This window comes from Mangifera indica, chromosome 19 (genome assembly GCF_011075055.1).
Source record: "Mangifera indica cultivar Alphonso chromosome 19, CATAS_Mindica_2.1, whole genome shotgun sequence".
Classification (NCBI taxonomy): Eukaryota; Viridiplantae; Streptophyta; class Magnoliopsida; order Sapindales; family Anacardiaceae; genus Mangifera; species Mangifera indica.
In genome coordinates, this window is record NC_058155.1 from 2,643,129 (window position 1) to 2,712,771 (window position 69,643).

A 69,643-nucleotide genomic window follows, 5' to 3' on the forward strand; every position below is an offset into this window, starting at 1 on the left:
CTTTTACACAAAAGTTTATGCTCATAATTATGTTATTATTGTTATTATTATTAATTTTTGCAATTTAACACCATAATAGTATGTACGTAAAACTTTTTCTTCCCAATCCTCTAAACATTCCTTATTTTATAAGACAAAATGGAAGGTTACAGTTGTAATTCCAAATAAAACATGTATAAAAAATTTTTACGAACTTAACCACAAAAATAGAGATGACAACATGTGATTGAGTGATGTGATTGTTTACTTTTGTTCTTACTCTTCAATCATATATTGACATGTTAGTATGTATAAATAAATTAGTAAGAAATATTTGAACATTTAGCATTATCATGTTATAGGAGATTGAAATGACACGTTAAGAGGATCGTGTCAATGGTCAAAACTACAAAGTTCTACTCTTTTATTATTTTATAAGTAGAAGTTTCTCTGCCACATTTTGTCACCAACCTATATGTAAACGATGTGACTAAATAAAGTTGTACAGGTATTCAACTTTTTGTGTTGCGTCCATAAGCTTTACTAAGGAGGAATCTGATGATACAATAATTAACTACGTCCCAATTTAGAAAGCATGTGTATGGTTTTAAAAACACTACTTATCTTTTCACACAAATGAACAATATGTGAACAATCAAGATCTAGTCTAAAATGCTAACTAAATGCATTGAGTGAGAGTCTTCTACAACCTTTTTGACAACACTTAAGATGATAGAAAGCTACTCTCAAGCACTAAGCTTTAGACATTCAATCTTGTTATAGAACATTGTCTAACTTCTCACTAGATGAAAAAAACTTCTTGCTAAGCTTTTTGGTTGGCGTTGTTTGTTTGTTTAGTTGAACTGAAATTTGTTTAGTAGAAATTAGGTCACCTACACCAAATCGTTTCCAAATAAAGGATGCAAGATAGGAGTCACAAAACCAACCCCACTCTAAGGGAGCTATTCCTTTTGCAATATACCTTTGCCTAAACTTTTGAGTCAAGTCCTTCTTAATCAGGGGACAAGCAAACCTCATGGATAATGGGACAAGAGGTAACTTATTAAGTTTTTTCACTATTGTTGATGAGAATAACCTTAATTATATATGCTACCCACTCACTAAAAAGGGCATGGTCCTCTCCTTTGAATTCTCTATTGCCCTGAGAAATGACCAAACGATAAGGACATGTGCTAACCTCACTTTGAAAGCATTAATAATGAGGGACAAAATTCCATGGTTTTGAGACTTAGAGTCATATCATCAAAGCTTTAATAATGAGGGACAAAATTCCATGGTTTTGAGACTTAGAGTCATCATTTAAGCTTTAAAAGATTATAAAGCACAATTCTTAAGTAAACAATATTCCTTTTCGTCTTAATGTTTTTTAATTTTCCCAAGTAACTGTCTAACCTTGATTTTTCTTCTCACAACTCATGTATATTTAGATGTTCTTTTACAATAAGACATAGTCAATCCTATGTCATACTATTTACATGTTTTTTTACAATAAGACATGGATAGCGACAAGTAGGGGCAAAAGTGCAGGCGATTAAAAAACAGAGCTAACAGTAACAAATGATTGGTTTTTGGTTGCAGAGTAATGTCATACTATTTACATTGAAGCTCTACGACTTGAATTGCCTTTTAGGGATAAAAAACTATCGAGAAAGGACATTGACTTTTGCCAAGCTTCATATCAAGGCCATAAAGTCTACTAATAAACATGCTCAAGATTGCAAAGTAGGACATGAAAAGGTTTATGCCAATTCTTCTAGTTGATGTTGGCATCGATAAGGCTTACGGCCAAGGCAAAGATAAGGTTAAGGCCAAACCCAAGCCAAGCCTAAGTGTTTCTAAAAAGGAAAAGGTTGTTTATTTCATTTTTGGCAAGCTTGTCCATTGGAGAACATAAGTGTTTGAGGCCTTCAATATGCAATGGAAGTACAAATTTAAAATTTTAAACATGAACAATTTACCATAAACATGCACACAGATCCATTTGTAGTCAATTATCTTACAAACATACTATCACAAACAAGCAATCTATATAGTCAAGAAAAACCATCATACCAATGTTAAAGGTTCTTTCCCCTAGATCATTTTCTCAATCATCCAAACCCTTGAATTAGTACATTCTGATTTGTTAGGGTCTTTTCCTATTCAATCAACTAAAGGTTATCAGTTTTATATTCATTGCATTGGTTATTTTAGCAGGTTTACTTGGATTTTTCCACTTAAAAGTCAAATATAAAGCTAAATTAGCTTTTGAGTCTTTTTATAAACTTGTTGAAAAATAATTTGAGTAAAAAATTAAGGAATTACAATCTGATTGAGGAGGTGAATATAAGGCTTTTTTACTTTAATTCAAGAATTAGGTATTTCATTTTGACATCCTTGTCCTTATACTTACCAACAAAATGATAGAGACGAAAGAAAACATAGACAAATTATAGAAATGGGCTTCACTTTTCTAGCATAAGCTGACCTTCCACTTAAATTCTGGTGGTTGGCTTTTCAAATTTTTGTCTTTCTCATAAATAGGTTACCATCTTCAGTACTTGATTTATTTCTCCTTTTTATAAACTATTTAATAGAATTCCTAACTATTATAGATTAAGAACCTTTGGTTATGTAGTTTTTCCTTATCTTCAACTCTATAATAAACACAAGTTTGAATACCATACTAGTAAATGTGTCTTTTCTGGGTATAGTTTACAACACAGGGTTACAAGTGTCTTGATCCTAAGGGTAGAATCTATATTGTCTCTAGCTTGACATTTAATGAAAATAAGTTTCCTTTTATACAAGATCCTAAATTTAGACTTTCATCTTCATAATCTAGTTGTATGCTGAGCAATTTTCAATAAAAAGAATTTTCTAATTTCGATCATAGGAGTTGGTTTTCATCATTTCAGCATGCTTTATAACCTACTTCATCTTCTCAATTGTTATCCTCACATTCTATTAAACATGATTATTCTCCAACACACATACAACCTACTTCATCTTTTCAACCATTATCCTCACCTACACATCCTATAAACAGTGTAGTTCAACCTTCTAAATCTTTGCTTGAAACTTTTTTCCTATTAGTTTCACTAATCTCTTCAAGTCTTATAACAACACAAGATCAACATAACATTTCTTCATTATCTGATATTTCTGATTTATTTCCTAGAAATGCTTCAATTCATTTCACTCATACTACACCACCCTACTCAAATACTAACTTTAAAGCTTCTCAGACTATAGATCTTACCATTTCTTATCCAACTGTTAATCTTGAAGTATATTTAAACAATTGTGCTTCTTCTTTTAACCTCTTACCTTTACCTATTACCATAAATATTCACCATATGTTAACCAAAGTTGTACATTCAACTTTTTAATATCGAAAACATCCAATATTAAGTCTTCTATAGAACTGGAACCTACCTCTACCTTTGAAACTTTTTCTAATATTGAGTGGAGGGCTATAATGTAGGTAGAATTTGATGCTTTATTAGCCAACAAAACTTGGACTCTAGTTCCTTATACTGTTGACATGCATTTGGTTGGATGTAAATGGGTGTTTAGAGTGAAATATAACTTAGATGGTTTTGTTCAAATATATAAGGCTAGATTAGTGGCTAAAGGTTTCCAACAAACACCTGGAGTTGATTATTTTGAAACCTTTAGCCCTGTTGTCAAAGTTTCCACTATTAGTTACATTCTTAGTTTGGTTATTCAATGTGCTTGGGACATCAAGCAAATTGATATCAACAATGCCTTTTTAAATGGTAAGCTAGATAAGCAAGTATACATATGTCAACCTTTTCCACTGTCCACAAGGATTATAAACTAGTGTGTAGGTTGAATAAAGTCTTGTATGACCTTAAACAAGCCCTTAGAGCTTGGTTTGACAAGTTAAAGCTTACACTGCTAGATTGGGACTTCATTATTGCTGTTATGGATACTAGTCTTATTTTTTATAAAAACAGTGGAAAAGTTATCTATGTGTTGGTGAATGTAAATGATATATTACCCACTGGCAATGATATGGAATTAATTGATACATTGGTTGAGGATTTGAATGCCAAATTTGCTTTGAAAATCTTAGGCTCTCTGTACTATTTCCTTGGATTTGAGATTCATAGGACTAACAATGGATTGCAACTTAGTCATTCCAAATATGCTTAGAATCTATTAAGTAAGGCAAAGACACTTGAAGCAAAACCTTATGTAACTCCCTTTGCAATTGGATCCAAGCTGACTTTGGATGATAGCCTTAATTTTGAGGAACTTTCTCTTTTATAGGAGTATTATGGGAGCTTTGCAGTTCTTAACACTTTCAAGACCTAATATTGCTTTCTCTATCAATAAGCTCAATCAATTCTTGCAAAAACCCTATGTAACTTACTAGCAAGCCTATTTTTTAGGTATGTGAAAGGCACTTTATCTTATGGTTTACAGTTTAAACTAGGTAATCTTTTACAACTAAACTGTTTTTTTTATGCTAATCAGGCTTGTAGTTTGTATGATAGAAGGTTAACCACAGAGTACTGCATATTTCTAAGTTGGCTCTAATCTTATTTAATGGAGCTCTAAAAAATAAAAAGTTGTAGCACTATCTTTAATATATTCTAAGTCCAAGGCCTTAACTCAGACAACAACAGAGATAACTTAGGTGAGGAGTTTACTAAACTTGGTCTTGCATTCATTGGACCGTCTGTTATATAGTATGACAACCAAAGTGCTAGTTCTTTAGCATTTACTCCAATATTTCATGCTAGAACTAAGCATATAGAATTAGATGCACATTATATTAGAGATCAATTCATGAGTAAACAATTCGTTATACAATATGCCCTAACTAAAAAACAAAAGGCTAATGTTTTAACCGAGTCTCTGGCAGCAAGTCAATTTACAAACCTGAGACAAGCTCGAATCTCTGTAGTCATGAAACTTTCAAGGACAATTCATATGAAATAGAGAAGCATTAAGTCTTCTGGTTTGTTGATGTGTTGTTGTTTGTTAAAAGTGGTGTTGCTATTGAAGTAATGTTATGATACAATAGTGTGTTGAAATCTATTAGCGGCATTTATAAGTGGCATTTATAAATGTCACTAATATCTTTATTGACATTAAGACAAATGCCACAAAATCCAGTGTCATAGATTTTAGCGACATTTATTTGCAGTGCCAGTATAAATACAAAATAAATACCAATAAAAATCTAACCATATTGTGACATTTATTTATCACATTTACAATTGCTATTGAATTTCATTTTCTTTTCTCCAAATGTTAGTTAACATACAATTTAGTGACATTTGTAATTGTCACTAAAGAGTAAATACCATAGTTTGTGCCAGCATTTGCAATTGCCATTAGAAAATTACCACCATAATTTGCACCAACATTAGCAATTGTCACTAAAGAACATATATTATAATTTATACCATCATTTATAATGGCAATTAAAAGTTTTTATTATAATTTACATTGACATTTGTAATTGCTGTTAAAAACTCAAAAAATCTTATTCTTGCCAATTATTATGACATTTACTGGTAATTGTAATCACCATAAAAGTTTTAAAAATTAATAAATAATTATTGTGACATTTATAGCCACAAAAGACTTATTTTTGTCAATAACAGTTTTCTATATTATTAATAAAATATAAAATCCAATACATACATACATATATATATATATAACTAACTATGAAGCTCTTGATTCAAACTTCAACTTCTTATTATAAATAACAAAAATTACAATATCAAAGATATACAAGATTTTAAGTTCCTCAAAAATAAATTTTGTCTAATAAAAAACAAAAAAACATTACTATCAAGTTTACTAAACTCTAATAATTGACTAAATGTTGCTCCAAATTATCAATCAATTTATACTATATAATCTTGGGGGGAAAAAAAAAGAAAAAACTATAAGTGGATGATTAAAAAAAAAACTAAAACAAATCAATTTATATTACTTAACCCAAAATAAAATAATCCTTAGAAGAATACCATAAATTAAACGGGATAATATACTAGATAAAAAGATAATGTTTAATAGAGCTAAATATATCTTTCATAATGATATCACATATTTTTCATAAAAAAGAAATCACATCGAAGTCAATATCTTATTTTTCAATTCAATAATTTTATTGAATTATTCATCAATCTGACTACTTTCAATTGTAACCATTGTTTTCTTCTGCTATGCATTGGACTGAATAAAGTTGAATAATCTTGTTTACAAATCAAACAAAAAACACTATCAAATTAATGGAAAACAAGAATGACTAAGCAAGTTCACAAGCCATAATGGAGAAGTGATCAAAGCAGGTTTACTAAGCAAGTAACAAATGTAGCAAAACCACAAGTGCAAAAAGAGTAAATTGTCCATTATGGGAAGAAGCAACATTCAACAACAACAAAGGGCAGCCAAACTACAATGCAAAACAAATAAGACAGTAGTTGATTAGAGACATCAAAATACAAACAGTCTATAGTTGGTGACAGAGGATAGGAATTCGGCTTATCAAGATGCAAAAGATCCCTGTCCATGAAGGCAACCGAGTGTGAGCATTAGCATGCCCTTCATATGATTGTACGAGCCCTCTCTCAGTAAGTTGATGATCATAAAGCATAACCTGTGAAAAGAACAATTAAAGTCCGCAGATGAAGGGCACTTCACATAATTTATCCTATCCTATCAGTCTTGCTTAATTACACAGGTTAATACAGCAAGATTCCTCTAGTATTACACTTACAGAGTTATACGTACAAGCATCTTATAAACAGAACTTAGATACATGAGATATACCGACAAGTATTACACCTACAGAGAGGATGCAACCTTTAGTTCTATCAACGCTATAATTTTAAAATAAAACAATCAAATCGATGACAAAGATAATATTTAACAATTCAAAGTTCAACAGACCTTGAAGCTAATTGATAGGCCATGTTCTTTTATGCTATAGCAGGAATCAATTTCAAGATTTGGCAAGACACTCGATAGCGATATCCGATGATTCTAATCAAATATTAATATGGATACATGCATTATTTTTCTTTGAAAAAAAAATAGCAAGAAAAAGAAAATCTGTTGAATGCTCGGATTGAAGTTTGGATCGGCGGTCTTTGGATGGGAAATAAACAGTTAGAAAATTCAAGGAAGCTTTTAACGGCTAGCGGCTTCGGATCTATGCATTGCTTCAGAGTGGGAATTCGGCACGGCTTCTGAACAGTATGATGTGGGCAAACAGTGACAGTGTTGTCGATGGAAGTCGGCCAGGAGATGAGTGGCGGGTGTGTGCAATTTGAGAGTATTTAATCGACTACACATATAGAAAGATTAGATTAGGGTTTAAATTTGTTTTAGGGATAACAAAAACAATAATAAATATAAAGTTTTCAAATGTAATATATATATATATATACACACACACAATAGGGTTATTACAAAAGTTTTTCATAATAATATTATCAAAATTCAAATAAAAAATTCAAACTCCAAATTTTTTCAAACACCGTACAACAAACTACATCCCTCCCCAATTTTTTTTTGGAAATTACCGAAAGTCAAGGGGCAAAACAAAATTACCCCTATTTTTTGAATTTTAAACCAAAATACCCTAAATTACTGTAGAGACAAAAATGCCTTTATTTCAAAAACAAAGAAAACAATGCGTCGTTATTCCTAGGCACACGAAAACAAATCTCCAACACATGTTCTCGCACAGTCTGTCTGATCAATTTTCTCAAGCGATTTTTGTGACGTTTCTAGTGACAAAAATGGACAAAAAGGTTAATAAAACAATCCTTGTCATGTCTTTATACATTTCCATTCAAGATTTAGTAGATTTGATATGAAATTTGCATGTTTAACATTAGGGTTCCAATTTGAAAGATTTGACTAAATTGCTTGATTTTGATAAATTTCTTTAGGGTTTTTGTGTTAGATTAGGTGTAGAGTTGATTATTGCTGAAATGGCATTTAAAAAACAATGATTGGGAGGTGAAATCTCACCACACAAATTCGGCAATGACCACGCGAATGGCGCGCTGACCACACGAATCCATGTGGTGAGATTTGTCAGAGATGAGAAGGTTTTGTGCATTTTTAAAACTTTTTGGACCATACAAACTCATGTGGTTGGAGGTAAAAATGCGAGTTTTCATCATATGGCAGGGCAAAATATAAATTTTAAAACTTGGTGGACACATGAGATGGCAGGTCAACCACATGAATTTGTGTTATTGACACATGAATTCATGTGGTGGGGCAAAATGTGCTTTTCCAAAGTTATCTACCACGCAAATTCACGTGGTTGGTTTTAGTGGGGCAAAATGTATGTTATACAAAATTATAGGGTTTTTTAATTTTTTCATATAAGGGGCAAAATAAAATTTTTCCATTTTAATGTTTTTTTGACATGTAGAATTCAAATTTGAGATCTATTTCTTTGAATGATATATCTATGTTCAGAATTGAATCATTTATAATATAAAATTGATATAAAATGAATATAATAGCAATTTAATTTTGTTACAGGGAGCTCGACAGAAGAGAAAAAGGATGAGGGCAAGGATGAAATGTGATTTTCAATGGAAAAACACTTCAAGGCTCAAGTTACTACACGTGGATATAGATATGTGGGAGTCATGATCAAAAAAATATTAGTAAAGTGGCAAATGTAAATTTTTTGATGTATTTGTTTTAGACATTTCCTAGACCTCAAGGATAGCTAATTTAGTGAGGTTTTAATACACTCTTTCATTCTCAGAGCGGTAAATAAGGTGATCTCGAGAGAGGAGTTGTGGTTACGAGTTAATGATATGGATGTGAGGTTCAGCTTGTATGAGTTTGTCATTATGATAGGCCTTCGATTCAGTCATATGTTAGATATTGACATGTATATTCTATTGAAGGCCACAGATCGAATCCATCAGACATATTTTCACGGGTATAAGTCAATTATATATGCTGATTTGAGTCGTGTTTTCCAGCAGAGATAGTAGGGGGAGGACGACATAGATGCAATAAAGTTGATGTTATTATTTTATCTTCACATGGGGTTATTAAGGAGTGATTTGAGGACAATAATCCCCAAAAAGATATTACAATTGGCTGATCTTCTTGATGGGTTCAATGCATACCAATAGGGAGTACGAGTGTGGCAAATGACATATCACTCGATTTGTGATCATATCTCCCAAATTTTTATAGATTCGAAGAAGGATAACCATTTAAGCAATATGGTATCATGAGATTTCCACTAGCATCCCAAGTAATCATGGCATTTATTAATTTTAAAAAAATTATGATTAAAATAGAATTAATTTAATACGATTGTAAATTTATACAGTAACCAATTTAAATTGAAATTGTAGTTTTAGATATATGAGCCACTAGACACACTACATCGATGGGTAGATATCTCACCAGTTTCAGGAGCTACTCAGATGTTGAGATAACACACAAAAGACATCTTGGGATAGGATTCTATCTCAACTATCTTCACTGGAGATGTAGAAAGTGATAATTTATTATTGATTAACATATGTATAAGGTATAATAACAAAGTTCACTTAAACAAAAATTTGCAAAATGATGTTAATTTTCCACTAGTTTTGTCTCCGGTGGAGAAAGCTATGAACTAGTATAATAACATTGTCTGATATATAGGGATGTCAAATAGTCGATCTTTTTCATCCATATCAACCATGGCACTGTCAAGAGATGCATCATCAGGTTCTACTAACGTTACTTCTCTGATCATTGTTTCTCTTCTGGTGGAGACTTTTGTCAATCCTCTTATTATCGAGCCTTATCCCATTAACAACCCTGTTACAACCCTTGTTAGTGAGCATATATCATCGAAGCCCTCTATTCTGCCCCCTACCATTGAGTGCATGTGAGACGATCCTCCCGTCAGTGGATCAAATTTCTCTATTCATTACTTTGATGCTACATTAGCTCGACAAGGAAATCTTATATTAGATTTGTTCACTGGTATGAAGGATAGGATGAGTTAGATTGAGGATAAGATGACTTATATAGAGGATAGGATGAGTCGGATTGAGGATAAGATAACTCGTACAAAGGATAAGATGATTTGTATAGAAAATATAATCACTTGTACGAAAGAGACACAATCTCATCACTGCACAAATACTATTCGACAAGTAAAAAAGTTAATAATTTATCAGATATTCCAATTGTTTATATATGCAAACATATAAATTTTGTAATAATTGTATATGTTGTTATAGTCTCCTCACGACAATAGTGATAGACTATCAAAATAGGGTCCGACATTCCCATCTCCACTTATTGTCAATGTAAGTGTTAAATGTTCTGAGTATATTGGAAATGATACTTTAAAAATACTTTTAATCTTTCGTTAACTCATGAATGTTAATATTGTTATAACATCAGTTGTTTGATAAGGGACCATCCAAAGAGGATCTTATATTGACTTTTGATATGGACGATGACATATCATCGCATGAGGTTTTCCTATTGACACCTTCTATGATGGTTCAGGTAATTATAACGTCTTTTGTAAATGTTATATCCGAATTCAACATTCGTTGATTGATTGCTTGTTAACTCGTTACTGTTGACATTATGATAGTGGTTTGGTGTTTTTGAGGCTACATGATAAGAGATCCCATGATGACATCAGCTCCAAAAGTAGATGTATGTATAATATCGATTGTTCACCTTCTAATCTTGATAAATATAACTCTTTGATTAGCCAATATAAAATGTTAATACTGTTATAGGATGTCGACGATATTGAATCAACCCACATGATTTCCCCATCGACACATTTTGTGATGATTCAAATAAGTATAACATTGATTGTTAATATTATATCTCATTTATATATTTGATTATTGACTTTCTGTTAACTCGTTATTGTCAATATTGTGACAATGTCTTGATGTTGAGGAGGCCACATCAAAGGGGGATCCCATGATGACATATATTTCGACAGTAAAGGTACATACATGGTTAACTGTATACTTTGTAATTTTTGCTAAACAGTTTCATTTACCAATATAAAATGTTAATACTGTCATAGGATGTCACTGACGACAATGGATCACCCCATGAGGATGCCCATTATCACCTTGTACGGAGGTTGAGGTAAACTGTTGGATTAACTAATATAAATTGTTACTTTTATTGATATTAATTGTCATTTACCTTTGATCTGTCGTTACAATAGGATCTCTATTTGGTCAATCTCAACACACCAAGCAAGAGAAAATAGGTGATCAATATTGCCTTTCAGGATGATAAGGTCACTAACGATGTAGTTCAACTCTCTACACAGGGGGACATCATTCAGGTTGAAAATTTTTTAAGAAATTTAATAAGCATGATTGAAAAATATATTATTCATTTACTAATTTTATGTATTTAACTATAGTTGGTCTCAAAAGTTAATATAGTCGACCTGACCTCACTTGTGGATTCCCCAGCTATGATTCCTATTTTACCAAAGATATTGAAATAAATATGAAAATCTCACGAGTTAATGTAATTTTAAATGACATATTATTTATTTTGGTGTAGTATTTCTACACACTTCGTGGTAGAATTGTCAAGAAGGGATTGCTTATTATAACCCATACACAAATCCGTTGAAACCTTGTATCCAACAAACGAGACCGATTGTCCAGTTATTAAGTACCAAGTATGAGAAAATTTTTAAGAAATGGTATGCAAAACCAGATCTTTTCGAGAAATGTGAGGTGTATGACATAGGGATGAGAACCAAAATTGCCTTCTGGGTTACAATCATGGATACATCCGGATGGCTGTCTAACGAGGTGAGTTCACTTATTTAATTAATTTTTTTTAGTATAGAATATCGTTCAGGTATGTGATAACATTACATTTTCTATTTTTACGGCATGTTGATTCGTTTTTGGGATTATTATATCGACAACAACATGATGATACTATAGAGATTCGTTAGAACTGGATAACAGTTCTAGCTTGCTTAGTTGCACACATCCCTTATGAGTATGCTACGTGGATGAAAGGTCAATATAACTACCAGTTTCCTCCGCTCTTCACACGATTGGTGGATGCGGATTATCCACCTAACTTACATTGGCAACCTTGGGGTATGATCGATGAGGTCAGTATTCAAATCTTAATTACTTTTCGAGGAATACTGAATTAAGGTTTAATATATGTATTTTATCAATGTGTGCAAGTTTTTATCTCGATAAACTTTGATAATGCATATTAGGTAATAGGGGTCTTGGATTTGAAAAAGTGGAAGATTACAGTTTATGACTCGTTATAGAGTTTTACTGATGACCCAAAGCTATTTAGTTGAAAGATATTGGGGTATACATCGATGATACCATATTTGCTAAATGCGACATCATTTTGATCTCACACGAGTCAGACTCCACAAGAAAATCCATTTGCATTGCATAGAGCGATGGATATATCACATCAGACGCCCGTATTAAGTGATTGTGGTGTGTTCACGTTATGATACATCAAGTGCTTGACACTTGGTTGATCATTATCTTTTAAGGGGGAAGACTTATTACGCCTACGCATGCATTTAAGTACACAACTATTTTTTAAAAAAGATTGATTGACCATTATATTATATCTTGTTTGTATATGTATATATGTTTATTCATTCATATGTTTTATATGTTAGTATGTTCATATATTGGTTCATTTATATGCGTTTATCCTTTATACAATTACTATAAGCGATAAGTATAATGAACAAAAAATGACTGAAAATGGATATATGAAATCAACATGAACATATATAACGATTATTAGCTGAAATTTTATAGATACATTAACAAGTACAATCACAAATTTTAAAGATAATATATTACATTCAGAAACGGTATATGTGAAGTAACAACTACAACCACAACTTTTATATCAAAATATATTACAATCATAAACTTTATATTTAAAGTAACAAGTACAATAACAACTTTTATATCAAAATTAACAAGTACAATTACAAGTGCAATTATCTTTCATTTGTCTTTTTTCTTCCTGAATTTTATGGTATAAAACTAGGTATTGTAATAAGACCCTTGCAATTTTGTCTTGTATGTCCAGGTTTGTGACATTGGCTACAAATAAGTTGTTCAACAATTTTTCCCTGTGAAGGATGTCTGTTTTTATTTGTTGGACATCCTGTGTGATAACAATACACGAACGGTGGATGGATAACACTTTCCTCCTCTAGATGGATACATTCTGATTGATTTCCTAATAGATTGACAACCTCCGCGTGAACTGTATAATAAATAGCGGTGCTATAGTATAGATGCATTCATTGAATGTAGGTGATAAGTTTCATATATCTGGCAATAGCAATGACATGTATGCAGGGAATCTGTGATAATTGAAATTTTCTATAAGTATATGTCTGCTTCGTAAGGTTGACCAAAGCATCATATTGCCCACTACCAAGAACTTGGTATTATTCAAATGTAATAGGATACACCTCCAAGTTTGAAGACTTTCTCACACGTTTGGTAATCTTTTCCTCTACCCAAGGTGCTACTGGGCTAATGCAAATATCTACAAATCATATAAATACAAATAGATATGATGAGTAATTAAGTATAAGTTTACACACACACAATTATAGCATGTTATAATATTGAATATGTACTTGCATGATTTCTCCTTTCATAAAACCATCACTGCAATGTACCTCTGATGAACTCGATTAGCATAGTAATGGGTAAACCTTAAGTGTGTCTGACAAGTGCATTAAATGAATCAGCGATATTGGTAGTCATTATGTTATACCTATGTCTTGGGAAATATGCCCTTGCCTACTAGTCGAAACCCACCTCACACAGGTATGCTCCCATATCAGGGTGCATACAGGCCAATGACTTCATTATCTCTCAGAATTCATACTTCGTATATGCCTTAGTTGTTTTCCAATACATCCATACGACTTTTGCATTCTTCTTGTACTTGGATCACATGTTACAATAGAAGTGATGACAATAGTAGTCATGGTACACAGGGAATATTTCAACCATTATAGAGAATATACTGACATGTCGATCTGAAATCATGGCTAAATGAGGTACCTCACCAAAACAATCCTTCAACTTTATTAAAAACCAACAACATGTGTCATAGTCTTCCTTGGGACTAATACCAAAAGCCAATGGTTATATCTGATTATTACCATTCAATGCAATAGCAATAAATAATTTACCCAGATATCTACCCTTTAAGAGGGTAGCGTCAATATAAATGACTAGTCAAATATGTTATTGGAATGCACGGATACTGCAACTTGATGTCATGTAAAAGTATTTAAATCATTTCTACTAATTTGTTAGTGTATATGTCACAGTTCCCAGATTATAACATACTAAATTATAGCAATACTCTGGCAGCAACATACACAACTTTTCTAGTATGCCCCTCAATTATTGAAATGTCTAATTTCTCATCCGTCATGCTTGTGCATATGATATATCAATTTTATATTAGTCAGTGATGTCTGCAATGATCTCCTTTGGTTGATAAACACGATCAACTAATAGAAATTTGTTCCTCAAAATTTGTCCTAAAGCTAGGGCACCCGTTTGCCTAAGATGAAGTAATATCTGATCTCTTGAACATGTGTGTTAGCTATCAAAACAACGTAATTCGAAACTATCACTTTTTCCCACCCTATTTGCCCGTGCACGCCATTTTCATTCCTCGTTATGACATTTAATCACCTATCTACTTGTGTCTGACTTGTGCACTACAAACTGATATCCCTTCTGAAGAGCATCTCGACTTATCGCATCAATGAAATATTGTTTACTTGAAAAAAATATTTCAATTTTTAGAGAATCACTATCGCTTTGCACTATTGGGCTTTTGGATGTAGATGGTTGGTCATAAAAAAGTAGTAACCAATGAAATGCATCAATATGAACATTCCTACCATCAGTATTTGTTTGTGAAAAACTACTTGTACCTCCAATATCTTCATTAACATGTGTCTTCTCTTCGACCTTTGATTCTTCAATAGGAATATCATGCACAACCTTTCCTTCAAATTCACTCCACTTTGGAAATTTCTTTCGTTGTCATAAAGAAATTCTTCTACACGATACAATGCATCAACATCAGCATCATTTAAATACACAAAATCTTCCTCTAAAAATTCTTGTTTCGGATTGATCTCAGTATTTTGAATCTCTTTTAAACCAATCTTTTGATCTTCTGGATAACTACTCGGCTCACCACCTTGTAAACTCTCACTACTTGTTAAGGCTCATAACTATCATCATTAACTGTAGTTATTACAAAAACTAGATCACATTTTTTAAAGAGTTTAGACAAACCGTTAAGAACCTCAACATCTTCATCATTCGAAATTTCAATTGGGATGCAATCGTCAAGATGCTTTGGTTTCATGCTTAACTGAATGTGAAATATCCTTCTATCTATGTTACACTTGTCGCTCACCATTTTGATTAATTCCTTGAATGTCGTATGTTCTAGAATTTTAATCAATTTCCTATTACATCAAATATATTTTATTACATTGTCATCTCTTTCTATCTATTTTTCCTCGTATCTAATTGAAGCATATTCAGTCATTTAAATTAATCTTACAATAAAATATATAATCAACATAAATAATATGACTGAAAACACTAGTTATAGATTTATATTGCATAATTATACATATTTCATAATTCAATTATATATTGTGATTATTAATATACTTTGATTAATGTTATACTAATTTGTGAAAATATCACTTTACCCCTATATTGTAAAAATATCATTTTATCCCAAATATTATCTAACATATCTCTAACACATTTCCTTGTAAAATATCATTTTACACTCTAATATTATCTAATCTAATCCTCTAACACCATTTATTGTAAAATATCATTTCACCCTATACTACTATAATATTTACAATATAACCCAAATTATTTTTATTATTTTACTTTTTACACACAACTATAATTTATTATATAAAACATCATATATAATTGTATTATTAATAAAATAATAATGATTGAAGTTATAGCAGGTAAAATATCTCGATATCACGAACTTTTTTCTTCTTGCTTGAAATCCCCAACACAAACTTTTTTTCTCTTCTTAGAAATCTGCCTTAGATATGTTAAAAATAAAGGAAGAGATATGGTTTATATAGAAATAAATGAATAGTAGTTTTGGTATTTTTTAGGGTTTTTTTGTTTAAATACCTTTAAAAAAGGGTATTTTGTTTAAGCCCCAAAATTAGGGGTAAATTTTTTATTACCCTTAAAAAGGGGTAATTTAATTAATTTCCCAAAATTGGGAATAAAGGAAGGGTAGTTTTGGTATTTTTTTAGATATTTAGGGTATTTTCGTTTAAATCCTTAAAAATATGGGTATTTTCGTTTAAACCCCAAAATTAGAGATAAATTTTTTATTACCCCAAAAAAAGGGGTAATTATTTTAATTTCCCTTTTTTTTTTGCACAACGTTGATTTAAACCACATTGTGGGTATTTGACCTAATACCCATCACGTGATTTTGGGTCCAACTTGAGACCAATTATGATTATTTCATAAGAATTGGGAATAAGAGAAAATAGTGTAAGAGTCACAAACATGGTGCTTAGAGTAGAAATTTAAGAGAAAATAATGACAAATTTGAAAACCAATGGTAATTTGTCAAAATATAATTATGTGATTTTGATTTTAGAGTAAGGATAGTATTACTAAATCTTATAATGATACAACATAATTAGTACTAAAATTGATCCTCGTTATGCAGTGGTGTATTATTGAGGATTTAGTTGCAGAGTATTGTAGTTGCAATGTTGTAGCATTTGGGATGAGGAATTCTGCTGAAGTAGAGCTGCAGTTAAATTTTGTTGACAAGTAGTTTTGTGGAGTTTTAAATGTTGATGCAGTGGTGTGTTGAAGTCTGTTTTGCAATGGTGTATTATTGATGATATAGTTGCAGAGTATTGTAGTTGCAAGTGGTGTGTTGAAGTCGTCATGCCATGGTGTATTATTGATGATATGGCTGCAGAGTATTGTAGTTGCAATGTTGCTGTACTATTTGGGATGAGCAATTCTGCTGACATAGAGCTGTTCTACCGATATAGAGCTGCAGTTTTTTTCTGCTAACGAGTAGTTTTTCTGCTGAGGTAGAGATGTTGTGTGTTCATTTGCAGTCACTCTTAAAGAGCTGTTGAGTTCAAAGCAAAGCTATGGAGTAGATGTTGTGAATAGTTGCAGCCCATTGAATTAAGGGGAGATGTTGTGAAGATGTTGAAAAGGAGCACCAGAAGGTAATAGACTTTGGCTGAAGGGGAGACGTGGTGTAGCATTTGACCAATTGATAACAGTTGAGATGCTGACCAAGTTGACCAAACGTTTTCTGCTTATAAGTTGCATTTTCTGTTATCATTGTAACAGAACATAACAGTTTCTGTTGTGCTATATAAAGGGTGCTTGTTTGTATACGTGTACCAATTGTAATCACTCAAATAAAATCTAGCACAATATTTTCTCTAGATTTGTTTTTTCAATTTTTCTCCTTCAGATCTTGCACCCTAACTCTATTGATTCTTGTTTGATCTCACCCATTAGGGTTGTCTTTATGATATATGATAATCACTAATCACAATTAATTCAAACGTAAAAGAAAAAAAAAACATTGTTATATAAATCTACACAATAATGATAAGAATGATGTATTATCTCATTAGTTAATATTATTATGCTTTGGCAACAAGCTTTCAATATATTGATCTGGTTTTTCTAGTTGCTGATAGATGCTATGCTTGTGGAGATAAAATCTTGTAGGAAATTGTAAGATATAAGAATAAGTATGGTAACACTATTAAAAAAACTATATACTTACAGAACATTAGGAAGTATATATAAACAACTAAAAATGGAAAAAATAATATTGAAAACATTCTTAATAACGTCAGGTAAACATATGGATTGATACATGGGTAAAATACTTGATTCTAGACGTGAGAAATGAGATGAAATATGTAGCTCATAAATATTTAAAATACAAGTTTTCACGTACAAAAAGGTCAAAAAATAAATAAATAAATAATTCTTGGGTGGTCCTGCCCAAGTGATGAACCCTAGCAAATAAAATAAAAATAAAGAAGCCTTTTATACAGAAGGCTTCCTCTTGGAAGCTTTATGAAATATGAGAGAGAGAGAGAGAGATTCAGCCAAGCGATATAGAAAAAAAAGGAAGTGAGGAATTTAGCTAAAAAGGAAGAGAAGAAAAGTTAGCTGAAACAGCCTAAATCAATTTTTCTTTCTTCTTCTTCTTCTTCTTTTGGAGTGCACTCTTCTATGTTCCTTTGTCTATGCGTGTGTTCAGTGTTTCTCTTATCTCTCTTTTATAACCTTTATGCTGAGTATAGGCTGAATTATAATGTCCCTTTTAGTTGGGAAACATCGTAGTGTCCCCAAACTTTGTGTAATGAAGCATAACTATCATAAAAAAGTCAATTCAGAATTAAAAATCTAAAGAACACATCACAGACAAAACGTGAATAACTATATTTTCACTCATACACAAACTGATATTTCATTTATAAAATAAAAATTAATATAATAATAAAATATAACATAACAATTGCCCTTATGGAAAGCTTAACACTTAACTTCTGATTATACTTTCATGAAAAAAAAAAAAAACTCATATATGTTTAATTTTAAAACCCCAACATTTAACAGAAGTATGTATAAAAATGTTATGTGACTAAAACAATATCATATCCCGTAAAATAAAAGTTCTCAAGATGCGAATACTTAATCATGTATGAATCATTAATAAATGTTCTTAAATATGAGCATGAACATGAATGTAAGTTGTAGTTAAACTAAAATATCTAGTACCGTTCATGCCTACACCAACTCAGCTCGTTCCATTGCTTTATTTATTACCTGCAAAAAACACAAAAATAAAAGGTCAGTGCTAATCACTCTGTAGGTTATTGACCACTCTAGCCTACAAGTAATGTTTTAGATCTACACTTAAACTTAGTAGGCATATCACAACACATGTAAACATACATCATGCATTCATTAATTTAATAACATGGCACGAACAATTTCTAATATCAATGCATTCATGTCTTATGAATCTTAATGTCATACACTTTGAAAACTTTTTGCTTTGAAAATATTTTCTCTCTTCTGATCGAAACCCTAGCCAATTTGCCTAATATTCTAATGCAATCTCTTTTCCCTGCACAAAAACTATAGACATTTTAATGTGCTAAATAACTTTTAAATGTGTCTAACTCTTACATATATTCATCAAATGTGTCATACTTAGAATGTAACATCTTGCATCAAAAGTCTTGGCCTCCAATAGAAATGCTACTCACTTCAACAATTCATATAATATATAACATTCAACAAACATGAAAAATTACTATAATAACCTTCATTCAAATTAAACCACATAACAAAACCCAAGTATCAAACATGATCAAACCAATTAACAATAATCATCATCCAAATCATAAAATATCATACTAGTTTGTGTACAATATAAAAGCAACTAAAACATTAAAAATAAAAATAAAAATCATCCTTTAATGTACCACTTATGTTGCACCTCAACTGACTCACTGCCTCCTTGTCATCACCTCAATGCTCACCCACAAAACCAAACAAAAAAATGAGTGAGTGACACACCACTCAGTAATTAAAAGCATCTATTCTTCAACACATCAATCTCAATTCATCTCCTTTTTTAAACTCATCTCACATTCCTATTCATAAAGTCTCTTATCATTTAGGGTTTATCTCTACCCTTCTTTAGATGACATGGAATACATTGCTTGTATGTTATTCACTTATTATGGTGAAAACATTTTCATTTTATCCCTTTTTTTCTTATCTCTATGTCAGTCGGTCTAGGTTGAAATAGGGATTAAGCACCTTGTCCATGTGACTACTCTATGAAGTTATCACAGTTCATAGTATATATGAACTTGTCCTGACATCTCTCTATAGACACTCATCTCTAACCTCTATCTCTTTCTTATAACACCTTTCTATAAGTGCATAAAGTGAACGAAACATTCTCTTCACAGGTACAACACTACTTTATAAGGGAAAAACCTGTCTCACAAGTGTTCCCTCATGACAACCCTTTATTGAACATAACCAGTTAGTCACACTTATCACAAGTGATATTAATCTATCATTATCTTGAGATCTGTATTATGTCCTATACATGTAGTCACGAGATCATTAGGTCCTTGTAACACCCACAAGTATGCCCAAAGATATTTTAAATTCCCTTGTAGTTGAGTCAAGGTTCAAATTTGACACACTCTTCGAGTTCATTTTCAGTCTAGCGATATATGTCTAAAAAGAGTTGTTACAGCCTAGCATATTGTCTATGAGATTTTTATGTCCCACCACCCTACTTTTACAAAATATGACTACTTTTTCTCTTATCTCAAGCTTACCTCATTTGATTGCAAGCTATAAGTTTCAAATATCATGTACATGCTCATGATATCTACATGAATTAGCTTATTCTTTCTCATAAGCACCTCTCAATTCCTTAATATACTATTGACATCCCTAAGTATCACTTGGGACTCTTCTATGATTGAATGGCTATTAACCATACTCAATCATTCTTTCTTAATTGGGTGCACGATTGTATACTTTAAGCACTTGGGGCATCCATGTATTCCTTACATGCATAGACTACCTTTCACAAGCATTCCTAGCCATGAAACCAGGCACAACCACGTATACTTGATGCATGATTGTGCATACTCTCCAAGCGCACAACTTATTGCTTTTCCTCATAGGCGTACTATATCTCTAGGGGTAAAATAGTCTATTCTTTTATATGAAAATTTGTACATCTTGTAAACTAAAGCTATCGAGTGTGCAAATATGTATGTCCTTCTGCATGGTCGTATATCACATACACTTAATCTAAAATAATCACGATCATGTCTATTCTTGGGATGGTCATGTATTCACATTTGGAATACAAATTCTAGGCTATTTTTATCAGGTTCTTCACATACAATTACAGATAGTTTCCCATCATAATTTTTGTGTAACTAATACATTAACTCTCATACATACACAAGATTAGACTATCATAATATCTATTCATAATTCAATAACAAATATATAATTCTTATCGGCTCCACTTGAATATAATTTCATTCTCCAACATATAGTATAACTTGTCTTGTATTAAAAGAAAGATTTATCACTTCATACCCAAAATAAAACATGCATATACTTTATAACATTATCATAGTTTGATCGCAATTCCTAAATTCAATTTCTATTATCGATTCAATATCCAAAATTAATATCATGTTATTGCATTCTATTGACTCACTAATCTACCTATCATTTATCTAATATAACACTCTCCAATTATGCATATTATAAAGCACTGCAACATAATCAAAACTTAAGGATAAAACCTTAGTTACCTCATTTCCAAAGAATAAAGATTCGATGTCAAATATCCTTAACAAAGTCATTGAAGAAATCTATATTGAACTATTGTGACCTTTTCTGTCTATTAGAAGAAAAACACACTTTATTGGATTAGGATAGATTGTGATATGTGCTTTAAAAATCATGAAAGAGGATCCTTAAATAGAATTTTGTATGTAATGGATGTCACAGTCATGCATCCCTTTGGTGGACAATTGTGCATCTAATTTTTCTTTAATAATATGGTTTCATTCCTTGTATAGATGTGCATCCTTCATGCATGATTGTATATTGGGCCAAGTTTCACAGTTTTTTCCATAATAAAATCTCAATTCCATAAATTCATGTTAACAATATAAAAGACCAAAATCTCTTTCCTTATACTTTCCAAATCTCAAATGGATCGATGAATGTAAGAGCTAACTTGCCATACATGCCTATATAGGATAAAACTTTACTACTTATAGAAATTTGTATAACTCTTTTTACGATCTTTGATCTATTTCATCTTTTGCCTAATCAATCTAGCATCTTCGATCATCTTTTCTGCCATCTCAGGCCTAAATGACTAATTCAAAGAATCTTTGTCCCTCAAGTCATCTCAATGAAAAGGTAACCACTATCTCTTACCATATAAACCTTCAAAAGGTGTCATCTTGATTGTCACTTGATAACTATTATTGTAAGGAACCTTCATCAAAGGTATATTTTTTACCCAACTCACCTTATGATCTAAACAACAAGTCCAAAGCATATTCTCAATAATCTAAGTAGTCCTTTCTATTACCTATCTAACTGAGGATAATAAGCAACATAAAAAGCTAAATTAGTACCTTCAAATCTTTACAAACTTCTCCAAAATTTAGATGCAAACCTCGTATCTTGATATTATACTATGGTTTGGGGCATAACATGCAATCTCACTACCTCCCTTACATGAATATTTCATAATTGGTATGCCCCAAACAAATGGAAGGGACATATTCCTATGGTCTGGGGAGTTTAAAAATGGCACACTATCATGGTTTTAGAGATTTATCGCCAAACAAATGAAAAAGTCTTAATCTTGAATTTGTGCATTGTTTAGAGAAAGAACTTAGCTCTTCACTTTCCAACGACAACTTGTAGATTCTAGACAGTCTAAAGAAAAGAAAAACATAGAGAGAAAATGGTAATTCATTAGCAAAGTCTGTACTTTTATTAGAATCTATAAGTAAGAATTTCACCTAGGGTTTGACTAACTCCAACCGCCATTTCTACCTCATTTTCAATTCCTTTGAGTGGAAAGATACTTGAAACTTTTACAATTCATATAGACATTACATCACCAGATAAAGATAATGCCTCTAAATCTTGAAAGCAAACATAATCACAGTTAACCCAAAGGTCATGTGTAAGGTATCTACTCTCAAAGTCTTTCAACTGTCTCAAGGCTTAAGCAATTTGCATACATATCATACTTTATACCGTGATTTAATGAAGCTAAAACCAGAGCAAATGTCAATCTCCATTTCAACCATTAGAAGTTAGTCTAATAACATCTATCCATTAAAATTTGGTTTCCTTCTTAGTAAGAGTTTTTTTTTTTGGTAGGCATATTCTTCTTAATAAGAGATGTAAATGGTTTCACCAACTTTGCAAAAACCTCTACAAATCTTTTGTAATATTTGACTAACCTATGAAGCTTCTCACCTCTTTGACGATCTTCAGCCTCTACCAATCTAAAATCATCTGAATCTTGATTAGGTCCACAAAAATACCATTAGTAGTTACCACATCCCAGAAAACACATTTTATCCAACCAAAACACACATTTACTAAAAATGGCACAAAATTGCCTCTTTATCAGCCTTTGAGAGACAAATCGTAAATGCTCTTCATGTTCCCCTCGACTTTAAGAGTAAACAAGAATGTCATAAATAAACACCACAATAGACTTGTCTAGATAATCTTGAAATACTCAATCCATTAAATCCATAAATTTAACTAAAGCATTTGTCAACCCAAAGGACGTCAGTATAAATTCATAGTGTTCATACCGAGTTTTGAAAGTTTTCTTGGAAATGTCTTTATTGGAAACCATCACCTAATGATACTCATATCTTAAGTAAATGGAGAATGCCAAAACTCCCATCAACTAATCAAATAAATCATCTAGCTTAGGCAAATTGATAATTATTCTTTACTGTCACCTTTTTCAACTTTTTGTAGTCAATACACATTCTCAAGGATTCATCATTGTTTTTCATGAATAAAATTAGGGATCCCTAAGTAGAATGGCTCAACCTGATCAATACAAAATTATAAACTATTTTTGTCAGGTTCTTCTCATCAAAACACAACATTATAATTACATATAGTTTCCCAGCATAATTTCCTATAAGTACCACACCATTATTATGAACATAATTTCATTGTCTAACATACAATATGACTATTCTAGTATTAAAAGCAAGATTTATCACTTAATACTTGAGATAACACATACATATACTTTATAACATTAGCATAGTTTGATCACAATACTCGCATGCAATTTGCACAATCAATTGAATATCAAAAACCAATATCATGTTATTTCATTCTATTCACTCATAATCCGCCTATCATCTATCTGGCATAACACTCTCTAATTATCCAAATTATTAAGCATTGTAACATAACCAAAACTTAGGAATAGATTCCTACTAACTTGTTTTCCAAAACATAAAGATTTGATGTCAAATTTTCTTAGCAAAGCCACTGAAAAACTTTTTATTCATGGTGAAAAATCTACATTAATGGTCATGACCTTCTCTCTCTATTGGAAAAATGGCATACTTTATCGAATAATGATGGAAAACTCTTGAAAGCACATCCTTAGATAACATTTTACATATAATGGATATCATAGTCGTGCATCCCCTTGGTACAGATCATGTATCTGATTTTTCCTCAAAATATAGTTTGATTTCTTATTATCCACATGACAAGCTTATGTATAAGCATGCATCCTTCATGCACAACCACACATCTAGCCAATTTTCACAACTTTTTCCATAATAAAATCTTGATTCCACAAATTCATACCAACAATATAAAAGAGCAAAATGTCTTTATGACAAACATATAGGTGTTACCTAGAACTTCCATAACTGTCATATATGTATATGTGTGTGCATGTGTGTGTATCTCAAAACACCACTTAACAAGGGATCTTAGATCCTCTCCATAGAGCACCACACCTATTGTCTATCATCTTTCACAAACCCCATAATAAAAGAGCGTGAAATTCTCATTAGCACAGGACATTAAACCTTACTTGACAAACAACACATTCTAGGCCTATATTTATCATGATATACCGCCAGCATGTCCTAATTCCTCATCCAACTGAAACATTTAAGTTAACTCAAGCTAAGTTTGAAGGCCAAAATGATAATCAATGGATAACATATCTCAATACATAAACTAGATTCCATTTAAGAGGATAACATCCACTTAATACCCTTGTACAATATTGTTATAATTTACTTTAACCAACAAACTAACTCGTGTCACCATACTTGTAAATTAAACATGCATGATATACAAGACTTATGTCACATCATTTTGTTAATTCACAATTAACTTAAGTGTGTCTATTCATAATCCTTACACTAAAACAATAGTTTTATCTGATTCTTCATTTAAGGAATCCAATTTTAGCCTTTTGCATTACACTCTTACAAGCCTATCGATACCAAGTCAGTAATAAGTGGGAGACAAGTGTTTATAGAAGGCTAATAAAGGAGAGGCCAGTGTGGCTTCTTGAACAAAGATTATAAGATGATGAATGTCTTTCCATGGTAGTTGAATGTAGCCTTATGGGGGTTACTTGTGGTATAGATAAGACATGTTTTCTTATTCCTTCTTGCTCTTTTAGATATTTAGCATTTGAGGACACTACATAATTAAGTCCTAAGTTTGACCTTGTCACCTCCATGGTAAAGGACTGTGTTACATTAAGTGATTAGATCGAGTTTTAAGGAATGACAACTTAAAATGAGTTGTATAGGATGGCAATGTAGGACTTAACTAGTTTGATGAGTCCATGAAGGATTTTTTGAGAAAAGTACTCCTCAACAAGTCTTAAAGGTAGACCAAGATACTTTTCCAGTTTGTAAGGCATCTAATACTCCCTCAAGATTGATGCCTAAGTCTTCCTTCTTTTTAATGTTTGCTCTTTTCTCTTTCTTTCTTTTACATTGTAAATGAATATTCACATTAATATAATGGAATTTTTTTACAAAAGCTTTCGTTTCTTTATTTCTATTATTATTGCATTATCTTAAAGACTTTTAGAACATCGTGCTTAAGAGAATGAATGAATTATAAAAGTAAACATGTTCAATAAAAAGTTATGTATATCTTTTATACATATCACTCTATTATAACATGATTATTTTAGGGCCAAATGACTTATTCCCACTTAAAGTATGTTGCATTCCTAAGTTCCCACTTTTTAACTTTGAAAATCTTATTTATCCACCTATAGATAGTTAAAGTTAATGATACTCTAACTTTTAAAAAATAATCTCCTTTTCCTTCTTAAACTCGAAAAACTAAAAGATTTTTCCTTAGGTTAAGTTTTAAAAAATAATATTTCCCCATCTAAAGTTTAGTTTTCAATCTTCGGTGTTATCGCCAACAAAGAAGAATTCTTAATGTATCACCATGTTCTGACAATCTCTCTCCCCTCTTTTGAAACTTTGATAAATAAAGATCTCGTCTAGAAAGATGAAGTGATTCATCAAGAAGATAAAGCTCTTCTTTTTCATAGACAAGATCTTCATTTGTTGAAATTTTAGAGGAAGGGGAGACCACCAGAGCATGGTGATGTGTCAAAAACTCTTCATCACTGGCGATGACATCAGATTTGGCTTCAAAGATTGAAAACAAAATCCTAAGAGGGAAATGCCATTTTTTAAAATTCGGCCTAAAGGGAACTCTTTTAGCTTTTAGGGTTTAAAGTGGGAAAAAAAGATTAAATTTTAGTTTATTTTTAATAGTACAAATGAAATGACAATTTTACCTTTAAAACTAACAGACTTAACTATCTATAGGTGGGTGTTTGAGATTTTCAAAGTTAAAGAGTGAAAACTTAGGAAAACATTATACTTTAGGTGGGAATAAATCCATTGGCCTTATTTTAGTTTAAAGATTTTGAATAGACACACTTGAGTAAATAGTGAATTTAAACAAGATAATGTGACATGTCTTGTATATAACAATAAAAAGAAGAAAGGCTAAAGCATCAATCTCAAGTAAGAATTAGTTGTCTCACAAGCTAGAAAAGTATCTTGATATACTCTTAAGTCTTGTTGAAGAGTGGTTTCCTTGAAACATCCTTTATTGACTCATCAAACTAGTTTAAGTCTTGCATTTCTATCTAAGAAAACCATTTTAAAAATCACTGATATTGCTATTCCTATAAACTTGACCAAATTGCTTACCATAACACATTCCCTCACTATGGAGGTGACAAAGGCAAGCTTGTGAAAATATGCAAAAGATCTAGAGGAGCAAGAAGGAATGAGAAAACATGTCATATCCACACTATGAGCAACCCTCATAAGGCTACATTCAACTATTGAGGAAAAAAACTCATCATCCCAAGATTACTTTTTTGGAGGCCTTATAGGTTATCCTTTCTCAGCCTCTAATGAATGCTTGTCACCCACTTATTGTTGACTTGGTATCAATACGCTTGTAAGAGTGTACTTCAAAATATTAGAACTAGATTCCTCAAATGTAGAATTAGAGTGTGAGCTCTTAGAGCCCCAACCCTTAGTAAAATGAATGAAATGCTTTAAAAATTACAACATATTTTAAGAAGAAATGATGCATAAGGCATTTGGGTAGTATGGATAGCTACAACAATTTTTCTACACTAGAAATAATAGGAAAACAAAGGACACCTAGAGTATTAGAAAAATGTAACATGAAAAAGTGATCGTTAATGAGTTTTCATTGGCAAATATAAGGCAAGTGGGAATTAATCTTATCATTTGTTTAACTCTATGACATGCATCATCAATCCAATGATGCACACAAATCATGGTCAACAAGTCTTCTTGATATCATAAATAATCATGATTAACATATAATACAAGCATAAATCATATCAAACACAATGTATAGATAATGATAACAATTGAATGATAAACTAATCTTATTATTCTTTAAGAATAGCTTTGGTTTATATACAACTGATAATAGAACATAAAATGAAAACTAGGAACTAATTTGATTGACTTTTCTATCAAAAATAAGAAAAATAAAGGAAAATAAATTGGATAATAAAATTGCAACTAAATCCATAACAAAATAGTTTCAATATAAGGTTTTCTAAGTAAGTGAAGAAAGTTATATTTCTAAACACTCCCTCTTTAAATTAGTGAGTAAATGTCTACCATTCCAAGCTTCTTAGTTAACTTCTGAAAAACCACACAAGGCAACCCTTTTGTGAGAATATCTATAACTTAACCACCTATGGACACAAACAAAGTACATATTAGACCATTATCCAACTTCTCCTTTATAAAATGTCTATCAATTTCAACATGCCATTGATATGAACTCGACTTCTGCATTAGAGCAAGCCATAACGTTTTTGCTTTTTACTCTTCCATGTTACGAGATTGCCTCCTAAAAAAGTATAATACCCAAAGGTTAACCTTCTATTGATAATGAACCATGCATAGTTTGCATCAGAATTGGCTTCAAGTGACAAATGCTCACTTTTCTTGAATAAAATTCTTGTGCCTGGTGATCCTTTTAGATACTATAAAATTCAGTGAATTGCCTTTAGATGTGGTTCCCAAAGATTATGCATGAATTAACTTACAACACTCATAACATAAGCTATATTTGGTCTAGTATGGGAAAAATATATGAGTCTTCCAACAAGTCTTTGGTTAGAGCTTTTATTTAATTTAGTAGAATTTAAGGCATCTCTAAGTCGAAGATTAGGCTTTATAGGTGTATTAGCTATCTTGCTTCTAAACTTTCCAATTTCATTAAATATAATTTAGAAAAATAATTTTGTCAGGATGTAAAAATCCCTTACTGAAAATCTGCAACTTCAATACCCAAAAAATACTTTGATCTTCATAATTCCCTTGATTTCAAACTCTTTCACCAAATAGTTCTTCATATTCTTCATTTTATCTGCATCATTCCCCATCACTATAATATCATCCATATATACTAATAATTTGTTACTCTTCCTAAAGCTAAGTGTTTCACAAATAAGGTATGATCACCCTAACTTTATCTATATTCCATAGCAAGCATGACTTTGTTAAATCTCTCAAACTAAACTCTATAAGATTGCTTCAGCCCATGCAAGTCTTTTCTCAATCTACGCATTACATCTTTGTCTGTTTTTTATTCAAAACCTAGTGGTATTTCTATGTAAATTTCTTCCTCTAGATCACTATGAAAGAATGCATTTTTCCAATCAAATTGTTGTAGTTTCAAATCTAAGTTGACATCAAAAGACAATAACACTCGTACAGTATTTATCTTAGCTATCAGAGCAAACATTTCAGATAATCTATTCCATATGTCTAAGTATACTCTTTTGCCACTAGCCTTGCATTGTATCATTCTAGTGAGTCATTTAACTTATACTTCAAGATAAACACCCATCTACACCCTACATGGTAACTTTCTAATTCTTGTGGAAACCACAATTATTCAATAATAGTATACACACCTATATATATGAACTACATTGTCGTGTATCATGGTTTTTAGTTTAAAATAAAAGGTTTATACGTGTTTGGATGAGGCATTCTTTTTAATTTCCAAAGTAAATACAGAGAGCAAGAGGGGAGAATTGTGAGGATTTTTAGACAACTTAAGGACCAGAGGTTTGTTGAAGAGTATTCTTGCCACATGAAGACTAGCATATCATTAAAAGAAAGGTAACTATAGTGACACTTGATTTTGAGTGAATTTTTGGATGATTTATTATAGCCTAATCAAACTTGGAGTGTTATGATAATGATAAAAAGCCATGATCTTACTGAATTGAATGAGCTATGAAGTTATGATGTGCCATGGATGTGCCTTAAGTTCTGTTGTATGTGTTGCATGAGAAGATTTGAATCATTTATATGTGTCTTCTAAATCGACATTACGAAGAAATGTGCTAAGGTTGATTTTGGTTAAATGATAGGAGTGTAATGCCTTGGTTATGTATTGTGTTGTTAGAAACTGCAAAGTTTAAGTGAAAGAGAGAGTTAGAAAAAGATGTTACACACCCGTTTATTGTGAGATACATGACCGTGCATAATTGGACATGAATAGTCCCCATATTAGGTCATAGGCATGTTAATTAGGATAAGGTACACCCCTATATGGTATGGGACATATGGTCATGTATCATACCCCAAGTTGCATGCCCTTGTAGGTTAAGCAAATACACTCTTATGTATGAAGAATACTCCCCTGCATATATTTGAAAAACTTTGGAAGCAAATGTGTAAAAATTTAGCTATGCTCATATAATGTTGTTATGCTTGTATAAATTTATGTAAACGACTATTTTACCCTTATGAGGGATAAATATAGGGAATGAATAATAAGGCGAATATGAGTATTAAGGCCTTAACAAACGCTATAAAAAATACATTGGCCTTAACAAAGGCTATTAAAAATACATCAATCCTAATGAAGGGTAAATGAGGTGGAAATCATTTTAATGTGTTTGATTGTGTGTTTGACAACAAGAAAGGATTTTGGAGGTGCCCAATTGTGTGTTTGATAGCACGAACCCTGATTGAAGTGATTCCAAATCAAAAATTAAGAACAATATATTATCTTATTTTGTGAAAGTATTAGGCCTAATTTGTGTGACTTTGATACCTGTTTAATGATTATGCACTGGTATAAGGTGTTTTAGCATTTGGAACACTTGTGCATATTAGGAAAGGACTAGGTTTACTCTTTCTATGATATAGTATCCATAGCCTGACGTCCGACTAACAAGTGTACTAGGTGCACTTAATAATTGACATCTAAGATGTTTGATGCTTTTACTAGGCATCTGAGACATCCACATACATCATTTTGCATTAGTCATTCAGGTTGACACTATCACTGGAGAATGAGTGTTGGGTGTTGAATTGTTTAGATAAGTATTCAGGATGCTAAGAAAACATCTAAAATATCACAATAAGATTAGATATGGAACACTATTATAAATATGATTATATTTGATATTGTGTGCAATGTACCAAGAGATCACCTACTTACTGAGTGTTGCTCTTACCATGTTCCTTTTATGGTTCTATAGGTAAGATTATAAAGTAGCGAGGAAGCCAACGAGTTAGCACGAGACATTGCATAAGGTAAGAGGCAATTTGGTCATTTGTGATTTTGGACCTTTGTTATGTTATTTATGTTTATAAATAAGTATGCACTTTGAGTTTATATTTATGGATTCTAGACTTGATGTTTGGATTGAGATATTTACGACATTTTATTAAATAAACTTTTTGAGATTATGGAGGTTTATTGATTATTGTGCATTTATTATTGTTGCATGTGTTTGAGAAGAGTTCGAGTTGACATGTCTCTTCAAATACATATTCTGGATGGGTTATGTATTTGGGAAAGGTGTTACACCTTATCAGCTGGCTTCGATACATTAGATTACTTTTTAGATTCTTTGCATTTGATACCTTAGATACCAAGGATGATCCTTCCACAATAGGTGACTCAAGTATTACTTCTTTCATTCTTTCTTCAACACAAACAATGGTAATGGTTTCATTTAAGGATGGAAAATCCTCTTTTTTGAGAATTTTGTACTTGCACTATATCAAATTCAGAATTCATACTAGCAAGAAAATCATATATTATCTCCTTTTCAACAAAATGTTTGAGGAGAATTGCATCATTGCAACACTTTATTTGAATACACTGATAATAGTTCATCTCATGTCAGTCTGCAAGAGATTAGAGTACTTAGTGATCGAACAAGTTCCATGTTTTGTAGCCATCACTTTAGTTTTGATTTTGCCAATATGTACAACATTATGAACTTTTGAATATGTAATCTTGTTGGCCTCCAAAATCTTCTGGGTAGCAATCAGAACCATAATGGTATCACTAATCTTATACATCATCGAATTCTATAGTCAAAATATTACCATAGAGTCCTCTTTATCCCAAGTGAAAATTTTCATATCCCTTTTTTTGGGCTTAGTTTTGAGTATATAACGGATATTACCTCTTCCTTATAAGAATGTGCGAACCAATTGAGACCACTACAAATAATTCTTCTTGTTCAACCTATAGGCTACTTGGATGTTTTGTAACTCATTTCTTTGAATCAAGACATCTGTTCTAGTGAATGTAGTTGTCATTGTTGTTTTTGATATGTTACTTGTTAGGTTTGTAACTGTCATAGTTTTTGTAATCTTTAAGGTAATATTAGGAGGAGTGTAAGTTGAACCAAGGCAAAATACAATAAACCTTGGTTATGATATCCTGATAAAAGTTTAATGGTAAACTAATCTTATTTTTCTTCAAAAATAACCCTGGTTTATATACAATTGATAATAGAACAAATAATGAAAACTATGAACTAATTTGATTGACTTTCTTAATGAAAATAGGAAAAAAACAAATGAAAATAATAAAATTGTAATTAAATCCCTAACAAAATAGCAACAATATACAATTTTTTAAATAGGAGGAAAAATCATATTTCTTAACACATGACATCATTACAATGCCTTTTAACCTATCTTGAATCTTTATGTGTTTATCTATAGAGAAACATGATGAGTCTCCAAAGTCATACTCACTCTAGAAACTGAGGGACATTTATTATATAGTAAAACTCCTCTTTATTAGAATTTGTATGAACGACTCCTAGCATATGATAATCAACAACTAGTTATAACTAAAATTCCCAAGGATTGCAAGCATGTCCAAGTTGTATCAGTATAAAATCTCTTATGTTAGTCTTGTATTCTATAGATTGAAAGAAATAAAAATTGAAGCATTTTCTTTACAATTTTCATGGTGATAAAAGTATGTCTTTAAATGGGGTGATAAAGAAAAAGAAAAAGAAAAGGAAAGCATCTTTTACCGTGTGCTAGATTCGCCAACATAGAAATTTTCAGTTTTTAATTTCTTCGACTCTAGTTTCTCGTCCTTGAACTCTGGTTTCTCATCCTTGAACTCTGGTTTCTCGTCCCTTGACTGCCAGACTGGACTCCAAGCTCCACACTTTTTCACTTTGCAAAAATCTTCTCTTTTAGTAATTAGATTCTCAACATAAAATCGGATGGTTATCTCACAATATTTGTAATCTTTAATACTGTTTGAACCAGAGATATAAAAAGGGAAATCATATCCCAGGAATACATGATCCGAGTCCACATAGTCGGGTCCAGTACCACGCTCCCATCCCCTCAAAGTTCCATGGAGCACATCCATTATACCATCTTCTCTTGTAAACAAGTACTCAAACCCAACCACCAAACCCTCTCCTTCATTATGATAGTTTTTAAACTCCACAACAGCACAGAGAAGAAGATAAGTAGTCAACTTACTAGAGTGATGATCTCCCTGTAGATCCAGAGTTATATAAGATCCGACTCTTTGAGATACCAACCACTCTGGAATTTCACTTCCAGGGAAACAGATACAGCCACTTTTCTTTTGATAACGATTCTGTACAAAAATAAACAAAGACATGGTTAAAGTTTAAAATATATTATTTACAATTTTCTTTTTCTAATAATAATGATAATGAACATCATATGAAATAAGGAAGATTGTCAACCATGCATACCGTTATAAAAAAATCATTGGTTTTCCACTGTTGGAAAGCTCTTTCATAGATGGAATCTAGCTCCAGTTTGAAACAATTGCTTAAGTTCATTCTCATGCTTCCAGCAAATTCTTTAAACCAAGGAAGGAACAAACTACATAATACTTCCAATTTTGTGCAGTTGTTTGCATCTATATTTGCTAAATACTTTGGAAGCCTTGGTAGGATTTTAAGCCTCTCACAATAGGTTATGTCAAGATAAGACAATTGAACCAAGCCTTCAATGCTTGTTGGAATGCTCTCAAAAAAGTTTCTGCCCAGACGTAAACTTTGTAGTGTGAATAACTGATCTAGATTATTTGGCAACTCCTCAATACCACAGTTGGTTAGATCTAGTTCTTCTAGCCAGTGCAAATTTAGAATGGACGTTGGTACTTCTCTTGTAATGACCCTCTCTGCTTTAAGCACCCTCAAAGCTCTTAAATTTCCCAAGTTATTAGGCAACCCGTGAAGTTTTGAGCACCCTGAGAGATTGAGATATTCAAGAGACTTTAACTCGCAGATATCTATTGGAAGTCTCTCAAGCTTAGAGCAGTACTTCATATCCAACAAAACTAGTCTAGATAAATTCTCTATAGAGGACGACAACTCCTCTATTGCAGTTTCATCTAAACATAACTCTTTCATGTTCCAGAAGATCTGTGGAAACTTCTTAAGATTTGAGCATCCAGAAAAGATAACTTTTTCGAGAGACTGTAGATGAATGTCTGTTGGAAGACTATCAAGACTTTTACAGTGCCTCAGATTTAAGATACGAAGCTTATAATTGAGGCCATAAATGGATGAGACAACCTCACACAAACTTGTACAGCCTTCTAAAATCAAACTCTCCAGATTAGGGGCCAATGACAGATCTTGGATTTTTAGATGTTTAGAGTAGCTTAGGTTAACATGTTTCAAACGATCAAGCTGTAAATTGGAAAGAAATAATTAGTAATGCATTTTGATATTTAGAACTAAAAAAAGTAGAGACAACAACGTTGAATGGACCTATCAAAAATATTTCAAAGACCAAACTTCACTTTTTTTTTTTTATTATACTCAAAATACTGTGCTTTGAAATTTTCTTATTAACAGAATCAAACTTTTATATTTTTCAATTGAACAAGCTAAACTTTCTCTATTTTCTATTAAATATACCAAATTAATCATTTTGTTTTCAAATCAAAACAAAACAAATAACACTAATTATGTTTGTTCAATATCTTCAAAAAGAAATATTGAAACTTTGATCTATTTAATAGAAAAAATTTAAAGTTAATTTATTTTAATAAGAAAATTTACGAGAACGGTCTCTTTAATAGAAAAAAACATAGTTTGATTGCTTGAATATATATAAAAAGGAATGATAGTTTGATACCTCAATAGATCTTGCTATCTCCAAAATATATCATAATATAAATATCACTGTTCATTACCTGGACAGTAGGCCAAAGTTCTTCAATACTGCTATGAGGCATGTCAAGGGCAACTAGGTTCTTGGAAAAAATGTTTGACTGCAGTGATTTCAGTGGACATCCATGCCAACACAAGTATCGTAGTTTATGCGAAACATAACAAAGCTCCTGGGAAACATGCACCTTGTTGATATCATTCTCTTCATTGAGCGCATTATGCAGCTTAAAGAATCTAAGTTGATCCATCTTTGCTAAAACACTACGTTCTAAGCATATGATCTCTCCTTGTTTAGACATGTCTAAACAGATGCCTTCAATTACATTAGAAATCTGATACAAAAAAAGATGATACTTAACTAGTAATAAACTATTGAAGTGTTTATTAACGTAGGTAATATATTTTTTTTTTTTCAAGTTTCTTCTAAAATGATTAAAAATAAGCCAAACTCATTCAAGCTAATGCAAATAGGAAAAGTGGAAACATAACTCTCAAAAGGGTTTAAATCAGAAATTAGATAATTAATGTATTTGACAATTTACCTTATTTTCTTCCAATATGCTATAGACGTCTTTATGATACCATAAACGACTACGTTTACCCGGTTCTTGTATAGATTCTTGTCGAACTATTTCCCAACCCATTTCTTGAAGCAAATCATGCATTGTTAACTTGTTATCTTCTGTCATAGTTATGAGACATTTATCACTGAGAACACTTAGTCCAAATTCTGCCTCGTAGTCACAAGCATTCAAGAAGTCAACCACAAAATCTTTATCCTGCCATTTAAGAAAACATGCAATATCTAGAAATATATTTTGCTCATCATCGTTTAGTTCATCATAACTTATTTTTAGTACTTTGTGAATATCCTTATGAGGAATTATTTCAAATTTTTTCAATGCACTTTCCCAAACTTCTTTTGACTTGCCAAGTAAGCAACAACCCAACACTTTAAGAGCTAAGGGAACACCTTTAGTATATTTTACTACCCTTTTTGACAAGTCCTCATAACCTATATTGGGACGATTTTGTCGAAAAGCATACCAACTAAAAAGCTGAAGAGCTTCATTGTTATGTAGCCCCTTTATCTTACATATATTAATATCATCTACCCCACAATTTCGAAGTACTTGTTTGTCTGTTGTTGTTATAATGATTCGGCTTCCTGAGCCTAAGCAATCAAAATTTTCAATTAAAAACTCTACTTGTTCTAAACTAGTCACATCATCAAAAATAATAAGAACTTTTCTACGACCAAGTCTTCCTTTTGTGAAGCCAATACGATCCTTTAATATAGCAAAAAGCAGTTCTTGCCGCATTGGAGTTAGTCCATAAGGACTTGCTGATTCTTCCCTAACATTTCTAGCAAAGTATGAACCTTCAAACCGATTGCTTATTCTGTCAAATACACTCTTTGCAATAGTTGTCTTTCCTATGCCACGCATTCCCCAAATTCCTACAGTGCGAACATTTGGCAACGCAATTTGCAAGAGAGACTCAATTTTGTGAATGATTAATTCTAACCCAACCAATTTCTTGTCATTATTACTCGGAGACATGAAATTTAAGATCTTCAAAACATCTTCAATAACTTTCTGTGCAAGATTATAATTAAGCCTAACAAAAGCGAAAACAAAAAAGTTAAAAATGTAATGAATCATCAAGAAATTTAAAAAAAAAGATTCAAACAACATTGCTGAGACTCTAGGTGGTATGACAACTTTAAAAGGTATAGAGCTAAAAGTTTAAAGTGCAAATCCTTACACTCTACTGGATAAAGGAAAAACAAATCCATGCTTAATGTTCAGTGACTTATTACTCTCATAAAACGTTAAAGCTCAAATTGGCATTATATCATAGGGATGGTAGGGCAACATTACATCATAAACTTTTAGGTAACATGGTATCACTTTCAATCGGATAAAGTAAAGTGAAAAATCGCAATTTATTATTTTTTTTCTAAAGAGTCAAGAAAGCCTTAATATGAAACATTAAAAAAATATGATGGACGATGAGATTTTCAAATAATGAATTTCAGTATTCTTGTTCAAACAAAAGCATAAAATATTTTACAAGTACCTAGCTACTAATTTGTGAATTTGAATGTGAGACTCTCTTTTATAAGGCATTGAAGAAAAAATCTTCATCAATTCAGTGAAATATATATGGAAACGACAGAGTTTTGAAGTGTATCTGTTGCGAAAAAATGCTTTCACGGGGAAATATTTTTCATTTTGTCTTGTGTGTTTGAGAAGCGTCTGAATGTTAGGGCTCTGCTTCTAAAGTAGATTATAGTTTCCTTCTTAGATCCAAAGGCGCAATAATCAGACTATCAGAATTATTTTCAAGAATCTTGCTAACTATCATTTGCTGTCATTTTCTATATAAAAACATAAAGTTATATCCTTGATGAGGTATGAAAAATCAGTTGAGATCCAAGATTATTAAAATCTTGATATAAAATGTTTAATTTTTTAGTCTCAAACTCCTTGAGATATAATGTGAAAGTAAAAATCGGCTAAAACTGCAAGAGTAGTAAATTAAAGGGTAGAGAATTACGTTCTCCGATTTGATGTCCTGCCAGATATGTTGGCTGCCCCTCTCAAAGCATCTTTCCATGCCTCAACCTTTTCCTTAAATTTTTCTCCTGTTAATTGTAGCTTCTTTAGTTTCTCCTCATCAAAACTTCCTACGAGCCTGGCAAATCCATCTCCAAAAGCTCCAGTTTGATTCCTTACTTCTGATGGATCTATGCAATAGAAAACTGGTATTATCACCTGTTTTTGCGTTTTCTTGCACTCCATGATCTTAACAAGTTCTTCAAGACACCATCTTGAAGACGCATAACCTTCCGAGAAAATTATAACTGAAATCATTGATTCTTCAATTGCAGTCACAAGAGATGACGAAATCTCCTCTCCTCTGTTAAGTTCATCATCAATGAAAACATCTATATTTTCCCGCGTCAAAGCTCCGTGTAAGGTGCTGAGAAACGTGGTCCGGGTGTCCTCGCCACAGAAACTGAGGAAAACCTCATGCTTCCTCGATACAACAGCCCTGGAAGAAGAAGCCATCCTACTTGATAGACTTTCAAGAGTAAAGCAGCACCGTCTCAGAAAGCAATATGAAAAGGTTTGTCATAGAAGTGTGATTGCTTAACCTACTAATCAGCTATTGTCTTGAGCCATCCACGAAGTTTCATTAAAGTCTAACTTTTAATTAATTATTTCTTATCTCTGTCAGGTTGAAATTCATCGCACTTTCACCTCCCAATAGATGCTTTTTCCGCGTGGGAGTCTAGTCCCAAATTTTCATTATATTTTTTAAATATTATAAAAATCTTGAAAGACTTGAATAAATAAAAAGAAGAATAGAAACCTCAAGGAGTTAAAGATATACAAGAATAGGAATAGGGAAACACTATTTTCAGCGGCCGACAATAGTGGTTAGAAAAACCTTAAGAAAAAATATTAATATTTTAAAATTTAGATGGAGATAAATTTGTTAGATTTTTTAATTTAAAAAGATAAATATAATAAATTTTTATTTTTTTGAATATTTTGATAAATGATAAATTTACTTTTAATAATAACAATAAAATTTAATAGATAAATGAATATTTAAATTTTTAATAGTTAATAGATGAGATGTTAGGATTGTACTAAACCTTGATAGGAAAAACTGATTTGGCGTTTCTTTTTTAGTCTTTTAATGTTTGTCATGCTCAATAGTCAGGATTTAAATTATAGAAGGCTGACAACTTTCGGCGAAAGTTTCCCCTAGTTGGATGATAATTTGAACTATTTTAGTTACTCTTTTGGCAAAAGGATAATTTTCTGCTGAAACTTTAGTTCAATTTTAAAAGCATATTTATAACAAATAAAAAACTCAAACACTCACTCATAGACTAATTTTTATTAAAATTTTCAGTTAAAAATAAGACTAAAATCGTTATTTTAGTTATAAGTCTATTTCTCTCCCTTTCAATCTCTATTCCCTTTATTGGAAAACTAGAAAATATTTTTTCAAATTTTCGATAGGCTATGTAATTGCTTTATATTGAATGAATGAGCCATGCACATTTTGTTTATTATGTAGATAGTGAAGCGATTTTACCGCATTCAATATACCTATTTTTATTCAGTTTGATATTTTCTTTTTATGTTTTCTAATTAGTAATAAAAACGCCATTTTGTTCTGAAGTATATCTCTTATCTGTTTATTTTTACCAACATATCATGCCGTCACTTATTCTTAATTGCTTACTTTTTTGTCTTGTGGAAATTTGTAATTATTTTCCATTAGGAAAGCTTTTTACTTAGAACTGTTTGCGATAATTTTGTAGTTTACTGTCATGAGTATTGACTTAACAGTCGTGTAATATTGAACTTGATTTTTCTCAAAAGCAGTATTTATTGAAGGAATTTATTGAAAGATTGAAACTATCTCGTCATTTTGAAATGATATGGAACAGTACTGGGTTTGGGTTATAAGAATTATCAGGTGATTATGATAATCTGGCTGTATATCAGTGATTTGCAGCTTAATTTTGTACTAGCAATATCTTCTCTCTTTTGTTTTCTGAATGTGAATCTGTGACTTAAAAACTACCGGTAGTCTTGTAATTAGGAGAATAAATTTGAGCAAAGTTTGGGTTATAGTTAATATCAGGAGCAGTTTAGTCTTTACTTGGTTAAGTATTTATCTAATGGGTATAAACCAGTAGTTGGTTTATTGAGAAAATAAGAGAGAAAAAAGGCATGTGTTGGCTGTTTTAAAGGAAGAGGAAAAACGCAGGAAGCCTTTTGTGTCAAAAATTATCTCTGACTCTTTATATTCTCTGTGTTAGGTTTTCAATTCTAAGAGGAACCCACTTATTTCTCCATCGGCTTGGCCTTCTCCTCATCAAGTCAACATCGAGCTTGCTATAGTTCTCAATTTCGAGTGCGTTTATAGTCTGTTTGGTTGAGTCGAAGTCAGTCAGACTCTGTAAATGTACTCTTTTTTATTTATAGTGGATTTTGCTAAAAAATTCTTATACCTTGGATGTAAGGCTCTAATCTTTAGACCCGAACCAAGTATATTTTTGTATTGATTTGTGCATTAATATTATTATATTATTCTTGTGCGATTCTTGGGTAACAAATAATCTAGATCTTGATTAATATTCAAACTCAATAACTATAAAACATTAACAAGTGGTATCAGATGATGCTTGTTTTTTAATCTCTTTAATGTATGACGTGTGCAATAGGCCGAAGTAAACATATAAAATCCAAATACTCACTTTCTCATCCAAGATTTGGTGCAAACTCACTTTCTCATCTAATAAGTTGTAAAAATCCAAATACTCACATTTCTATTAAATTTCATTGTTACTGTTAAGGATAAAATTATTATTTAATGAAAATATTTTAAAAAATAAATAAATCACATTTTATCCCACCAAGTTTAAAAACTAACATTTTACCACATCAGAATTAAAAACTAACAATTTTATCCCATATTTCCCCACCCAAGGTTTGAAAAAACAAAATTGTCTCTAAGGTTTTTGCAACAGCCATCGGCAACTGAAAATGACGGCGATAGCTACATTCTTCCTCCCTTCTGACTTCTCTCTCAACCACCGTCTATTTTCAGCCATCATCGGTCATTATCAATTAGTGCATGAAGAGACCCAGATCTCTTCGTCACATGATGGCTCGACAAAGAGACCCAAATCTAGGTCTCTTCGTGCACTAGCCAGTGATGGTCAATGATGGTCAAAAATGGGTGGTGGCTGAGAGAGAAGCTGGGAGGGAGGGAGGGAGAATGTCGTCATCACCACCGTCTCTAATCGTGAGCGACTGCTGCAAAAACCCTAGGGGGAATATTGATTTTTCAAACCTTAGGTAGGGAAAGGTGGGGTAAAATTGTTATTTTTTAAACCTAGTGAGGTAAAATATGATGAATTTATATTTTTTAAATATTTTTATTAAATAATAATTTTACCCCTGACAGTAACAATAAAATTTAATAGAAATATGGGTATTTAAATTTTTAAAATTTACCAAGTGGGAAAGTGAGTTTGCACCAAACCTTGGATGGGAAACAGTCATTTGGCCAATATAAAAAGCCGACAACTTTCCGCGAACTTTCCTCTAATTGGATGATAATTTTAAGTTTACTTTTCTCTTGATACCATGTTCATTTTCAAAATAATTTAGCTATAGTTGTATATTTTTAAACAAACATTAACATTAATATTGATGTATCTATCAATAATACTATTCTTTCAAAAATTTATCTGCAACTTTATCTCTTGCATGATTTATTATTATTGTATGTTTGTTTATCTCTTAAATGATGTAAACAAAGAGCAGGTACAATGAATGACATAATAAACGTTATATCATTACACATGTATAGAATAATTTATTTTTTATGAAGTTGACACTAATGAAAGGGAAATTAATTATTATACCTAAAATTATACTCACATGTATGTACGTACCGACTAATTTTTTTTATTATACAGTTTACCCAAAAGTCTAGTATTATATTAGATTTACCCTTGTCTTTAACTTTAAGAATACATATTTAGCTAACCATTCACTGCAAATTAAGCAGTTGTATTGCCAAAATCAAAGCACCATCATATAAATCTTACGTCACTCATCTTAATCATGATAAGTATAGATCTAAACCCTTATAATCTTATTTATTTTCTTAGACATTTGAAAACCTTAGAATTTCAAATAGCATACACCTTGTGATTTTGTTGGGAAAATGATGAATTCTTGATGAATGTTGTTACTTGTTAGTTAAATTATTTAAAGAATTGATATTTCAACTGGAATCGAAAAAATTTATTAGATTAGGTTTAATACATGTTTACGATGTTTTTATGGTCAAATTGATAGAAAAAACATAACTACTAAAGAACGTGGGGTGGGTGTGCTGGCCTAGACATCCAGGCGCATTTGTATTAAATTGTTCTTTAAAACTGAAAGTTTATTACAAAATTCTAATAAAATTTTCATTTGACATATTAAATTGTTGTTGTATTGCAAGTTTTATTTTCATTTCAAAATGGCTCAAGTTGTATTTATGATTCAATTTGGAAGGCAATAGGTTATTAGAGATGACAATATTATAAAATATGTTGGTGGAGACAAAAAAATGATAATGGTTGATACAAAAGCTTATTTTAAAGGATTTTTTGAGAAAATATGCTCTCATCGCAGAATTAATCTAAGTTGATCAAATATTCATATATTTATGAACAATGAAGCATCGTTGAGTGGAAAGCCCTATGAGATTCAAGATGATACCAATGTTCACTATACGATGTCAATACCAGGAAAAAAAATACTACCAACGCAACTTTATATATGTTACGGAGAGTCATATCGAAGTAAGAGGCAATCTCCAAGAAAAGTAGTTTGATAAAGAACAAAGAAAGGATTATCCGATATACAACTAGGCACAATCACATAGTTTCTAGTAGGATGATGTGAATAAGGATAATGATGACAGTGAAGATAATAATAATGATGACAATGAGGATAACAATGATGACAATCAAATGCAAGGTTTGTAGAAGTTGACAAGGCATACGATGTGTCGATTGAAAACCAAGAGTTGGATGCAAAAAAAGATGTTAAGAAAAGTCCAACTAATGTTCGTAATGTCAAGGTTAAGTATAGTGTAGGACATCATGGTTTGGTTGATCATGAAGTGTATACGGTAAATGTTCATGTTCCTAATCCATTTTAATGGTTAAGTTGGTTGTTGAATATAAGGTAAGCAGGTTGAATGTCTTTTTTTCATGTTGAAATGAAAATAATATGCTATGTATGAATTCCATGATTCTAGAAAATTGTTCATATATCATTCATATTAAATAAATTAATGCATAATGATGTTTTAGGATATAAAGTTGAATGAACATGCTTGTTTATATTGCAAAATTAAGAAGATAGAGAAGAAGCTTAAGAAATGTGATTTGTTAACCATGTTTGAATGAATGGTTACATTTTTCATGCAATTGGGATGTTTTGCATGACCTAAGGTGTTAGAGATTTAATTTATGTTCATTAGGGTGTAGAGATAAACACAAAAAAGCTAGAAATTAGAATTCCATATGGCAATAAATAGTCATTCATAAGGATTGCATGGTCGTTCACATGAAAGGTAGACAAAGAAGAACAGTGGTCGTGCATGGGGATGCATAGTCATGAATATCATAAAATGAAACAAGGTCATCACTAGGACAGTGACGTTTGTGCATACATGTAAAGTAGTGAATGGTCATGCAAAGACTATTCATGCTCGTTCATGGTACTGAAATTACAAGATGCCCCTAAGTTATGTGTAATGTATGACAATTGAATGGGTATAGCCTTACATGGATAAATTAAGGTGAATTAATGATTTAGGGTGTTTCACTATGTGGAAAATCACACAAGTCTTAAGATATTTAGATTCAGATCAAAAGAAGTCAAAGGTCATAACTATGTAAAAATTGACTAAATTGTCATACCCACAATTACTTTTCAAGGGCATTTTGATTATTTCATTTACTTTAATTATTTATTTTGAAATTTTGTGAAGATGTACGATCATGCATAATGAATATATCCTCGTACATGAGTTAGAATCATTCAAGAGGCCTAAACTATCGTGAAAGAGGCAATGTTATAATTTGATTGAGATGCACAATCGTGCATTGGAAATGCATAACCATGCATATACATAACAGTTATTAGATAGGCCAAATGACTATTTCACCCCCAAGTTTTAGTACATTCTTAAAGTCACTAGGCTAGACTTTAACCGAGTCTGTTCAAGCTCGAGCTTAAGCTCGTTTCGAACGAGCCCGAAATGAGCCAGCCTTAGTTGAGTCGAGCTACTCGCCAAATTTTTTAATTAAAAATTTTGATACAAAATGATGTCGTTTTGACCAATATATATTAAAACGATAAAGTTTTAATAACGAAAAACGAGTTGAGCTGAATTTGAGCCAAGTTCAAGCTTGGCTTTAACGAGCTCAAACTCAAGTTCAACTATATGTAAACCAAGGTCAAGCTCTCAGCTAGAATCTAGCCCTAAAAGTCACACCCACGGATTTGAAAAACCCAAAGTCCCACCCACGGGCTAAATTCCATTAAAAAAAAGTAAGGGTAAAATCGTCATTTTACTAATTATATTAAAAATATATAAAATTCGTTATATTTTCCCCCCATAGTTTTAAAAACTAACAACTTCACCCCTACCTCAAGTTTTCTAACTTTCAAAAGTAACATTCCCTCCCTAAAACTGAGGGATTATTTTCCAGATGTTCTCTAACCACCATCTTCGACAATCGACAACAATACTTCAACCCACTACTTGTTGACCACCAGATCTTCACTCTCCAGTGGAAGATGCGTCTTTGTCGATGAAGGCCCTTGTCTTTGTCGATCCAGATGCATCTTCATCAATTCCAGACGAATCTACGAAGGCCTTTGTCTCTATCGATTCATCTAGAAGACGAAGATAAATCTTTAGTGTGTCATTTGAAAGCTTCGGAGGTGGTCGGTGAGATGGTGAGTTGAAGCTCTTTCTTTAGTGGCCAAAGAACTTCTGGAAAATAAGCCCTAGGTTTTCGGAGTGGGGGGAGGGAATGTTACTTTTAAAAGTTAAAAAACTTTAGGTAAGAGTAAATTTGTTAGTTTTTAAAACTATAGGGGGGAACCTTAATGAATTTTATATTATTTTAATATAATTAATGAAATAACAATTTTACCTTTATTTTTTTAACAGAAGTTAGCCCATGGCGGGGACTTTAGGTTTTTCAAACTCTATAGGTATAGCTTTAAGAATGCACTAAAACTTAGGGGTGAAATAGTCATTTGGCCTATTGGATAATCGTGTCTCTAGAGGTTAAAGAATACAATAAGGATGATTGAAACAACTCGGAAGTCTGTGCATAGGGAGTGCACGGTCGTGAGTGACATTTTTATTTGAAAATTACCTAAAGCAAAGTCCATTACAGAGAGAAAAGTGTTATACATTTTACAGACTACACAAAATATAACGGAGATTGGTTAAGAGATTAAATAGTGTTTTTGGTTGGCTCTTCACTTATGGAAAAGGAAGAAGTCATTGGAAAATTCATCAGCAATGCAAAATTTATTGTTGTGTTGTTAGAAGACAAGTAGGCTTGAAATTTTTATCTAATCTAATGTTATGGTTGTATATAACAAGATGTGATGATTGAATGCCTTTATAATGCATCAATACAATACTGTAATGGATTTTATGAAGAAAACCTGGTACCTTTGTTTGTCATATTTAATCTGGAATGATTGGTAAGTGATGAATATTGATGAATTATAAATTATAAGGTGTTCATAATTAGTGAATTTGAGATGACTGCAAATGCATGTTAAGATTGAGATTTAAATGTCATTAATGATTTGGGGAAGTAAAGACTTAATTTTTGTAATAAGGCATAGAGATGATTGTCGAAAAGCCTGAAATTAAGATTACAAATGGCGATAAACGAGCAAGCATAGGGAGTGCAAGGTCATTTGCATGCAAGAAAGAAAATGATGGATAATAATTGTACATGGCATGCATGTTTGTGTATATTGTTTAACGACACACGGTCACCACTAGGACAATAATGGTAAGTGATTATGGTTAAGATAATTTTATGGTGTTTGTGATGTGAGATAAGATGTTTTAACAAAAGGTTAATCACCAGGTGAAAATTTTGAAAATCCAACAAATACTTTTGTAGTATGTCTAGTTTTGTTTTGAAAATTGAGAAAGGTGACCAGTATAAGTGATGTCAAATATGTGATAGTAAAGGAGAGCTATGTGCCCACCTTTACCACAAATTTAGCAAATCACTTTCTTCTTCATGGATGATTTGCCTTGACCTTTGCTTTAAACCATTTGAATATTATGAGCAAAACCAAAGTTAGACTCATAATTAACTTTATTTTATTAAGTAATTTAAATCAAAGTTTAATAAGCATGACAAAAACTCGTAATTAACTTATTCAACTCATCCATTTATTTTTCTTGCCAATTATATTGGGTAGTCATAGAGTTATTATACCCATTGTAGCCATAATTTACATTGTTGGAGTCAAATTTTGAAAAAGAAGGGTAATGGTACATTTCCGTCAAGATAATGCAACAACACATAAACTCAATCCTAGAAATTACTATTTATTTGACACAACAACAATTTTTCTTTCAATTTTAACGAATCAAATGATCTTCAAATCATACAAATTATTTATCATTTGGAAAAAGCATTCAAAGAGCTTTCTAACTGTATATAATATCAACCACAACTGAATCAACAAGGCATTCAAAACTAGCTTCAAAGTTTGCTAGCAAAAACTGGAAATTGAAAAATCACACTGTGAATAGTAACTCAAGGCATAAAACACACATTCAAGTCTTCATACTTTGGATTTCAAGGGTAACAAGAAAAATAACCAAGGTATAAAGGAAAGTTTCAGCAACCTTGGGGTCTTCCACCACCAATTCTTCCACCAGGAATGAATTAGATAAAGGAAAATAGAGAAAGCCAATAAAGTTTTGCTTCAAACTTTCATTACATCAAATTGTCTAAACTCTTAAAAAAATCCAATACAAAATGGACTTTTCAATACAAAATCTATTAATTCTTTAATACAAAAATCCATTGAATTAAGTTAAGTCATACCTCTTAGTTGCTAAAGATAAAAAGTGAGTTGGCTTTACCCTAAATCTAGGAATCATGTCTCCTAGCTTTGCAACTAAGTTTCTATCTAATTCAAAGCCAACTTAATACACAAGTTTTAGTTAAAATGGGCTTCAAAAGAATCTTGGGTGGATTGGCCTTGGAAAGGCACCATGTGAAGCTTATTTTAGGCCAAAAGAGCAAACTACTCAATGGATTCTTAAGTCCAACTAATGAGGTTATGCCCGAAAGTGAAGTTGGGCCAAAATTGAAGGTGTAATGCTTCCTTTGGCTTGGGAATTACTAGAACTTCATTCTTCTTGGCTTCAAAAGCTGCATGGAGAATTGAGGATGGCTTGGAACCCTAAAATGACAATGAAGCCATGTATACATCATCCTCCCTGGGTTAAGAAGGATTTGCCCTCAAATCCTTAAGATGGTTATCTTTCATTTGCTGACCAAAATCTCTTTCTTAACTTCATTTCCCTTAATAGCTTTATGAACTTGTTGTAGACCAAGAGGAGTTAAAGTGATAGTCTTGCCATTAAATTTAAAGGAGTAAGTGTTCTTCTTGCGATCATGCTTCACTTCCCTATCAAATTGTCAAGATCTTCCCAAAAACAAGTGACAAGCATCCCCAGGAATCACATCACACAAAATCTTATCATTATAATGATTGTCAATGGAGAAGGAAATAAGCACTTGTCTTGCAACTTGTAGGTTGGTTCCATTACTCAACCATTGTAGTTTGTACGGTTAAAGGTGTGGCATGGTGGATAACCCAAGTTTCTCCACTAATGTCGATAAAGCCACATTTACACAACTTTCACTACACACCTTGCCTCCAATGGTACATCTTGATTGGAAAATTTGGAGCCTTTGTTCCTCAGGTGGAAGGGACTTAGAATGCAATGCTCTTTTAATCATTAACATCTCTCCTTCATCAGCCTTTTGCATGACCTCTTCTTCTTCTTCTTCGACAGCTTTATCTTTATGGCCATAATCTTCATTTTCTTCATCTTCTTAAGGAGATTCTTCAATAGTTTGAATCTTTGTCAAAGACAAAGCTCTCCTATTTGGGTATTCGGCTTGGAAGTGTCCATAACCTTGGCATTTGAAGCACTTTTTATTGGAGAGGTTGGTCTTTACCATATTAGGCTTGACCTTAGTTGGTTCTACTATTTTTTTCTTACCTTTCTCCTTGGAAGAAGAATCAGCAGCGTTTGTGTAGGATAGGGAACCTTTATTGAAGGTAGTTCCCTTAGTAAAATATGTGCTTTTGTTAAATAATGTCCTTTTGGAGAATGACTTGGAAACCATGGGCTTCATGGCCTTCTTTTGCTTCTCCACTTTAATAGCCAGCTTACACACATCTTCAAAAGTATAATATAGTTGCAACTCTACCATATGAGCAATGTCTTGATTCAATCCTCCAATAAATCTTGCAATGGTTTGCTCTTTTACTTCCGGTAGCTTACTTCTCATCAATAGCTTCTCAAATTCCCTTATATAATGTTCAATACTATCACTTCCTTGCTCAAGAGTGTGTAATTTGAGGTAAAGGTCTTGCTTATGATCGTTGCGAAGTCTCGCTTATGATTGTCGAGAAGAAATCTCCTTTTCATAAGCTTTTTAAGTTTCTCCCAAGATCTAACTTTCTCTTTACCATCTCTCTCTTTATTTTTTTTAATTTTCCCACGACAAAGAAGCATAGTCTTTAAATTTTAGGCTAGCTATCTTGCACTTTTTTCTCATCCGAGTAGCCTTTGTACTCAAAAACCCTTTCTTGGCATGCAACCAATCAACAAAGTCATCCGGATCCATACTACCCTCAAATTTCAGAATTTCAATTTTCAATCCTCTATCATCATCCCTATTTCTCCTAGGTGCCCTCTCTTGTTCTTCCTCACTTGAGTCATCATGAATTATCAATTCCTCTCTATTATGTCTAGAAAGAGAGGGTAATTAGCTTTGTGTTAAAGTTTGGGGTTGTGATAAGGGTGCCCAACTTTGAGTGAGGGTCCAGTCTCTCATCATTTGCATCATTTGATTCATTTGATCTCTGATGGCCTTAAGTTCTCCTTTGACATCTTCTTTGAGTGTCATATGGGTAAATTCCCAAGAATGAGGAGGTGAGGAGGATGAAGATGAAATTCTTTTATGAGACATTTTTGATAATGGCTAATAGGTAAAGGCTAATGGTTATAAGTGTTTATGGGTTGGGGGAGTATTGGTAAGTGTTTAGGTTAAGGAAGGTTTGTGTTTTAAGCAAATTAAGGTTTTGTGAATAGTAATTTTATAGTGAACAGTAAATTTCGACCATGAACAGTAGCTCTGAGAAGAAGATTATAGTCAACAAGTCACAAAAACACCCTAGGCTGTGATACCAAATAGTGCATTTCCATCAAAACAATGCAACAACACACAAACTCAATTCTGAAAATTACTATTTATTTAACACAACAGCAATTTTTCTTTCAATTTTAACCAATCAAATGACCTTCAAATCATGCAAATTATATATCATTTGGAAAAAGCATTCAAAAAGCAAATTATATGTGTGATACCCCTAGGCGAATCCTACATCGACAAAGCACGGGAGAGATGTTGGGTCTGTGTGTGCTCTGTCTTTGGATCCCACATTGGTTAGTGGTGGGAGAATTGAATTGGTTAAATAGCCTGTGAGCTTCTTAACTGTTAAAACGCGTTTTGGGTTGCAAAGCCCATTAGCAAACCCATGATGGACTGTGTGTTCAAAGTGGACAATATCTTGACAGTGGGCTAGGTTATTGGACCTGGGGTGTTACAAATGGTATCAGAGCAACTTCGCGTGTCCTCTTGAACGATGGTGGGGCAAACCTCAGCGAGGACGCTGAGTCCCATAAGGGGGGGTGTATGTGATACCCCTAGGCGAATCCTACATCGACAAAGCACGGGAGAGATGTCGGGTCTGTGTGTGCTCTGTCTTTGGATCTCACATTGGTTAGTGGTGGGAGAATTGAATTGGTTAAATAGCCTGTGAGCTCCTTAACTGCTAAGACGCGTTTTGGGTTGCAAAGCCCATTAGCAAACTCATGATGGACTGTGTGTTCAAAGTGGACAATATCTTAACAGTGGGTCGGGTTATTGGACCTGGGGTGTTACAATATGTCAAGCATAACTCAATCAATAAGGTATTCAAAACTAGCTTCAAAGTTTGCTGGCAAAAACTGGAAATTGTAAAATCACATACTGTAAACAGTAACCCGAGACATAAAACACACATTTAAGTATTCACACTTTGGATTTCAAGAGTAACAAGAAAAATAACCAAGGTATAAAGGAAAGTTTCACCAACCTTGGGGTCTTCCACCACCAAGAATGAATTGAATAAAGGAAAATGAAGAAAGCCATCAAAGCTTTGCTTCAAACTTTCATTACATCAAATTGTCTAAACTGTTACAAAAGCATGGCCACCCTTTATATAGGGAAGATGTGACAGCAAAATGGACTTTCCAATATAAAATCTATTAATATTTTAATACAAAAATCCCTTGAATTAAGCTAAGTCATACCTCTTAGTTGCTAAAGATAAAAAGTGAGTTGCCTTTTCCCTAAATCTAGGAACCATGTCTCTTAGCTTTGCAACTAGGTTTCTATCTAGTTCTAAGCCAACTAAATACACAAGTTTGAGTTAAAATGGGCTTCAAAAGAATGTTGGGTGGATTGGCCTTGGAAAGGCACCATGTGAAGCTTATTTTAGGTTAAAAAAGCCAACTACTCAAGGGATTCTTGAATCCAACTAATGAGGCTATGCCCGAAAGTGAAGTTGGGCCAAAATTGAAGGTGCAATGTTTCCTTTGGCTTGGAATTTGCTAGAACTTCATTCTCCTTGGCTTCAAAGGCTGCATGGAGACTTGAGGATAGCTTGGAACCCAAAAATGACAATGAAGCCATGTATACATCAGGTAATCAATGACTTGTGAGATATAACTGCTATATTGCAACTAATTGTTTCTCCTACTCTGCACTTATACTGTCACATATCCCATTTCCCCACTATATATGAAAAACTGAACTCACTTTTATAAAATCGGATAATATTATATACACAAATAAATTATACAAATTTTTGAATACAATATTATGGGCAGTATTCAAATTTTTGTATATAATCTAATGGGTTTGCATCCGATGTGATGATTTTAAAGTAAAATAAAAAAAAATTAATAATTACATCACCCAATCATAAACTGTCTTCTCAATTTATACACAAAAATCTATATAATTTATTTATATATATAATTTTATTCTATCAAATCTTTGCTCGTAATTTCGTAATACAAACTCAGTTTCTATTCAAATAATGAATCTAGTTTCAAGGTTATATATACCGCAGTAGGATCAAATTCAGCTTCCATTCCATCTACTATGGAAGTTATTAACTTTTCCTCAGAAATTGATTAATCAGTAGCCCTCAAAGCATCAACAATTTTGAGTTAGGTTGTTTAATCTGATTTACTCTACCGTCAAAACTGGCAAAGATAAATACGGATGGACTGCCCAGTGGTCTTCTAGCTCATAGGCACCAACAGCGAACAAAATCAGAGCTCTCTGGCATCTGTAGTTTTCTTCATTGAGCTTAGGATTTACTAATTGTAGATTTGAACTTTAAAATTTTGGAAATGGTGGCATTGACTGAGAATTAGGAAGATCAAATGCTTGTATCTTCTCCTATGTTCTAGAAATGAAAGATTGATCAGCCAAGACATTAGTTGATAGTTCTGATACCATGTAAAGAAACTTTGATTGGAGAGATTTGTTAAGAAAATGCTTCCATTTTTATTTCTTTCAATCTACAGAGTACAAGACTTACATGAGAGCTTTTATACTAATACAACTTAAACATGTTGACAATCCTTGTGAATTTGATCATAGTCATTCAATTTGTACAAAAAGAAACACAGAATGCTTCATTTGCTGCCGGATTAAAGACCGAGCTGGAATTCTTTGAGAAAGAAGAACTTCCTTTGTTCGTATGAAAGACAAAGGCTTATTAAGGGCTATAGTTAAACCAGTGTGTCTTGGAAAGAAACTAATGGAGAACAAACAAATGGCATCACAAGCTTCATCTTTTAAATTTTCATCAAATAATAAATATTTTTAAATAAATTCCATTTTCCTCCATTGTTTCAACAATTTGAAAGAATTTCAACTCTTCAAATCAAACAACCCATGGCTCAAAGCGAATTGCATATTGTTGGACTTTGTCAATAGAACTAACAAGTAACAATACACTTAGATAAGTTCGCATACTTGTTACACAGAAAAAGGAAAACAGAGCTCCATAATACAGATTTAACAATACAAGAAAAGGCTAAGAATTCACCTACATCTAAATGAATTACAGACAATATGGAACCGGTTGGCGATAAGTGCATTAGCCAAGAACTTACTAATAAACTTAGACAAGTATATATATATGACTAGCCAATTATTTTCAGCAATTTGCCACAGTAACTACTATTAACTAATTGTTACAACTCAATAGTACCATGCATCAGTGCAGTCTTACCAGGAAAACACAAAAATTAACTCACAAAGTTAATTTTACATAGACATAACTATGTAGAAATACAATCCTACCAATATCCTGCAGGACAATGTTCAAATCATCTCACAGGATAAAATCAGTCATTATGGTTTTGGTAGGTTTACAATATTTTCAAGTCCGCAAGAACAATTAAATTGTAAATTGCTCTTGGGAGAAACATCAAACATCTAGAGCTCAGCAAATCTGGACTCTCATACCTTACCAATGGCTTTTACTTTTCATCACATACATACCAAACAAACACAACCACCCATTCCACTAGCAGAATCACAACATTCCTACGTTCTCATAACTGACAACACTAGCCATTGAAGAGAAAGAGGGAACCCACAACATCTAGAGCCACATACCAGCGTTTCCAAGCTTCTAAATCACTTTAGCAGCAATACATCTCCTCATACATAGATGAATCAGAAGGGCATAAACAATTTGTATATATTGGATGCATACACACTACAAATTCTAATGAAGAAATAAGATATCACAATTAATATCTAACAATTTGATACATAGAGAAGTTCAATTAAGTTATTTATCACTCAATGTCCCAATGCAACACAAATCAAGAAGGTCAAGAGCTAAGCTAGAAGATGAATAAACTTGTGCAAGGCATAGTCATCTGCATCTCTGCTTCTGGTTCTAGCTACAGACCAATTTAATAGCCTGACCTGGAAATGCCTTCAATTCGCGATATATTGCTTTCAGTTTCAAGCAGACCCTTTAAAGTGCTAATGATGGAAGACGCAGCAGCAACATTCAAAAGTTAAGAGCATAGGATTCCCATTCAAGACGTCACAACTCTAAATACTGGAACTACACAAATTACATTTTAAAAAAATACAGGAACATAAAAGGAAGCAAGAATCAAGCAAGGATGAATAATCTTGTAGAATAATTTATTGCAAATTCATTCAGAATTGTCTTTCATCCAGAAAGAAATCTGTCAACAACAGCTTCACTAAATCTAGAATGTGATGCCTCAGAATTCAGCAACAGCTTGTACTTTTCCACAAGGCCAGCAAAGCGCACAGAATGCTCCCTACTGTGCTACATGTAATCAATCCCTAAATAGTGACTTTATAACAAAGAATATACACATGCAGCTCAACATAATTAATAAAAATTCCAAACTCCCCTACCTATAAAAATCATGAAACCCAGCCAAAATGTTATACCAAAGCACACCCAAATTGAATGTAATTTATAATTTAATACTGAAAAGATGAATGAATTGAACTATAAATTCTAAGTTCTCTGGAATACAAGAAGATTTCATATATCTGGGTTCATTACTTACATCATGATCAAAAAAATAATTTCACCTGTCGACAATTTTCTATTAAATAAGCTCCAACTTGTCAATACCCAAACTGATTAAAAATTACTAATCCTATAAAACCCATTGAACCAAAATTATCAAATAAATTGAATATAGTTAAAACCCCAAGCCAAGCATACACAAATAAAATCAAAAATAAAGAGAGAAATCACAACCATGATTGAATCTTCTGTAATCTTGGAATTTTTATTGATAATGCATCAGTTGTTTGATAATTGCCATCAACAAACAGATTACAAATTCAAGTGTTAAGTAATTACACGGGGAGATCCCCAGTAAATCAAGAAACTAAACCCTACACAAAGCCCACTCCCACGATGACTATAAAATTGTTCAATTGGAGGTGATCTCGGAACCAGTCTGGCAGCCTGAAACCTGCACGAACATGATATGTCCATCGATTCTTGTCTTCTCCAACAATCTCCCAAGCTGCAGTTATGAGTTTCATAGCTCCAGGGGCAGCAACCTAAGAATAGTAAATACCTTAAACCTTCACAGACAAAATATGCATCAAATGGTTAATATCCAATTTAATAAATAAATATATTAAGTGGCTATAAAAGAAATATATAATTGGGTTATATATATGGGATATTAATTAAAATAAGCATATTTTTTTTCGTTTATACCATTTTAGGCACACGCACAGTTCTTTTACTTTTATAAGCAAATACATTTTTTATCTCAAAAATACCCTTTGGCCCTGTAGGTGTCAGCGTAGCCTAGCGCGGGAAGTTTTTTGAATAAGTTTATGGGATGCTCAGTACATATAGGGTGCGTGCGAAGTGCGCTGGGTGCGCGCGGTGCGTTCGTGGTGCGCGGAGTGCGCACGGTGTGTTCGCGGTGCGCGGAGTGCACGTGGTGCGCTCCGAGTGCGTGCGGTGCGCTCCGAGTGTGCGCGATGCGTGTGTAGTGCGTGCGGAGTGCGTGGACTGCATAACTAAAAAATTGATTATTGTTAATCAACCACAAACGAATTTAAAAATAAAAATTGATTTGAATAATTAACGTATTAAATTGTTAGCTTGAAGGCAGATGAAGATATTTACTCTGCAAACACAGTTTCACCTTTTCATTCATTATTTCACTTTTATCAGTTGACTTTCTCCGATTCATCTTTGCCTCATTTCACTTGTTTCAATTGATGTTTCATCTGGTTAATTAAAAATTTTGATAAAGATAATATTTATGCTTGGATTTGGCGGGCAATGGCACAAAGAAGGCAATCATGATTTAAAATATATTGGTGGAGTTCAATCATTAATTTCAGTAAGTAGAAAAATCGATTACAGTAGATTTATTGAAGGAGTATCTTCTCGTTTAAATATCGATACAAGTTCTTTTGAGATAAAAATTTATATGCCAAATCCAACCGAATATAGTGATTTGCCATATTTATTAAAAGATGATTATGATGTTAAGATGATGATGAAGTTGTCTAGCTCACAGAGAAAGTCTTATGTATTTCTTGAAGTGGTAGCAAACCAAATTGAGCAACATATAGAAGATGTACAAGCTAACAATCAACAACAACATCCAGAAACAGAAGGATGTGATCAAATGGGCGACGTTAATCGTGATGATATTGAGGTTGGTGTTAGTTGGAATCCTTATCAAGATTGGACACATGACGAAAGAGATACAGCTGAAGGATGTTATCAAATGGGCGACTTACCAACAAATGATTTTCGTTCTGGCGGAGAAGATGAATATCATGCTCATGATGATGGTGGTATCGATTATAATTGTGTCAATGATATTGATGGTCCCGAAGAAGGTGTCGATGTTGTTGATAACACAGGGATTGGTCCATCAGGGTTAGTGCATGAAAGCTCAACACATCATGGTTCAAATCCTTTTTTTGGTGTTCCAGAGCCATATATAGATATAGAAAATGAAGTAAGTCAAATTCATACAGTTGCACCAGGTGATGGCAGATTCAAAATCAAAGATCAATTCGCTTCTAAACAAGTTTTAATTGACACCATATGTAGGGATGCATTGGAAAATGGTTATCAATTCAAAGTATCAAGTTCTAATAAAAAGAGATGGGATATAAAGTGTTTGCATGAAGGGTGCAAATGGAAAGCAAGAGCTGGGAAGTTAAGTAACAGTGATGTTTTTGTGTTAAAGAAGTTTGGAACACACACTTGTCCTCGTGATATAATTAGACCTCATCATAGGCAAGCGGGTAAAAGGGCAATGGGAAAAATATTACAGTCATTGTTTACTGCAGGTGACCGTGTATATAGGCCAAAAGATATTATCACGGATATAGCAGATAGATATCAAATTGATATCTCTTATGCGCAGACTTGGCGTGCTAAAAATTGGGCTTTAAATGAGATAAGAGGTTCGCCAGAGGAGTCATTCAGACTATTACCGATATTCTGTCAAAACCTTGAACAACGAAACCCTGGCACCATTACACAAATAGACACGGATGGAGATCATCGATTTCATTTTGTCTTTATGGCTTTAGGATGTTCAATTAGGGCATTTCGTGATTTTTGTCGTCCGGTCATCTGTATTGATGGAGCATTCTTGAAAGGTCGATATTGGGGTACACTTTTTATTGCAGTGGGTAAGGATGGAAATAATTAAATTTTTCCATTAGCGTTTGGCATAGGAGGAAAAGAGGAAACAATAACTTGGAGCCCGTTCCTTCGAGCTTTATATCGGTGTATTGGAGATATCCCTAATTTAGCAATTATTTCAGATAGACACAATGCTATAATTCGTTGTGTGAGGGAAGTATTTCCGAATGCACATCATGGTTGGTGCAACCATCATATCAAGGGAAATATGCGAAGTCGGTATAAACAAACAAAACATATTAAAGGATTATTTTGGCGAGCTGCTAAAGCATATCGAATAGAAGATTTTCAGGAGGCTTTGCGGATGATTAGAGCTGAAAATCCAACCGCAGCAGCTTATCTGGAAGGTATTGACTATCAACGCTGGGCTCGTGCATACTTTCCTGGCATCCGATATAATATCATGACTACAAATATTGCTGAGTCGTTTAATGCCTTGGCACGATAAGCGCGAAAGTTGCCAGTGATGATGCTTCTTGAATTTTTGCGCTCAACTTTACAAAAATGGTTTTATACTCGCCGCAATATGGCAGGTTGGAATAATTTTTTTCCAATTATTTCATACTTTTCATAATTTATAAATCAGTAACATTTCTGTATTCATTTAATTATGCAGATGCTTGTACTCATTCTCTAACTCCATGGGCTGAAGAGAAGATGGCCAGTCATATCCTAAAGTCAGCCAATATGAGTGTCAAGTCGATAACAATTGATCGATATGAAGTACATGGTCCGAGTAAACCTGTTGCTATAGTTGATCTTGCTAAAAAGGAGTGTACATGCAGAAAATTTCAACTATCACAAATAGCATGTACACACGTTGTAGCAATCACCAGATTTCAAAACCTTTCGCACTGTTATCCATGGGTGAATAAATATTACTCAACTGAATATTGGCAAGCAGTATATAGAGAAAGTGTTGAACCATTGGGTGATCCATCAGAATGGGTGCAATCAGAAGAAATACGTATAGTCCACCCACCTCAGATAGGACATCGACGTCCTGGTCGACCTTCGGAACACAATAGAAGGCCATCGCAAGGGGAGGAAATCTGTCAAGTTGAATGTAGTCGGTGTCATGAGAAAGGACATACTCGATTAGTTTGTACAAATCCTTTGTCAGGTGTCGGGTCTGCAAGAGAGGTGTAAATTCAAATCTCCTATTTCTTCTATGTTTTGTTATTTATCTTTATACTTTTGCAATATAATTAGCCGCTTGTTTGTTGACGGTAAAAAAGGATATGATAAGCTGAACAAAGGGGATATGGTAAGCTGAACAAGCGAAGAATTGCATTGACTGATAACTCAATTGTCCAGTTTGTGTTGTTTATTGTTACTTCTGATATTATTCTTTATTGTTACTCGTTCGCAATTTGTTTGGAAGGGTTGTGCATAGCTTCTATATCTGATAGGCTTATATTCCTTTCTTCAGAAGGGTTGTTTTGTTTGTATTGTTTACATAATTTCCGCAGCATTACTTTGTATTGTTTTGTTTGATTGAGTGAGCAGGCTGGCTAAGACATTGCTTAGCGCCATCACAAGGCTTAAAAGGTGCAGAGTGCGCGCGCGGTGCGCGGAGTGCGCGTGCAAGGTGCGGAGTGCGCTCACAGTGCGTGCAGTGCGCTGAGTGCACGGAGTGCGCTAAGTACGCGCACAGTGTGGGAGTGCGCTGAGTGCGCATGCGGTGCGGGGAGTGCGTTGAGTGCGTGGAGTGCGCGTGGTGCGGGAGTACGCTGAGTGCGCGTGCGGTGCGCGCCGTTGCCTTCTACATCATTTGGCCAAAAGTCTTTAGTTAATTGATTTTTACATGATTGTTTTATGTTACAAATTTTCCCAAGGCATTTTAATGCCTTTACATAACTATTTGGCCAAACTCATGAAAAACATCTAATAATGTAATTACTTTTTCACAATAAAATTTTGGCAACATTTCCCCTGTTTATTTAATATTTCCCAACCTGTATTCAAATTAAAACACATCAATATATCACAATCAAACACTTCAATATCAATATTTACTCCACCGATACTTCAATTGTTTTCATCTAACCATCAACAAATATCACTTCATCCAACCATAAACCAATCAAAGATATAGTAATAGAATGACAAAAATCAATCACAATGCAAAAGAAACAACTAATAAAATGATAAACATAATATAAATAAAATAACAATGATAAACCATAACATATAATCATAATTTAATCAATCCTCGTACGCATCAGGATATTAGTTCCCTCCGTGTTTCCATATCTTGGAGGCAACTTTACAACGCATGGAAGATGCATTAGTGGCAGTAAAAAACAAATCACGTCCGGTTGCGAGACATTCCAATATATAAATAGTAAATATCCCATAATCACCGGAGCCCGTACCCTGTTGCGGTACATCCGTCCGTCTTCTGATTGTCAAGGGCTCTGTCCGAGGCTCAACACCCTTAACCTGCCAATAACTCGTTGTATTAATAATGGCTGGAAGATAAGAATAATGTGTCATCGCCTGAGAGAAGCTCTTCGTAGAGTCAAAGAAAGTCGATCATGAGTCATAAATGGTTAGAATCCATTCATTTAGATCCAACTCACCACATGCCCAATGCTGACATTCAAAATTAATTGGAATATAAACCTGACAAAATAACAATAAGTAAATCAAACAACCCTAAACCTATCAAAAGTAAATCAAACAACCCTAAAATTGATTTATTAGTCAATAACATTAAAATATGACAAACCTTATCCACATAAGCCCATGGGATATAACTACGATCTAAAATTGGATTATTTTATTCAATCGAGTCTAGAAATAACTGTGGAGACTGGTAATTATCAGGTCCAACTTTTTCTGGATTCTTGATCTCACGTGCCAACCACCCATCGAAAGATGTCTCTACACAAGTCTATTTAGCCGATGGAAATGCATGTCGCAACACCACCAAATAAGAATCGATATGCTGTATCATCAGATATATGAATATATAGTGAAATCATTACAATAACATAATAATGGATATATAAACAAATAATCAGTGAATATATATTACGAACCTGATCCGTCAACCACTGATTATCTTCACATAATGTTTTCCACCAGTCAATTTTTCTACATAGCCCAAAGCAAAAAAGTGTTCCCTGCAACTTCAGGACTTTCCTCGTACCATTTTAAATATTCTATCATATTATAGTTTTCTCCTTCTGGGTGTGAGGGTTTGAATACTTCTCGTGCACGACGCTGTCTCAATGGATCAGTGTATGGACTCCAAAGCAATCGACCTTTTTTTACAATCCTTCCTCATAAAGTCTTACGAGTATTGGATCGTTGTTGAATTGGTGTTTCAACCAAACCGCTAGTTGATTACGGAAGTTCCATTTCATCCTGTCCGGAAAACTGAATCTCCACTTCAGCATCATCCTAAAATTTCAAAGGAAATATTATCAATAATCAAAAAATTATAATCACAAATTTTGAATAATGAATAATATGGAAAAAAAATTTACCTAAATGAAAGGGACTGCGTTATACGTATGTTGCAACTCAGATAACTTGGCTTCTATTGACGCTTGACGTGCTTCAAGATTGGTTTATCGTTCGTCAATGTTTCCAAATCGCTCATCAACTTTTTGCATAACCCTTCAATGAGATGTTGAAGTTGATTGAATTTATCTTCAATATTCAAAGTAGGACCAGGGGTAGTGACATGGGGGGTTGTTTCTGTAGTCGACTGAAATGATGCCATGATGGGGCTATGCATAGACGGAGCTGATATGATAGGGGACTACAGATAGGTGTGCTTTAATGCCTATGTTGATCTGAAAGTGGAGATTGGATTCCAGGAGAAGAGCTTATAGGAACACAGGCATTATCATGCTCTTCGTTTTCACCGACATACTCTATAACATCATTGTAACATGATAATTGTTGCTCGGTTGTGGATGGAATCAAAATAGGAGTCACAACATCCTACAAAATATAATAAATTGGTTAGTAACAAAATTTTAAAAAATAGATATTTAATAAATAGATATACAGGATAATAACATACTTGCGAAGCTTAAAATATTCGATAAACATTCTCCCAACTTGGACCTTCCAAACTCTTCCATTTTAACATTCGAGGAATACTGTCTCTATTCTTACAAACTACGAAACGTCCTAAATTATGTAACGTTTCGTATATCCAAATCTACAATATTAACAACATCATATTAAATATATATCTTTAATATAAATATATATTTAACATAAAAATAAAATAAATAATAATATTGTATTACCTGAAAGCCCCTACATATCCCATTATCGCATATGATACAGTTGGGATATCCTCTGAAAATGGTGGATATGCATCACAAATTTCCTCGTATTTTTTCTGTAGATTTCGACTCATTGATTGTGTAGTCATCTTCCAAATAGATATCGCCCATGGATATCTATTAAAAGCATCTCAATCATCAATGATACTTAATGTATGTTCTGAAATGGCCTTCCTATTATCTGCTCCCATTACCCATAGTGAAGCAAATATAAAGCAGCTATTTTTACAGCATCCTCATCATTATTTCCCCATGCTTTTTCTTTAAAAACTTTGACCAAATGATTATAAGTTACATGCTTAACCCCTGAAAAATACTTATTTCTTAACTCTAAATCTCCTATTATTCTATCATTTCTATCCATTTCTTGACCAAATTTTAATCCTGTTATCAGAGCAAATTCAACAGGACCAAATCTACAATCAACTTCATTCAACCGAAACCAAAACTCTTCACCTAATACTCCCTTATTAATCTGTCGGAATAATACAGAATGAATAAGAGGAGAACTATATTTAAGAATTTCTAAATTCAAAAATTGCCCCAAACAACATTCTTTAAACATTCGTTTTTGCTGAGGAGTAAGTGAAACTCTGATATGCTTTACTGTTTCAACATGGCTTCTAACTTTGATTATAGCAGTAAAATTATAGGCATCATTGAAACGTCGTTCACCCGGCTCATTATTAACTGAAATTGCCTGAACAGAATCCTGAAAAAACAGAAAATTTGCAATATAGGTATAAGTGCGTATGGGTGCGTATGGGTGCATATGGGTGTGTATGGGTGCGTATGGGTGCATATGGGTGCGTATGGAGTGGCGCGGTGCGTGCGGGGTGCGCGCGGTGCGTGCGGGGTGCGCGCGGTGCGTGCGAGGTGCGTGACGTGCGTGCGCAGTGCACGCGCGGTGCGTGCAGTGCGTCCGCACTCCGCGCGGTGAGAAATCCAGTGTGTTTTCCTCTCCGTCACCGGCAACACAGAAAGAATAAAATCCAACCAAAATACTAAACTCAAACTAAAAGCATGCATCCAGAGATCCACTTACCTCAGATGAATCCGACGACATTCTCGATCCACGATCTCATAATGCCGATCTCAGTAAAGCCAGCCAAAATAGATAGCAGAAGATGGGTGGGTTTTTTAGTGTGTTTTGGAAGTTGGGAACCAAATGGGCTGAATAACGCACCACGCACTCTACGCACCCTGTAACAAATACACATTTTGAAAGTTTTTCGAAATTTTTTTTCTTTTAATTAAACAGAAGTAATAAGCTGAGGGGTATTTTGGGAATTAAAAATGTATTTGCTTATAAAAGTAAAAAGACTGTGCGTGTGCCTATAAAGGTATAAACGGAAAAAAATATGCTTATTTTAATTAATATCCCTATATATTTACTTTAGATTTAATAAATGAGCTGGGAAATTAAGTAGAGTATTACTCTTTCCCAACGATCACAAAGAATATTGTGAATCACCAAACAAATAGACGAATCCTTGGTTGGAAACTTTTGTGCATGTTCATAAATAACCTATTTGACATTTTTAATCGTAGAATCCCAATACTCATAAACCAAATAAAGACATAACTTATTTATATCGCACACCCGAATCATATCTTAAATCAATGTAGTGAAAGTAAGAATGTAATTGACCGTTGCTCACCAATTCTCATCCAACACCTTATCACGAACAAATCTTATTTTGCCTTTATCGTCTTCTTTATATTGTCTTTATTGTTCACTTACAATCATTGATTCTAAAGCATGCTTAATTAACTTAATTTTTGTTAGCATAACAATAATAAAAACAAAACGAGTGTTTGCAACTAAAAGTAATTTTAAATGACTAAATTGGTTAAACATAGTCAACATCATTGATAGTTTATTATGAAATTCTTAATTACCATGACATTACCATAAATGTTAGCTATCCAATGATATTTATCATATGTCTTTTGATTGAATTCTACATTTTTAGTTGTACTGATATTTTTCAAAGCTAAATTCAAAGTATGGACAACACATGGATCCAATAAATGTGTGAAAACATGTTTTCAATGATTTCCCCAACACTTTTATAATTTTAAGCATTATCAATTATTACTTAAACTACTTTTTGACAACCAATCTCATAAATTATCTCTTTTAACAAATTAGCAATGAAATATTCATCTTTAACTTCACTTGCATAATTAACGGCTTTAATAAACATTATGTCAGATTCACAAACAACCATGAAATTAATCAAAATCTTCATTTGTGAGTCACTCTATCCATCACTAACAATACTAACACTTTTTTTCTATCAAAGTGTTTTTAATATGTTCCAACAACCTTTCTACATTTGCGTTCTCTTGTTAAAGTAATGCAGTTCTTAATTTATTGTACCCAAGAGACACATAATCACCCTATAAATTATTAGCTGCAAATGAAAAAATACTAATATAGTTTAGATTCCTAGTAAAATTAAAAAGAAAACTACTAGTGTAAAACATTTTAGCAATTTTTGCATCTAATTGAACTCTAGTGTGTATGTTGAAAGATTTAGCAATAGAAAAATCATCAACTTTTCTCCTCTTTAAAAAAGGATTGGACCACTCAATGATGGTATGGATAAAGGTAATGACTAACTTACATCAACGGTATTACAAGCAAACGACACTTGCTTAGGTTATAAATTATAAATTGTATAGAAAGTTTGATCATCTAATTTTCTCATTCTGCTAAATCTTCAAATTTCATTTTAGAATAAGCACTAATTCTTTTCCTCATAATTTTTAATAGGTGAGTTCTAACTCTAGTATAAGTCTTTTGTCTTTCTTGAAGACAAAAATTACAAACTCATTTGCATGTATTTATTGATTCTCCAAATTTTTCAATTTTTGTGACATATTTCTATAATAAATTTTGGTCTTTATCATTTTTTTTTAAGAACCCATGCGATTACAACTACTTCTAGAACTAGAACTTTCTCTACCAATAGCAAAATCCATTAATGATTAACTCAAATTAAGTCAAATAAAATCATCAACAATTTGCCAAAATTCACCCAAAGAAATCAATCAAATCACACAAACCACCGGCTAGTCTTCTTGACAACTTACTACACAACTAAAATGAAATCACAAATTGAAAATCTAAATGAATCAATTCAATTACAAAGAAACTTTCATCTAAAAACAATATAAAAATCAAACCAGAACAACAAACTTACATATTATTGAATTATTTGGTTAAACTATGTTAAAATCAAATATTCAAAATTTTAATTAGCTAGGACTCAACAATTATTCATGGGAAAAGAATTACATATATATATATATATATATATATATATATATATATATATATATATATATATATATATTGCAAGAGTGATATAAGTGTTATAAGAATAATTTTATATATATGTTGCTATGGAAAGATAACCATCTTTTGCAATTACAAACAAATTGCAATAACACAACAAAATTTCACAATCCCACGACAAAATTTCAGAATTTCACAACAACACAAAGATAAATTTATCTAAAATAATAAATTTTAGTTCTTTTCCGTTTTCGTGTACTAATACAAAGTGAGGGAGAAAAAATACAAGAGTCTACACACAGTGGACAAACTGATGTCTAATAAAGCTAGAAATGTTTTGTAGTTACAATGCGACACTGATGATGGTTCGAATTTGAGTCACCAAAGATAGAGCAGATGTGTGATAGGATGAATGCAATGGAGAAGAGATGTTAAGTTTAGGGTTTTATAATTTCATAATAAAATTGGGAATGAAATGCATTTTTGTTGCAAAAATGTGTTTTCTTTTCACTTTAAATTATCAAAACAGCCCTAAAATATTTCATACCAATTTTGGGCCGTTTCAGAAACTGGTATGTTTCAAAAGGATGGAAACGCACCATGTTGTGCATTTCTGTGCTTTCTTGGGCAGCAGCATAGTGAAACTCATTCAGATTTATCATCTTTGCGATTTTGACATATCAGTGTGTAATGGTTTGACAAGGAAGCCCATCAGCTTGGAAGTTGAGAACAGTGTACTAGTTAATCTCTCTGTTTTTTGTGCTCTTATGAGAGTGATCAAAGTGTATACGATACACCTCCAAATAGTGGTCAACAGAATCAAAGAACGAATCCACAAGCTTGGCCAGATGAGCCACCTATATGCACCTGCGAAATTGTTCTTCAAGAACTCCTCCTTGCAGTATTCGGCATCACTTTCGTTATTTTTGTTTGGCCAAAGGACTATTTCCCACCCAAAGTATGTTCATTTCCTAAGTTTCCCCCTGTTAACTTTGAAAATCTCATTTACCTACCCATAGACAGTTAAAATTAACTGAGTCTATTAGTCATATCATTTTCCCTCCCAAACCCTAAAAACTAACAATTTCTTCCAACCCAATTTTTCAAAAACTGCGTTTTCCCCCTAGGATTTTCAAACTTTCAGATCCAATTTTTCGACGACGATCGACGATCTCCAAGCACCTACACTTTCTCTCTAATGCCTCCCTCTTCCAACCATGCATCTTTCAACGCTGTGTGACGAAAACGACGTCTTCGTCAACGATGAAGTCACACGGCATCGGAAGATGCACGACCAGAAGGAGGAGGCGCTGGAGAGGAAGAGTAGGTGCTTGGAGATCGTCTATCGTTGCTAAAAAAATCGGATCTGAAATTTGGAAACCCTAGGGGGAAAATACAGTTTTTGAAAACTTGGGTTGGAGGGAAATTGTTAGTTTTTATAGTTTAGGGGGGAAATAAAATCAAATTTAAGTTTTTTTAATATTTCAGATAAAATGACGATTTTACCCTTGAAACCGCTAAGTTTAACGGTCTATAGGTGAGTAAATAGGATTTTCGAAGTTAACGGGGGGAACTTGAGAAAAAAGCATACTTTGGGTGGGAAATAGTCCTTTGGCCTTTTTGTTTCAAAGGGAAACAGAAGAATTATAAAAGAACTAAGAGAAACAGAGGTTTAAGAACAGAGAATTGCAACTTGAATTTTAGAGAGAGGGAGAACACAGAAAAGTTTGTTTTGGGAAATTCTGGACTTTTGACCCATAAAGAGTTCTACAGAAGATAAGAGTTTGATATTAATTGCTTCACGAATAAATCAATTATCAAACCCTAATCCTAAAACTAAAAAGAGCCGTTATTACCGCGCCAAAAACATGTGCAAAGTACTAACGGATTTTCATTATTTTTTAATTTGAAGCAGATTTTTTAAAACAGGGGCCAAGAAAAGAGACGTTAAATAGTTAATTGGCAACGTCGATGGGCTTCCTAATTTACTCTCACGTTTTTGGGCTTTAAGTCTTTTATTCTTTCAAGAAAATTGGGCTTCTGAATATGTATTCAAAAAGTTTTTTAATACTTTTTATTCTAGTTTTCAAATTAGCTTTTGCAGTATAATATGTACAGGGATGTTTAAAGAATCCGAACCAAACAGGTACATGAATAGATAATCAAATTGAAAAATTAAAAATAAAAATTAAAAACTGGTTCAATTACCCATTAGAATTTTGGCCAAATCACTTTTCAATTTGATTATTGATTTTGTTGAATTTAAACCCATTTTAAATGTTAAAGAAATTCACAAAATCTAATGTCTTCACAGTTTTGGCATCTTTTTCTTCAAAGTCACCTCTCCCTCTAATTTCTATTCAACATCATAACTGAAAATTCAGTTTGATTGTTCAATATTTTGGGTTCAGTAAAAAATCAATTATTCTTTCAAATAATTTGATTTTAAAAAATCAATTTATTTAAAAAAGTCAAATGGTTTGATTAACTAGTTTTTAACACACTAGTCTGCTATTTAGGCGGGTAAAATAAATTTGTACTTAAAGACTGATTTATAACATAAAAGTAATTTAGTTATTTAAAGTTTTATTGAATTAAATTAAAGATTTTTTTTTTTAATCTTTTAACTCACGTGTGAACCATCTTGCAACAACAAAGTATGTAGTTGTAATAGGAAATATGAGAAATATATTCTGTATATTAGCTGTATAGTCTTGTATAACAAGAAAAAATTAGTTCCTAATTACGTGCTTATTTAGGTGATAGAGATTTTTTTTCCTATATAAACATTTTCTATGTGCTAAATTAGTTCCTAATTTCCAGGACTGTAATACTATATGTACATGTGATTTCTTGGTGAATAAACACAAGACTTTCTCTTCCAAAAACATTGTATTCTCTTTGAAACATTTTCTCAATTTGAAAGCAAGTGCAGTCCCTCCAAAATTTATCTTGAACCTGTGAAAAGCTTTTTGTCGTAATAAAAATGACAAATAAAAACCAAATTGAAATCAGATTATAAAAAAATGAAGAAGGTGACACAAACTGTAAGCTATACCACCTTGTGCCTGAACAAAGAAAATGGAAGCAAGCAAACGACTGGAGCAAAGAATAGTCAGCCTACCTAATGAGGCCCGAGTGTAAAAAATATATACCATACCATACCATACCGTATCATATTATAGAAGTTCAATTCCAGAGAATAGTAACATAATTTTTTACAACAAAGCTTAATAATGATCAAGTACCTGCCTATTGACAAATCTGACTACTCTTACCGAGATGCATTATCAAGATCAAAAACAAATATTTAGCATTGTCTATGAGGCTTATTGGCAGAAAACAAAACAAAATACTACATTATTAAAACTAATCTAAAACTATTCCCATCCTAAAGCTGTTAAATTAAAAGTACATTGATTTCATATCCTATTTCGTACTAAGATTACATTAAAATACAACTCAAGCACTAAAATCGACAAAACTACTTCAGACTACTGTCTTGATAATAGAAAGAGTGGGAAAGCTAAAAGCAGTAGGTGAAGATACTGACTTCATTATGATGGAGCACCAAGATAGGAGGCTAGCCGCAATATGTCACTGAAAATTCCACCAGCTGTAACTTGAGCTCCAGCACCTGGGCCTCGGACTATAAGAGGCTGTTCCTTGTACCTTGTTGTTGTGAAAGCTATGATATTATCAGAACCAAAGAGTTGTGCGAAAGGATGATCTTTCTTGTATCTTTGCAATTGCACAGTACCCTTTTGGTTGACAGCATCCACCACTCCAACATACCTCAAAACCTGCAAACCGGTAAGAAGGGACCATGCCATAAATTGTAATGACAAAGAAAACCTACTTATGTGTTTTTTTTTTTTTTTGGTAAATTAAAGAAGGCCTACTTTGACGAAGAACAAATAAGTTTTTTCAGATTTTCAGAATTTTTGTCCATGGAGTCATGAAAAGTAGTATCAAGAAGTCATTACATATTTTAGAACCATTTATTCTCCACGGGATACAATATGTGCCCCCAGCTTACTTCTTTAACCCTTTGAGGATTGAGCAGACTTGAAACCATGATTCAGACTCAATTTTGAGGTATTGTAATTAGGAAATCTGAGCCTAGCTATACTGAAAGGTTAAACTTCCAAGAGTGTTTTATCGAAAACTCACTTCTCCTGCATCCTCAGCTTCTTGTCTTTCCTTTGCCAGTTCTTCGTCATATTGTGGTAATAGTTTCATGAACTCTTCGGCAGATGCACAAGCCTGCAGCAAGAAATTATAAATCACATCAAAGATGAACATCTTCCTAAATGCAACATGGAATTGAGAAAAATTGTTTTACCCTTAAAGGTTCAGGCACAAGACTGTGAACAGGGAGATCAGAAAGTTTTAGCTTCAAACCAGATTCTCTAGCAAGAATAACCACCTGCAGAAAGAAACTTGTTTTATAAGTCTGTTATCATCTAAATGAATTCAGCATGGAGGCATTAAAAGATACATATAGAACTGTCCAACCTATCCCAAATAGGCAGAGGATGTCCTAACAATCATTTCATATCTAATAAGCAATGACATAACTACTAAAAATATCAGTGGCAATAAAATTCCCTAACAGATTTATCCAACCATAGTATCTGGTTGCCGAAGAGTGGTAGTATGTTAAATCAATGAAATTTCAAAAAAACAGCGAAGGAGTTTACTCATCAGTCATCAATTGAATTTTCATGTAGATCCTTAACAAGAGGTAATGTGCATAATACCTTTCTGGCAACATCTGTTCCAGATAGATCATCCCTAGGATCTGGTTCAGTATAACCTGCTTCTTTTGCCTCTGCCACCACCTCGCTGAAACTTCTTGTGCCTATATAGTTGTTAAATAGATAACTCAAAGTTCCACTGAAATAATAAATTGAGAAGGTTAAGGTTTGTGTTAGAAGATTAGATGCTCAACTAACTTTGTATTTTGTATATATAACTCTTTATGGCTACCAACAAAGTAAAACATGACTGACCTAAAAATGCCCTCAATCCGCAATATCTTGTCACCAGTTTCAAGCAGTCCCCTTAAAGTGCTTATGATTGGAAGACCAGCACCAACAGTTGCTTCATAAAAGTAATGTGTGTAGGATTTGCGTTGAAGGAGCCTCAGCTTTAAATACTGGATTGGCACAGAAATTACATCAATAAAATGCCACCAAAAAGATCAAAAATACAAAAAGATTCAAGCAATGAAAAATAATCTTTTAGAAGATTTGATTAAGCAGTCATAATTATTGTCTTCAAAGTTATCAGAAAGGTGGACCAAGACACTAACTTGTCCAGAATTAGGACTTTATAATTATTATACTATTGTACAATTATAATATCCAAATGACTTGGCCAAAGTTAACATTACCTGATCAAGAGGTCCAGAATTCGCTTTTTTGTTTGGTGTGATTACATGAATCCCTTTACACAACCAATCCTGGTAACAACTGGCAACATGTGAGTCTGCTGTACAATCTACCAAAACTGTATTTGGGAAGAAATGATTCCCGTGCACATGTTGAGTAAATCTGGTGAGGTCAGCTGCTTCTCCTTTCTCCTTTAATAGCTCTCTCCATTTCCACAAGTCTATGCCCCTATATTGAAAGATCAGTGAGTCCAAAGGCTGTAGAGTAATATGCTTATAATGAACAAAGCAAGCAGTTCATAAATTAACCAATTCCACCATACAAAATCCATATAAGAACCCAATGGAAAAAATGAAATTTGTATTCTTATGAATGGTGATTAATTCACAGCACGAAGAGCAAAGTCACTAGATTGCTCCTGAAACATTATATCATACCCTAGGAATATCTATGTAAATTTTAAAACTTACGAGTCATTCAAGAGCATATTCCTCGAGCCGGTAATTCCCATAACACGCAAGTCAATGTTAAAATCTTCCTTAAGAACTGCAGCCTGCCAAAAGAAAAAGTTCAAAACTTATTTAGGTGCCATGAATGAAAGAGCAT

The 69,643-nt window shown here is 32.8% G+C and overlaps 3 protein-coding genes across 4 annotated transcripts in view; 1 reads left to right on the plus strand and 2 right to left on the minus strand.

Moving 5' to 3' along the window:
* Positions 1 to 32,636: 32,636 nt before the first annotated feature.
* LOC123203428 (disease resistance-like protein DSC1) lies at positions 32,637 to 37,859 on the minus strand. Its single transcript, XM_044619786.1, has 5 exons — positions 37,345 to 37,859; positions 35,325 to 36,402; positions 34,806 to 35,114; positions 33,349 to 34,296; positions 32,637 to 33,227 (listed from the first exon to the last, which is right to left on the minus strand). Exons 1-5 carry the CDS (start codon positions 37,857 to 37,859, stop codon positions 32,637 to 32,639), a joined length of 3,441 nt encoding a protein of 1,146 aa, XP_044475721.1.
* A 16,987-nt stretch (positions 37,860 to 54,846) lies between these two features.
* Positions 54,847 to 57,170, plus strand: LOC123203429. Its single transcript, XM_044619787.1, has 3 exons — positions 54,847 to 55,987; positions 56,144 to 56,368; positions 56,638 to 57,170. The coding sequence occupies exons 1-3, from the start codon at positions 54,847 to 54,849 to the stop codon at positions 57,168 to 57,170; spliced, it is 1,899 nt and encodes a 632-aa protein (XP_044475722.1).
* A 9,701-nt stretch (positions 57,171 to 66,871) lies between these two features.
* Positions 66,872 to 69,643, minus strand: part of LOC123202576 (bifunctional aspartokinase/homoserine dehydrogenase 1, chloroplastic-like) — an 8,876-nt gene continuing 6,104 nt past the window's right edge. For both annotated transcript variants that reach the window (XM_044618515.1, XM_044618516.1), the window contains 7 exons: positions 69,508 to 69,590; positions 69,040 to 69,265; positions 68,657 to 68,802; positions 68,405 to 68,540; positions 67,987 to 68,070; positions 67,815 to 67,907; positions 66,872 to 67,444 (listed from right to left, as the gene is read on the minus strand). In XM_044618515.1, coding sequence (XP_044474450.1) covers positions 67,199 to 67,444; positions 67,815 to 67,907; positions 67,987 to 68,070; positions 68,405 to 68,540; positions 68,657 to 68,802; positions 69,040 to 69,265; positions 69,508 to 69,590 — 1,014 coding nt within the window. In that variant the 3' untranslated portion in view covers positions 66,872 to 67,198. The remainder of the gene's footprint in view (positions 67,445 to 67,814; positions 67,908 to 67,986; positions 68,071 to 68,404; positions 68,541 to 68,656; positions 68,803 to 69,039; positions 69,266 to 69,507; positions 69,591 to 69,643) is intronic.

What these genes read in the sequence shown, in the direction of transcription:
- LOC123203429 (XM_044619787.1), top strand. Translation starts at nt 54,847, where the DNA reads ATGATGATGAAGTTGTCTAGCTCACAGAGAAAGTCTTATGTATTTCTT. An exon ending in CTTGAAAGGTCGATATTGGG is followed by an intron (nt 55,988 to 56,143) that starts GTACACTTTTTA and finishes CAATTATTTCAG; the next exon opens with ATAGACACAATGCTATAATT. An exon ending in CGCAGCAGCTTATCTGGAAG is followed by an intron (nt 56,369 to 56,637) that starts GTATTGACTATC and finishes TTAATTATGCAG; the next exon opens with ATGCTTGTACTCATTCTCTA.
- LOC123203428 (XM_044619786.1), bottom strand. Translation starts at nt 37,859, where the DNA reads ATGGCTTCTTCTTCCAGGGCTGTTGTATCGAGGAAGCATGAGGTTTTC. An exon ending in AACTTTGGCCTACTGTCCAG is followed by an intron (nt 34,297 to 34,805) that starts GTAATGAACAGT and finishes TCCAATTTACAG; the next exon opens with CTTGATCGTTTGAAACATGT. An exon ending in CCAATGATTTTTTTATAACG is followed by an intron (nt 33,228 to 33,348) that starts GTATGCATGGTT and finishes ATTTTTGTACAG; the next exon opens with AATCGTTATCAAAAGAAAAG.